A 72,089-nucleotide genomic window follows, 5' to 3' on the forward strand; every position below is an offset into this window, starting at 1 on the left:
CTAGATCTAGAAAAAGCCTTCGAGTTAGCCAGTGCTCCAGCTACACTGTGCTGCCTTGTGGATAAGGAAATCAAAAGACACTCTCTTACTTTTGCCAAAGGAAGCCTGCTTAACCGAGAAGCTACAGTCAAATTCCAAGGAAAAACATCGACCTCAAAGAGGCTGGAAAACGGAACTCCGCAGGGAGGAATACTAAGCCCCTTCCTCTTCAACTGTCTCATGGAACAATTCATGAAGCTCAAGTTACCAAAAGCCAAACTGCTTAACTATGCAGACGACTTTGTGGTCATCGTCAATGGCAAAGGCGCCAGGAACCATGCTCAAAAATGCCTAGGTATTATCAGCAGTGAAGCGGAACGCATAGTAGTGAAAATAAACAGCAATAGAACTCAAGACATCACACTCGCAGTACAAGGACATGAAATTAAGTGGGTTACCTCTTTTCAGTACCTAGGAGACATAGTAGACATCCTGTTGAAATTCACTCAAGAAATTGAATATCTTCGGCAACGTTGTAAAGCCAGAAACTCAGTTTTGCGCTCTCTGACCAGTCTTAGAGAGGGTGCATCTCTACCAGTACTCAAAATGTACTACGTTCAAGCAGTTAGGTCACTCATTGACTATGCTGCTCCTGCTCTTACATCCCTCAGTGATAACCAGTGGGAGAAACTGGACGTGTCTCAAAATGATGCTCTGAGAACAATGCTGGGAGCACCTATATGGACGCGTAGAGAGAACCTTAGAATGGAAACGAACTTACCAGCCTTAGAAAACAGGATCAAACAAAGGATAGCCACTATAACAGCAAAACTTGTTGGAATCACCGCCAGACTGTCGATCAAAGATAGCTTACACAGATCGCTTCAGAGAAACCTTCAATATAGAACAAGTGCATGGACGGATAATCTAGTAAAGATTCTAGAGAAAGTGAACTTTAAATGGACCATTAAAAACAAAGGAGAAGATAGACCATATCAAAACTTTTAGCAGCCTCCTCCATGGGAAGAATCGAGTCTAAAGATAATCATTGAAGGATTACCAGTTAAAAAATCAGCATGTGACTCGCAGAGGCTCAAAGCAGTCATAGAACAACAAATGGAAGCCATCTCAAGACCTACAACCACTCACATCTTCTCAGACGGATCAGTAGATCAAGAAAGAGGTTCTGCTGGGGCAGCAGTTTACACTACCAACCATGAAGCTTACTGGAGCATGAATAGTGGGTGCTCAACATTGCAGACAGAATTATATGCCCTGAAGGAGGCAATAAACTATACAATTGAGAATAATTTACATGATGTCATCATTCATACCGACTCTAAATCTTCGCTCCAGGCATTGTTATCCAGTCAGCACAGAGATAATATTCAACTCCTCACAGAAATCCAACATATAGGAAAAGAAGCCCATAATCTAGGGCTGTCAATCACTCTAAATTGGATACAAGTCACATTGGCATAGATGGTAATGAAAAGGCAGACTCACTAGCAAAAACTGCCACTGCTCTATCTGTTGTACAGGTTCAAATACCTCCAAGTTTTTCACAGATTAAGGAGCAAATCAAGAAGAAAATACTCCCAACTATCAAAAGTCGCCACAGAGCCAAAGTAGCGCAAGGAAGATCCACTGTGATATGGTACAAACAAGCCACTGGGTACTACTTTTTTCAAGTCTGACAAAAAGATTCCCACAGACATTGCAGTAGCATACACAGACTCAGACTTGGTTACAAGTGCTGCTGGGAGGTAATGAACCCAATAGTTAAAGAGTGTCATATCTGTGGAACAGAAGCAGAGGCGCCACTATTGCACTACTTACTGGAATGTGAAGCTACTGAAGCCCTGCGCATCAAACTCAACATTAATCCAACGACAGCAGCTGCATTAGATGCACATTCCACAGCGACTACAATGATTAGAAAAGCCGTTAAAGAATGGGACTCACTAGTGAACATTCTGCACCTACATCCGCCACCAAGATAATAAGATAATGTTATTAAAACACGACTAAAACAGAAGCGAAAAAGAAACAGGGAAAAGGGAGGAAACCCCACCTCCCTTTAAAACTTTGACCCAAATATCAGAGAAACAAGGTTATCGCGAATAACCGAACTCAATTACGGGCTCACCATAGCCCGTGCTACATGGACATTTCGTTCTGAGTAGCTAAGTCTAAAACAACAACCTCGTCTCACAGAAAGTTACAGCCCCGCTCCTGTGCCAGGTAAGTCTGCAACGGGATCACCATAGCCCGTGCTACTTGGAACTTTTTGTTCCAAGTACCTGAATCTTAAACACCAACAACCTCGTCTCATCACAATCTACTTGATAATGGTCCAGGACGGACCGAAACGTCGTCGTCTCTTCAATTTCTAGTGTGTGGTTTATCTTGAGGGTATCTTGAGATAATTTCGGGGCTTTAGTGTCCCCGCGGCCCGGTCCTCGACCAGGCCTCCACCCCCAGGAAGAAGCCCGTGACTGCTGACTAACACCCAGGTACCTATTTTACTGCTAGGTAACAGGGACATAGGGTGAAAGAAACTCTGCCCATTGTTTCTCGCCGGCGCTCGGGATCGAATCCGGGACCACAGGATCACAAGTCCATTGCGCTGTCCGCTCGACCGACCGACTCCTCTATCATGGTCAGCATGGTTATTACCTAATGCAGACGAGGAGTCACAATAACGTGGCTGAAATATGTTGACCAAACTACACACTAGAAAGTGAAGGGATGACGACGTTTCGGTCCGTTCTGGACCATTCTCAAGTCGATTGAATCGTTTGTATCGATCGAAACGTCGTCGTCCCTTCACTTTCTAGTGTGTGGTTTGGTCAACATTATTACCTAATGTTGTTAATGAATTAAGGTTATTCCTACTGATGCATGTAACAGGATCATGAAATAAATGGGCCTCTAGGAGTTGGTTTCATCTTAGCTGAGGAAGGAGCACAGCTCTTGCTTGCAGTTTCACTAGGTACGTCATTTGAAAGCCCTTAGGGACTCTAGTCTTAGTTTTAGAAAAAGAACGAGAACGCGAGTGTTCAATTTCACAGGTAGATATCCAAAAATTAATGGTAGAAATATAGGGACGAACCACCAAGAGAGTGATGGTTGCAGGGACCAGGGACCACACACCCACTCAACACTTACATCACCGCCTCAGATACTCTTCAACTAACATTATAACTATATAATAACCATATATGTGAGCAACAGTATACACCAGCAGCACTAGTAACCACCAACAGTATACACCACCAGCAGCAGCACTAGTAACCACCAACAGTATACACCAGCAGCACTAGTAACCACCAACAGTATACACCAGCAGCAGCACTAGTAACCACCAACAGTATGCACCACCAGCAGCACTAGTAACCACCAACAGTATACACCACCAGCAGCAGCACTAGTAACCACCAACAGTATACACCAGCAGCACTAGTAACCACCAACAGTATACACCAGCAGCAGCACTAGTAACCACCAACAGTATACACCAGCAGCACTAGTAACCACCAACAGTATACACCACCAGCAGCAGCACTAGTAACCACCAACAGTATACACCACCAGCAGCACTAGTAACCACCAACAGTATACACCAGCAGCAGCACTAGTAACCACCAACAGTATACACCACCAGCAGCACTAGTAACCACCAACAGTATACACCACCAGCAGCACTAGTAACCACCAACAGTGTACACCACCAGCACTAGTAACCACCAACAGTATACACCAGCAGCAGTACTAGTAACCACCAACAGTATACACCACCAGCAGCACTAGTAACCACCAACAGTATACACCACCAGCACTAGTAACCACCAACAGTATACACCAGCAGCACTAGTAACCACCAACAGTATACACCACCAGCAGCACTAGTAACCACCAACAGTATACACCAGCAGCACTAGTAACCACCAACAGTATACACCACCAGCAGCACTAGTAACCACCAACAGTATACACCACTAGCAGTACTAGTAACCACCAACAGTATACACCACTAGCAGCACTAGTAACCACCAACAGTATACACCACTAGCAGCACTAGTAACCACCAACAGTATACACCAGCAGCAGCATTAGTAACCACCAACAGTATACACCAGCAGCAGCACTAGTAACCACCAACAGTGTACACCACCAGCACTAGTAACCACCAACAGTATACACCACCAGCAGCAGCACTAGTAACCACCAACAGTATACACCAGCAGCACTAGTAACCACCAACAGTATACACCACCAGCAGTACTAGTAACCACCAACAGTATACACCAGCAGCACTAGTAACCACCAACAGTATACACCAGCAGCAGCACTAGTAACCACCAACAGTATACACCAGCAGCAGCACTAGTAACCACCAACAGTATACACCAGCAGCACTAGTAACCACCAACAGTATACACCACCAGCAGTACTAGTAACCACCAACAGTATACATCAGCAGCACTAGTAACCACCAACAGTATACACCACCAGCAGCACTAGTAACCACCAACAGTATACACCACCAGCAGCACTAGTAACCACCAACAGTATACACCAGCAGCACTAGTAACCACCAACAGTATACACCAGTAGCAATAGTAACCACCAACAGTATACACCACTAGCAGCACTAGTATCCACCAACAGTATACACCAGCAGCAGCACTAGTAACCACCAACAGTATACACCACCAGCAGCACTAGTAACCACCAACAGTATACACCAGCAGCACTAGTAACCACCAACAGTATACACCACCAGCAGCACTAGTAACCACCAACAGTATACACCACCAGCAGCACTAGTAACCACCAACAGTATACACCACCAGCAGCACTAGTAACCACCAACAGTATACACCACTATCACTAGTAACCACCAACAGTATACACCAGCAGCAGCACTAGTAACCACCAACAGTATACACCAGCAGCAGCACTAGTAACCACCAACAGTATACACCAGCAGCAGCACTAGTAACCATTAACAGTATACACCACCAGCAGCACTAGTAACCACCAACAGTATACACCACCAGCACTAGTAACCACCAACAGTATACACCAGCAGCACTAGTAACCACCAACAGTATCCACCAGCAGCACTAGTAACCACCAACAGTATACACCACCAGCACTAGTAACCACCAACAGTATACACCAGCAGCACTAGTAACCACCAGCAGTATACACCAGCAGCAGCACTAGTAACCACCAACATTATACACCACCAGCAGCACTAGTAACCACCAACAGTATACACCACCAGCAGCACTAGTAACCACCAGCAGTATACACCAGCAGCAGCACTAGTAACCACCAACAGTATACACCAGCAGCAGCACTAGTAACCACCAACAGTATACACCAGCAGCAGCACTAGTAACCACCAACAGTATACACCACCAGCACTAGTAACCACCAACAGTATACACCAGCAGCAGCACTAGTAACCACCAACAGTATACACCACCAGCAGCACTAGTAACCACCAACAGTATACACCACCAGCAGCACTAGTAACCACCAACAGTATACACCAGCAGCACTAGTAACCACCAACAGTATACACCACCAGCAGCACTAGTAACCACCAACAGTATACACCACCAGCAGCACTAGTAACCACCAACAGTATACACCAGCAGTACTAGTAACCACCAACAGTATACACCAGCAGCAGCACTAGTAACCACCAACAGTATACATCACCAGCAGCACTAGTAACCACCAACAGTATACACCAGCAGCACTAGTAACCACCAACAGTATACATCACCAGCAGTACTAGTAACCACCAACAGTATACACCAGCAGCACTAGTAACCACCAACAGTATACATCACCAGCAGCACTAGTAACCACCAACAGTATACACCACCAGCAGCACTAGTAACCACCAACAGTATACACCACCAGCAGCACTAGTAACCACCAACAGTATACACCACCAGCAGTACTAGTAACCACCAACAGTATACACCAGCAGAACTAGTAACCACCAACAGTATACACCACCAGCACTAGTAACCACCAACAGTATACACCACCAGCAGCACTAGTAACCACCAACAGTATACACCAGCAGCACTAGTAACCACCAACAGTATACACCACCAGCAGCACTAGTAACCACCAACAGTATACCCCACCAGCAGCACTAGTAACCACCAACAGTATACACCACCAGCAGCACTAGTAACCACCAACAGTATACACCACCAGCAGCACTAGTAACCACCAACAGTATACACCACCAGCAGCACTAGTAACCACCAACAGTATACACCACCAGCAGCACTAGTAACCACCAACATTATACACCACCAGCAGCACTAGTAACCACCAACAGTATACACCACCAGCAGCACTAGTAACCACCAACAGTATACACCACCAGCAGCACTAGTAACCACCAACAGTATACACCAGCAGCAGCACTAGTAACCACCAACAGTATACACCACCAGCACTAGTAACCACCAACAGTATACACCAGCAGCACTAGTAACCACCAACAGTATACACCTCCACTAAACTAACAACGTATAAATATATGAGTACTTGTCATAACGGGACAGAAGCAGTGTCATAGTTGTACAGACACTAACACAGGTGTACAGACACTAACACAGGTGTACAGACACTAACACAGGTGTACAGACACTAACACAGGTGTATAGACACTAACACAGGTGTATAGACACAAACACATGTGTATAGACCCTAACACAGGCGTACAGATATTAACACAGGCGTACAGACACTAACACAGGTGTACAGGCACTAACACAGGTGTACAGGCACTAACACAGGTGTATAGAAACTAACACAAGTGTACAGAATTGAGAAATTGAAAACATGCCCATGCACTCGGCCCCAGGTCCAGACTCATGGAATTCAGTATTTATAAAGAAATGCAAAGTGCCGGTAGCACAGGCACTCAGTATAGTGTGGAGGAAGAGTTTTGTACCCCTCTACACAAGGGAGGGTACAAAGCATTGGCAAAGAATTATAGACCAGTTGCACTAACATCGCACATAATAAAAGTATTTGAGAGAGTGATTAGGAGTCAGGTCACCAATTTCATGGAGACCAATGACCTTCATAACCCAGGCCAACATGGATTTCGAGCGGGAAGATCGTGCCTCTCACAGCTACTTGAGCACTACGACAAAGTCACTGAGGCATTAGAAGAAAAATAGAATGCTGATGTGATATACACGGACTTCGCAAAGTCTTTCGATAAATGTGACCATGGCGTGATAGCACACAAAATGAAGTCAATGGGAATAACCGGTAAAGTAGGACGCTGGATACTCAGTTTTCTGTCAAACAGGACTCAGCGAGTAACGGTCACCCATATAAAATCTAGTCCAAGTGCAGTTAAAAGCTCTGTATCTCAGGGTACAGTCCTTGCACCGCTGCTTTTCCTTATTCTCATATCAGATATAGACAAAAATACAAGTCACAGCTTCGTGTCATCCTTTGCAGATGACAAAAAAAATCAGTATGAAAATTATCTCGGCTGAAGACATTGAAAAACTTCAAGCTGATATTAATAATGTTTTCGATTGGACATCAGAAAATAACATGATGTTTAACAGTGATAAATTCCAGGTACTCAGGTACGGTAAAAATGAGGATCTTAAACATAATACAGGGTATAAAACACAATCAAATGTACCCATAGTAAGAAAACAGCATGTAAAGGATTTGGGAACAATGATGTCTGACGACCTAACGTTTAGGGAGCATAACCAAGCAAATATTGCGACAGCCAGAAAAATGATAGGATGGATTACGAGAACTTTCAAATCCAGGGATCCCATCACAATGGTTGTACTCTTCAAGTCACTTGTGTTGTCCCGTCTCGAGTACTGCTCAGTACTCACTTCTCCCTTCAGAGCAGGAGAGATTGATGAAATAGAGGGAATACAGAGAACATATACGGCACGCATAGACGCGATAAAGCACCTAAATTATTGGGGTCGTCTCAAAGCCCTCCAAATGTACTCACTAGAAAGAAGACGAGAGAGATATCAAATAATATACACCTGGAAGATACTGGAGGACCAAGTACCAAATCTACACAGTAAAATAACAACGTACTGGAGTGAACGACATGGAAGAAAATGCAGAATAGAACCAGTGAAGAACAGAGGTGCCATAGGTACAATCAGAGAACACTGTATAAACATCAGAGGTCCACGGTTGTTCAACGTCCTCCCAGCGAGCATAAGAAATATTGCCGGAACAACCGTGGACATTTTCAAGAGGAAAATAGATTTATTCCTCCAAGGAGTGCCGGACCAACCGGGCTGTGGTGGGTATGTGGGCCTGCGGGCCGCTCCAAGCAACAGTCTGGTGGACCAAACTCTCACAAGTCATGCCTGGCCTCGGGCCGGGCTTGGGGAGTAGAAGAACTCCCAGAACCCCATCAACCAGGTATCAACCAGGTAACAGACACTGACACAGGTGTATAGACACTAACACAGGTGTACAGACACTAACACAGGTGTACAGACCCTAACACAGGTGTACATACCCTAACACAGGTGTATAGACACTAACACAGGTGTACAGACACTAACACAGGTGTACAAACACTAACACAGGTGTATAGACACTAACACAGGTGTACAGACACTAACACAGGTGTACAGACACTAACACAGGTGTATAGACACTAACACAGGTGTATAGACACTAACACAGGTGTACAGACACTAACACAGGTGTTACACACAGGTGTTACACACGGGTGTTACACACAGGTGTTACGCACAGGTATTACACACAGGTGTTACACACGGGTGTTACACACAGGTGTTACGCACAGGTATTACACACAGGTGTTACACACAGGTGTTACACAGGTGTTACGCACAGGTATTACACACAGGTGTTACACACAGGTGTTACACACGGGTGTTACACACAGGTGTTACACACAGGTGTTACACACATGTGTTACACACTGGTGTTACACACAGGTGTTACACACAGGTGTTATACACTGGTGTTACACACAGGTGTTACACACTGGTGTTACACACAGGTGTTGCACAGGTGTTACACACAGGTGTTACACACGGGTGTTACACACGGGTGTTACACACTGGTGTTACACACAGGTATTACACACAGGTGTTACACACAGGTATTACACACAGGTATTACACACAGGTGTTACACACAGGTGTTACACACGGGTGTTACACACGGGTGTTACACACTGGTGTTACACACAGGTATTACACACAGGTGTTACACACAGGTATTACACACAGGTATTACACACAGGTGTTACGCACGGGTGTTACACACAGGTGTTACACACAGGTGTTACACACTGGTGTTACACACAGGTGTTACACACTGGTGTTACACACAGGTGTTACACACAGGTGTTACACACAGGTGTTACACAAAGGTGTTACACACAGGTGTTACACACAGGTCACACTCTGGTCTCCTCAAGAAAGCTTACCAAAGGTAATTACTCAACAGGACCGCCACAAGTGTCAAGGATAATTAATACAAATGTGATACTCCCAATGAACACTAAATGCAGGTCGAGGTTCAATCCCCGACCGTCCAAGTGGTTCGGCACCATTCCTTTCCCACCGTCCCATCCCAAATCCTTATCCTGACCCTTTCCCAGTGCTATATAGTCGTAATGGCTTGGTGCTTTTTCCTGATAGTTCCCCTCCCTACCGCGAAGAGGCCCAGTAACTAGCTGTTACATCAGACTGTGACAGGTGGGCTCCAACTACCACAACAGCACAGGTACAGGAGCCCAATGGCTGCCGAAGATGCGGGGTGTAATCTCTCGTGTCCGAACACCAGACAAACACGCACACATTCCTAAACTAGAATAATTGAGCACAAAAGATCCCTGAGATGTGTAGCGGAAAGACATAAAGCAGGCGACGTCAAGGGGATCAGATTGTATCTGAGGACGAGTGACTGACAATCACCCTGACAATCAGGCCATTCTGCTCAGGTCCGAGCCTGAGCGGCGCTACGCAACTCTGAGTATATCAGGTATGTGAAACTCAGTATGTCCTTTGTCCAACAGGTGAGTAGACAGACTCAGTAGAGCGGCACAACTCTAGTCTCTCCTCAAAAATAGATTAAACAGATAATAATAGAGTCTTTGTAGATTATATTTTGGACTACACCATGTGCCAAGTGCAGTGGACACGTGAGTCCCCCTTCACCCACCTGTGTCCTCACCTGGGGACTCATCACGTGTAGTTTTCTGTCCACTAATTTAGGGTAATGAGTATAAGTGCTGTAAATGACTATAATCTCACTGATATCCTCATATTACAAACAACGCCATATTACACACACACACACACACACACATATATATATATATATATATATATATATATATATATATATATATATATATATATATATATATATATATATATATATATATATATATATATATATAATATATGTCGTACCTAGTAGCCAGAACGCACTACTCGGCCTACTATGCAAGGCCCAATTTGCATAATAAGCCAAGTTTTCCTGAATTAATATATTTTCTCTATTTTTTTTCTAATGAAATGATAAAGCTACCCATTTCATTATGTATGAGGTCAATTTTTTTTATTGGAGTTAAAATTAACGTAGATATATGACCGAACCTAACCGACCCTATCTAACCTAACCTAACCTATCTTTATAGGTTAGGTTGGGTTAGGTAGCCGAAAAAGTTAGGTTAGGTTAGGTTAGGTAGGTTAGGTAGTCGAACAACAATTAATTCATGAAAATTTGGCTTATTAGGCAAATCGGGCCTTGCATAGTAGGCTGAGAAGTGAGTTCTGGCTACTAGGTACGACATATATATATATATATATATATATATATATATATATATATATATATATATATATATATATATATATATATATATATATATAAGCCTATACTTGCATAAACCACAAGTGAAGATTAATAATCTTTGGAACAACACCCACCAGTGGGACTCGAACCCAGAAAGCACAACTACCTTCCAGTAGCTGGCATAACTAGTATGCTTTAACCCACTACGCCATCAGACCTTACAAAAGAAGTAGATAGTTCGAGATATATATCTCAAACATCTCCACCTCCCGAAGGCACCAGATGAGTGAGGGGTCAGTCTGCATTTTTCGTCAAGCCACTGTCAATGTGAGAGAACTCGTGTCCAGCTTATAAGCCTATACTTGCATAAACCACAAGTGAAGATTAATAATCTTTGGAACAACACCCACCAGTGGGACTCGAACCCAGAAAGCACAACTACCTTCCAGTAGCTGGCATAACTAGTATGCTTTAACCCACTACGCCATCAGACCTTACAAAAGAAGTAGATCTGGTGCTCATCTGGTGCCTTCGGGAGGTGGAGATGTTTGAGATATATATCTCGAACTATCTACTTCTTTTGTAAGGTCTGATGGCGTAGTGGGTTAAAGCATACTAGTTATGCCAGCTACTGAAAGGTAGTTGTGCTTTCTGGGTTCGAGTCCCACTGGTGGGTGTTGTTCCAAAGATTATTAATCTTCACTTGTGGTTTATGCAAGTATAGGCTTATAAGCTGGACACGAGTTCTCTCACATTGACAGTGGCTTGACGAAAAATGCAGACTGACCCCTCACTCATCTGGTGCCTTCGGGAGGTGGAGATGTTTGAGATATATATCTCGAACTATCTACTTCTTTTGTAAGGTCTGATGGCGTAGTGGGTTAAAGCATACTAGTTATGCCAGCTACTGGAAGGTAGTTGTGCTTTCTGGGTTCGAGTCCCACTGGTGGGTGTTGTTCCAAAGATTATTAATCTTCACTTGTGGTTTATGCAAGTATAGGCTTATAAGCTGGACACGAGTTCTCTCACATTGACAGTGGCTTGACGAAAAATGCAGACTGACCCCTCACTCATCTGGTGCCTTCGGGAGGTGGAGATGTTTGAGATATATATCTCGAACTATCTACTTCTTTTGTAAGGTCTGATGGCGTAGTGGGTTAAAGCATACTAGTTATGCCAGCTACTGGAAGGTAGTTGTGCTTTCTGGGTTCGAGTCCCACTGGTGGGTGTTGTTCCAAAGATTATTAATCTTCACTTGTGGTTTATGCAAGTATAGGCTTATAAGCTGGACACGAGTTCTCTCACATTGACAGTGGCTTGACGAAAAATGCAGACTGACCCCTCACTCATCTGGTGCCTTCGGGAGGTGGAGATGTTTGAGATATATATCTCGAACTATCTACTTCTTTTGTAAGGTCTGATGGCGTAGTGGGTTAAAGCATACTAGTTATGCCAGCTACTGGAAGGTAGTTGTGCTTTCTGGGTTCGAGTCCCACTGGTGGGTGTTGTTCCAAAGATTATATATATATATATATATATATATATATATATATATATATACATACATACATATATATGTTAGTATATTTTGGTAGCAGTCTTTCCTGTAGACATATTATTAAATATGACCGAAAAAGTAAGATTAATAATTCTAACACGAATTTTCTCAATGTTTCTTACATTTTTCTTCACTATTGATGGTAACTGAAAAATCAATTCTCCAAAATTCATTTTTATTTCTAGTCTGACGCGACACTTGGGCGCGTTTTGTAAAACTTATTACATTTTCAAAGACTTTAGTTTACAAACACACAACTGAAACTGAACATAGCTTAAACATCTTCGATTTTATATACCTGCATTTGGGTGAGGTGATATGTTACAACAGTTTTGGATGAGGTGAAAACAAACTTTCAACACAAAACAGAACACGGAACAATGGGTATAATATTTTGTAAGTTAAAGGGAAGAACGGAAGTTACTGCAGAGGGCCTATTGGTTCATATTTATTGATGCTTCTATATTGGTGTGGAGTCTTGAAGTGGGTAGAATATAGTTGTACATTAATTGGCTGTTGATTGCTGGTGTCGACTTCTTAATGTGTAGTGCCTCGCAGATATCTAGCCGCCTGCTATCGCTGTATCTATCGATGACTTCCGTGTTTTCTGTTAAGACTTCTCTGGTGATGGTCTGGTTATGGGAAGAGATTATATGTTCCTTAATGGAGCCCTGTTGCTTATGCATCGTTAATCGCCTGGAAAGAGATGTTGTTGTCTTGCCTATATACTGAATTCTTTGAGGCTTACAGTCACCAAGTGGGCATTTGAAGGCATAGACGACATTGGTCTCTTTTAAAGCGTTCTGCTTTGTGTCTGGAGAGTTTCTCATGAGTAGGCTGGCCGTTTTCTTGGTTTTATAGTAGATCGTCAATTGTATCTTCTGATTTTTGTCTGTAGGGATAAAGTTTCTATTAACAATATCTTTCAGGACCCTTTCCTCCGTTTTATGAGCTGTGGAAAAGAAGTTCCTGTAAAATAGTCTAATAGGGGGTATAGGTGTTGTGTTAGTTGTCTCTTCAGAGGTTGCATGGCGTTTCACTTTCCTTCTTATGATGTCTTCGACGAAACCTTTGGAGAAGCCGTTGTTGACTAGGACCTGCCTTACCCTACAGAGTTCTTCGTCGACTTGCTTCCATTCTGAGCTGTGGCTGAGAGCACGGTCGACATATGCGTTAACAACACTCCTTTTGTACCTGTCTGGGCAGTCGCTGTTGGCATTTAGGCCCATTCCTATGTTCGTTTCCTTAGTGTAGACTGCAGTGTGGAAATCTCCGCTCTTTTCCATGACTGTTACATCTAGAAAGGGCAGCTTCCCATCCTTTTCCATCTCGTAAGTGAAACACAGCACGGAACTCTGCTCAAACGCCTCCTTCAGCTCCTGCAGATGTCTGACATCAGGTACCTGTGTAAAAATGTCGTCAACATACCTGCAGTATATGGCCGGTTTCAAGTTCATGTCGACTAGGACTTTTTGCTCGATGGTACCCATGTAGAAGTTCACAAACAGGACACCTAGGGGAGAACCCATGGCGACCCCATCTACTTGCTTATACATGTGCCCACCTGGACTAAAGAAGGGTGCCTCTTTAGTACAAGCTTGGAGTAGTTTCCTTAGAATATTAGAATATATATATATATATATATATATATATATATATATATATATATATATATATATATATATATATATATATATATATGTCGTACCTAGTAGCCAGAACGCACTTCTCAGCCTACTATGCAAGGCCCGATTTGCCTAATAAGCCAAGTTTTCATGAATTAATTGTTTTTCGACTACCTAACCTACCTAACCTAACCTAACCTAACTTTTTCGGCTACCTAACCAAACCTAACCTATAAAGATAGGTTAGGTTAGGTTAGGTAGGGTTGGTTAGGTTCGGTCATATATCTACGTTAATTTTAACTCCAATAAAAAAAAATTGACCTCATACATAATGAAATGGGTAGCTTTATCATTTCATAAGAAAAAAAATAGAAAAAATATATTAATTCAGGAAAACTTGGCTTATTAGGCAAATCGGGCCTTGAATAGTAGGCCAAAAAGTGAGTTCTGGCTACTAGGTACGACATATATATATATATATATATATATATATATATATATATATATATATATATATATATATGTCGTACCTAATAGCCAGAACGCACTTCTCAGCCTACTATTCAAGGCCCGATTTGCCTAATAAGCCAAGTTTTCATGAATTAATGTTTTTTCGTCTACCTAACCTACCTAACCTAACCTAACCTAGCTTTTTTTGGCTACCTAACCTAACCTTACCTATAAATATAGGTTAGGTTAGGTTAGGTAGGGTTGGTTAGGTTCGGTCATATATCTACGTTAATTTTAACTCCAATAAAAAAAAATTGACCTCATACATAGAGAAAAGGGTTGCTTTATCATTTCATAAGAAAAAAATTATAGTAAATATATTAATTCAGGAAAACTTGGCTTATTAGGCAAATCGGGCCTTGAATAGTAGGCTGAGAAGTGAGTTCTGGCTACTAGGTACGACATATATATATATATATATATATATATATATATATATATATATACATGTCGTACCTAGTAGCCAAAACGCACTTCTCGGCCTACTATGCAAGGCCCGATTTGCCTAATAAGCCAAGTTTTCCTGAATAATATATTTTCTCTAATTTTTTTCTTATGAAATGATAAAGCTAGCCATTTCATTATGTATGAGATCAATTTTTTTTTATTGGAGTTAAAATTAACGTAGATATATGACCGAACCTAACCAACCCTACCTAACCTAACCTAACCAATCTTTATAGGTTAGGTTAGGTTAGGTTAGGTAGCTGAAAAAGTTAGGTTAGGTTAGGTTAGGTAGGTTAGGTAGTCGAAAAACAATTAATTCATGAAAACTTGGCTTATTAGGCAAATCGGGCCTTATATAGTAGGCAGAGAAGTGCGTTCTGGCTACTAGGTACGACATACATATATTTATATATATATATATATATATATATATATATATATATATATATATATATATATATATATATATATATATATATATATATATATGTCGTACCTAGTAGCCAGAACGCACTTCTCAGCCTACTATGCAAGGCCCAATTTGCCTAATAAGCCAAGTTTTCCTAAATTAATATATTTTCTCTATTTTTTTTCTTAAGAAATGATAAAGCTACCCATTTCATTATGTATGAGGTCAATTTTTTTTTATTGTAGTTAAAATTAACGTAGATATATGACCGAACCTAACCAACCCTACCTAACCTAACCTAACCTATCTTTATAGGTTAGGTTCGGTTAGGTAGCCGAAAAAGTTAGGTTAGGTTAGGTTAGGTAGGTTAGGTAGTCGAAAAACAATTAATTCATGAAAACTTGGCTTATTAGGCAAATCGGGCCTTGCACAGTAGGCAGAGAAGTGAGTTCTGGCTACTAGGTACGACATATATATATATATATATATATATATATATATATATATATATATATATATATATATATATATATATATATATATATATATATATATATATATATATATATTATAATCAGAAGGAAGGAAGAAGGAAAGATTAAGACAGGAATTTCCTTAAGTACTTTCGTATTTAATAATACGTCTTCAGAAGGATCATCCCTCTGAAGATGTATTAATAAATACATCTCTTGTTCAAGGTCCAAGAGCTAAATAGCTCTTGGACCCTTGCTAGCTGTCAGAAATCCGGTGAAAATATTTGCATTTAAAATGATGAATAGTTTGCTTGAATGACTCCCCCTTCTCTCCGTGTCACATGTGTGTCATTCTCTCACTTATGCGACTCTTATATTAAATAATTATTCTGAGTAAAAGGTAGTGGAAGAGGCCGCAGACATGTTGCAACTTTCTGTGCGGTTGAGCGCTCTTCCGGTAACAGGAGACTTTAACATTTATATTTGTCTCCTGTGGAGTGTGTCGAAGGATTTCAGATTATCAAGGATTATGCTGTCTCTTCCCTAGTGGCTTATGTAGGGTCTTGACGGCTTCTTAGTGACTGGAGCCACTTTGGTCCACAGCGTTACTTTCGCTACATTTTTGTCATTGGTTATATCTACTTATTGAATAGGGGTCTTGGCCGACTATTGTGCTGGGGCGAGGGGTGGACTCTCCCCCCTCCCCCCCAACATCTTGGTTTTGTCCAGTTGTTGTGGTGTTGCTGGCGCATGTGTGACGTCATCACCTTGCTTCTACCCTACTAGACAAGCCTCTTCCTTCCCCGCTCCACCAGGCTTGGACACCTCGACAACTCTCGTAACTTAATACAGGTAAACTACAGGTGCAGGTCTTCTGGTGTGTCCTTAACATATGATGGTTAAATTGTATTAATTTTTATGGTATTCTTTAAGTTATTTGAAGAGTTGAGCGTGTATTGTGGTGAAGTTTAGCGAGTTGTGTGTGTATTGTGGTGAAGTTTAGCGAGGTGTGTGTGTATTGTGGTGAAGTTTAGCGAGGTGTGTGTGTATTGTGGTGAAGTTTAGCGAGGTGTGTGTGAATTGTGGTGAAGTTTAGCGAGGTGTGTGTGTATTGTGGTGAAGTTTAGCGAGGTGTGTGTGTATTGTGGTGAAGTTTAGCGAGGTGTGTGTGTATTGTGGTGAAGTTTAGCGAGGTGTGTGTGTATTGTGGTGAAGTTTAGCGAGGTGTGTGTGTATTGTGGTGAAGTTTAGCGAGGTGTGTGTGTATTGTGGTGAAGTTTAGCGAGGTGTGTGTGTATTGTGGTGAAGTTTAGCGAGGTGTGTGTGTATTGTGGTGAAGTTTAGCGAGGTGTGTGTGTATTGTGGTGAAGTTTAGCGAGGTGTGTGTGTATTGTGGTGAAGTTTAGCGAGGTGTGTGTGTATTGTGGTGAAGTTTAGCGAGGTGTGTGTGTATTGTGGTGAAGTTTAGCGAGGTGTGTGTGTATTGTGGTGAAGTTTAGCGAGGTGTGTGTGTATTGTGGTGAAGTTTAGCGAGGTGTGTGTGTATTGTGGTGAAGTTTAGCGAGGTGTGTGTGTATTGTGGTGAAGTTTAGCGAGGTGTGTGTGGATTGTGGTGAAGTTTAGCGAGGTGTGTGTGTATTGTGGTGAAGTTTAGCGAGGTGTGTGTGTATTGTGGTGAAGTTTAGCGAGGTGTGTGTGTATTGTGGTGAAGTTTAGCGAGGTGTGTGTGTATTGTGGTGAAGTTTAGCGAGGTGTGTGTGTATTGTGGTGAAGTTTAGCGAGGTGTGTGTGTATTGTGGTGAAGTTTAGCGAGGTGTGTGTGTATTGTGGTGAAGTTTAGCGAGGTGTGTGTGTATTGTGGTGTAGTTTAGCGAGGTGTGTGTGTATTGTGGTGAAGTTTAGCGAGGTGTGTGTGTATTGTGGTGAAGTTTAGCGAGGTGTGTGTGTATTGTGGTGTAGTTTAGCGAGGTGTACTCACCTAGTTGTGCTTGCGGGGGTTGAGCTCTGGCTCTTTAGTCCCGCCTCTCAACCGTCAATCAACAGGTGTACAGGTTCCTGAGCCTATTGGGCTCTATCATATCTACACTTGAAACTGTGTATGGAGTCAGCCTCCACCACATCACCCCCTAATGCATTCCATTTGTCAACTACTCTGACACTAAAAAAGTTCTTTCTAATATCTCTGTGGCTCATTTGGGCACTCAGTTTCCACCTGTGTCTCCTTGTGCGTGTGCCCCTTGTGTTAAATAGCCTGTCTTTATCAACCCTGTCGATTCCCTTGAGAATCTTGAATGTGGTGATCATGTCCCCCCCTTACTCTTCTGTCTTCCAGCGAAGTGAGGTTTAATTCCCGTAGTTTCTCCTCGTAGCTCATACCTCTCAGCTCGTGTACTAGTCTGGTGGCAAACCTTTGAACCTTTTCCAGTTTAGTCTTATGCTTGACTAGATATGGACTCCATGCTGGAGCCGCATACTCCAGGATTGGTCTGACATATGTGGTATATAATGTTCTGAAAGATTCCTTACACAAGTTTCTAAAGGCCGTTCTTATGTTAGCCAACTTGGCATATGCTGCAGATGTTATCCTCCTGATATGAGCTTCAGGGGACAGGTCTGGCGTGATATCAACCCCCAGGTCTTTCTCTCTCTCTGACTCTTGAAGTATTTCATCTCCCAAATGATACCTTGTATCTGGTCTCCTGCTTCCTACACCTATCTTCATTACATTACATTTGCTTGGGTTAAACTCTAACAGCCATTTGTTCGACCATTCCTGCAGCTTGTCCAGGTCTTCTTGAAGCCTCAAGCTGTCCTCCTCTGTCTTAATCCTTCTCATAATTTTGGCGTCGTCAGCAAACATTGAGAGGAATGAGTCTATACCCTCTGGGAGATCATTTACGTATATCAGAAACAGGATAGGTCCAAGTACAGAGCCCTGTGGGACTCCGCTGTTAACTTCACGCCATTCTGAGGTCTCACCCCTCACTGTAACTCTCTGCTTCCTATTGCTTAGGTACTCCCTTATCCACTGGAGCGCCCTACCAGTTACTCCTGCCTGTTTCTCCAGCTTATGCATCTACCTTTTATGGGGTACTGTGTCAAAGGCTTTCCGACAATCCAGAAAAATGCAGTCCGCCCATCCTTCTCTTTCTTGCTTAATCTTTGTCACCTGATCATAGAATTCTATTAAGCCTGTAAGGCAAGATTTTGTGTGTGTGTTGTTGTGTAGTTTAGCGAGGTATTAGAGTGATGGTAGGGTAGTTTAGCAAGGTGTGTGTGTGGTGGTGTAGTATTTCGAGGTGTGTGTGTGTGAGAGTTTTAATGTGGTAATGTGGTAGTGTAGTATATCGAGGTGTGTGTGTGTGTGTGGTGTAGTTTAGCGAGGTGTGTGTGTGTGTGTGGTGGTGTAGTTTAGCGAGGTGTGTGTGTGTGTGTGTGGTGTAGTTTAGCGAGGTGTGTGTGTGTGTGTGGTGGTGTAGTTTAGCGAGGTGTGTGTGTGTGTGTGTGGTGTAGTTTAGCGAGGTGTGTGTGTGTGTGGTGGTGTTGTTTAGCGAGGTGTGTGTGTGTGTGGTGGTGTAGTTTAGCGAGGTGTGTGTGTGTGTGTGGTGGTGTAGTTTAGCGAGGTGTGTGTGTGTGTGTGGTGTAGTTTAGCGAGGTGTGTGTGTGTGTGGTGGTGTAGTTTAGCGAGGTGTGTGTGTGTGTGGTGGTGTAGTTTAGCGAGGTGTGTGTGTGGTGTAGTTTAGCGAGGTGTGTGTGTGTGTGGTGGTGTAGTTTAGCGAGGTGTGTGTGTGTGTGTGTGGTGGTGTAGTTTAGCGAGGTGTGTGTGTGTGTGTGTGGTGGTGTAGTTTAGCGAGGTGTGTGTGTGTGTGTGGTGGTGTAGTTTAGCGAGGTGTGTGTGTGTGTGGTGTAGTTTAGCGAGGTGTGTGTGTGTGTGTGTGTGTGGTGTAGTTTAGCGAGGTGTGTGTGTGTGTGTGGTGGTGTAGTTTAGCGAGGTGTGTGTGTGTGTGTGGTGTAGTTTAGCGAGGTGTGTGTGTGTGTGTGGTGGTGTAGTTTAGCGAGGTGTGTGTGTGTGTGGTGGTGTAGTTTAGCGAGGTGTGTGTGCGTGTGTGTGGTGTAGTTTAGCGAGGTGTGTGTGTGTGTGTGTGGTGTAGTTTAGCGAGGTGTGTGTGTGTGTGTGGTGTAGTTTAGCGAGGTGTGTGTGTGTGTGTGGTGGTGTAGTTTAGCGAGGTGTGTGTGTGTGTGTGTGTGGTGTAGTTTAGCGAGGTGTGTGTGTGTGTGGTGTAGTTTAGCGAGGTGTGTGTGTGTGTGTGATGGTGTAGTTTAGCGAGGTGTGTGTGTGTGTGATGGTGTAGTTTAGCGAGGTGTGTGTGTGTGTGTGGTGAAGTTTAGCGAGGTGTGTGTGTGTGGTGGTGTAGTTTAGCGAGGTGTGTGTGTGTGTGTGGTAGTGTAGTTTAGCGAGGTGTGTGTGTGTGTGGTGGTGTAGTTTAGCGAGGTGTGTGTGTGTGTGTGGTGTAGTTTAGCGAGGTGTGTGTGTGTGTGTGGTGCAGTTTAGCGAGGTGTGTGTGTGTGTGTGTGTGGTGTAGTTTAGCGAGGTGTGTGTGTGTGTGTGGTGGTGTAGTTTAGCGAGGTGTGTGTGTGTGGTGGTGAAGTTTAGCGAGGTGTGTGTGTGTGTGTGGTGGTGTAGTTTAGCGAGGTGTGTGTGTGTGTGTGTGTGTGTGTGTGTGTGTGTGTGTGTGTGTGTGTGTGTGTGTGTGTGTGTGGTGTAGTTTAGCGAGGTGTGTGTGTGTGATGGTGTAGTTTAGCGAGTTGTGTGTGTGTGTGTGTGTGTGTGTGTGTGTGTGTGGTGGTGTAGTTTAGCGAGGTGTGTGTGTGTGATGGTGAAGTTTAGCGAGGTGTGTGTGTGTGTGTGTGTGGTGGTGTAGTTTAGCGAGGTGTGTGTGTGTGTGTGTGTGTGGTGTAGTTTAGCGAGGTGTGTGTGTGTGTGTGGTGTAGTTTAGCGAGGTGTGTGTGTGTGTGTGGTGTAGTTTAGCGAGGTGTATGTGTGTGTGGTAGTGAAGTTTAGCGAGGTGTGTGTGTGTGTGTGGTGGTGAAGTTTAGCGAGGTGTGTGTGTGTGTGTGGTGAAGTTTAGCGAGGTGTGTGTGTGTGTGGTGGTGAAGTTTAGCGAGGTGTGTGTGTGTGTGTGGTGAAGTTTAGCGAGGTGTGTGTGTGTGTGTGTGTGGTGAAGTTTAGCGAGGTGTGTGTGTGTGTGTGGTGAAGTTTAGCGAGGTGTGTGTGTGTGTGTGGTGGTGTAGTTTAGCGAGGTGTGTGTGTGTGTGTGGTGTAGTTTAGCGAGGTGTGTGTGTGTGTGGTAGTGAAGTTTAGCGAGGTGTGTGTGTGTGTGTGGTAGTGAAGTTTAGCGAGGTGTGTGTGTGTGTGGTAGTGAAGTTTAGCGAGGTGTGTGTGTGTGTGTGGTAGTGAAGTTTAGCGAGGTGTGTGTGTGTGTGTGGTAGTGAAGTTTAGCGAGGTGTGTGTGTGTGTGTGGTAGTGAAGTTTTGCGAGGTGTGTGTGTGTGTGGTAGTGAAGTTTAGCGAGGTGTGTGTGTGTGTGTGGTGTAGTTTAGCGAGGTGTGTGTGTGTGTGGTGGTGTAGTTTAGCGAGGTGTGTGTGTGTGGTGGTGGTGTAGTTTAGCGAGGTGTGTGTGTGTGTGGTGGTGTAGTTTAGCGAGGTGTGTGTGTGTGTGTGGTGTAGTTTAGCGAGGTGTGTGTGTGTGTGGTGGTGTAGTTTAGCGAGGTGTGTGTGTGTGTGTGTGGTGTAGTTTAGCGAGGTGTGTGTGTGTGTGGTGGTGTAGTTTAGCGAGGTGTGTGTGTGTGTGGTGGTGTAGTTTAGCGAGGTGTGTGTGTGTGTGTGTGGTGTAGTTTAGCGAGGTGTGTGTGTGTGTGGTGGTGTAGTTTAGCGAGGTGTGTGTGTGTGTGGTGGTGTAGTTTAGCGAGGTGTGTGTGTGTGTGGTGGTGTAGTTTAGCGAGGTGTGTGTGTGTGTGGTGGTGTAGTTTAGCGAGGTGTGTGTGTGTGTGTGGTGTAGTTTAGCGAGGTGTGTGTGTGTGTGGTGTAGTTTAGCGAGGTGTGTGTGTGTGTGGTGGTGTAGTTTAGCGAGGTGTGTGTGTGTGTGGTGGTGTAGTTTAGCGAGGTGTGTGTGTGTGTGTGGTGTAGTTTAGCGAGGTGTGTGTGTGTGTGGTGGTGTAGTTTAGCGAGGTGTGTGTGTATGTGAGAGTTTTAAGATAGTAATGTGGAATAAATGAAATGGTTGAGGAATTGAGCTCGGAAATTTTATAAAATTTCTTTAATTCTTTAACCTTTATTCCTGTCGTGATATTCAATTAGGTCGCCTGAGGAAGGACTTGCTTAGCTATCACGCCAGTGTAGTAAGCAGCTCATTCCTCACTCTGGGACCATTTATGTACAATCCGTCGGGCTGCTACGGCTGAGGTACCGTCGGCCTGCTGCTGCTGCTGCTGAGGTACCGTCGGCCTGCTGCTGTTGATGAGGTACCGTCGGCCTGCTGCTGCTGCTGAGATGCCGTCGGCCTGCTGCTGCTGCTGCTGCTGAGGTGCCGTCGGCCTGCTGCTGCTGCTGCTGAGGTACCGTCGGCCTGCTGCTGCTGCTGCTGAGGTACCGTCGGCCTGCTGCTGTTGATGAGGTACCGTCGGCCTGCTGCTGCTGCTGCTGAGGTACCGTCGGCCTGCTGCTGTTGATGAGGTACCGTCGGGCTGCTGCTGCTGCTGAGGTACCGTCGGCCTGCTGCTGTTGCTGCTGAGGTACCGTCGGCCTGCTGCTGTTGATGAGGTACCGTCGGCCTGCTGCTGCTGCTGAGGTACCGTCGGCCTGCTGCTGTTGATGAGGTACCGTCGGGCTGCTGCTGCTGCTGAGGTACCGTCGGCCTGCTGCTGTTGATGAGGTACCGTCGGGCTGCTGCTGCTGCTGAGGTACCGTCGGGCTGCTGCTGCTGCTGAGTTACCGTTGGCCTGCTGCTGAGGTACCGTCGGGCTGCTGTTGCTGAGTTACCGTCGGGCTGCTGCTGCTGAGGTACCGTCGGGCTGCTGCTGCTGAGGTACCGTCGGGCTGCTGCTGTTGCTGAGGTACCGACGGGCTGCTGCTGCTGCTGAGGTACCGTCGGGCTGCTGCTGCTGCTGAGTTACCGTTGGCCTGCTGCTGAGGTACTGTCGGGCTGCTGCTGCTGAGGTACCGTCGGGCTGCTGCTGCTGAGGTACCGTCGGGCTGCTGCTGTTGCTGAGGTACCGACGGGCTGCTGCTGTTGCTGAGGTACCGTCGGGCTGCTGCTGCTGAGGTACCGACGGGCTGCTGCTGTTGCTGAGGTACCGTCGGGCTGCTGCTGCTGAGGTACCGTCGGGCTGCTGCTGTTGCTGAGGTACCGTCGGGCTGCTGCTGCTGAGGTACCGTCGGGCTGCGGCTGCTGCTGAGGTACCGTCGGGCTGCTGCTGTTGCTGAGGTACCGTCGGGCTGCTGCTGCTGCTGAGGTACCGACGGGCTGCTGCTGCTGCTGAGGTACCGACGGGCTGCTGCTGCTGCTGAGGTACCGACGGGCTGCTGCTGTTGAGGTACCGTCGGGCTGCTGCTGCTGAGGTACCGTCGGGCTGCTGCTGTTGCTGAGGTACCGTCGGGCTGCTGCTGTTGCTGAGGTACCGACGGGCTGCTGCTGTTGCTGAGGTACCGTCGGGCTGCTGCTGCTGAGGTACCGTCGGGCTGCTGCTGCTGAGGTACCGTCGGGCTGCTGCTGCTGAGGTACCGTCGGGCTGCTGCTGCTGAGGTACCGTCGGGCTGCTGCTGCTGAGGTACCGTCGGGCTGCTGCTGCTGAGGTACCGTCGGGCTGCTGCTGCTGAGGTACCGTCGGGCTGCTGTTGCTGAGGTACCGACGGGCTGCTGCTGCTGCTGAGGTACCGTCGGGCTGCTGCTGCTGAGGTACCGTCGGGCTGCTGCTGCTGAGGTACCGTCGGGCTGCTGCTGTTGCTGAGGTACCGTCGGGCTGCTGCTGCTGCTGAGGTACCGTCGGGCTGCTGCTGCTGAGGTACCGTCGGGCTGCTGCTGTTGCTGAGGTACCGTCGGGCTGCTGCTGCTGAGGTACCGACGGGCTGCTGCTGTTGCTGAGGTACCGTCGGGCTGCTGCTGCTGAGGTACCGTCGGGCTGCTGCTGCTGCTGAGGTACCGTCGGGCTGCTGCTGTTGCTGAGGTACCGTCGGGCTGCTGCTGCTGCTGAGGTACCGTCGGGCTGCTGCTGCTGCTGAGGTACCGTCGGGCTGCTGCTGTTGCTGAGGTACCGTCGGGCTGCTGCTGCTGCTGAGGTACCGTCGGGCTGCTGCTGTTGCTGAGGTACCGTCGGGCTGCTGCTGCTGCTGAGGTACCGTCGGGCTGCTGCTGTTGCTGAGGTACCGTCGGGCTGCTGTTGCTGAGGTACCGTCGGGCTGCTGCTGCTGCTGCTGAGGTACCGTCGGGCTGCTGCTGTTGCTGAAGTACCGTCGGGCTGCTGCTGCTGAGGTACCTCGGTACCGTCCAGTGTACTCTGTGTATTCACCTAATTGTGCTTGCGGGGGTTGAGCTTTGGCTCTTTGGTCCCGCCTCTCAACTGTCAATCAACTGATGTACAGATTCCTGAGCCTACTGGGCTCTGTCATATCTACATTTGAAACTGTGTATGGAGTCAGCCTCCACCACATCACTGCCTAATGCATTCCATCCGTTAACTACTCTGACACTGAAAAAGTTATTTCTAACGTCCCTGTGGCTAATTTGGGTACTCTGCTTTCACCTCTGTCCCATTGTTCGCGTACCACCCGTGTTAAACAGTTTATCTTTATCTACCCAGTCAATTTCTCCGAGAATTTTGTAGGTAGTGATCATGTCTCTCCTTACTTTTATGTGTTCTAGTGTCGTGAGGTGCATTTCTCACAGCCTTTCTTCGTAACTCATGCCTCTTAGTTCTGGGACTAGTCTAGTGGCATATCTCTGAACTTTTTCAAGCTTCGCCTTGTGCTTGACAAGGTACGGGCTCCATGCTGGGGCCGCATACTCCAGGATTGGTCTTACATATGTGGTATACAAGGTTCTGATTGATTCCTTACACAGGATCCTGAAGGCAGTTCTGATGTTAGCCAGCCTCGCATACGCCGCAGACGTTATTCTTTTGATGTGGGCTTCTGGAGACAGGGTTGGTGTGATATCAACTCCTAGATCTTTCTCTCTGTCCGTTTCATGAAGAACTTCATCTCCTATTCTGTATCCCGTGTCTGACCTCCTGTTTCCACTGTCTAGTTTCATTTCCTTACATTTACTCGGGTTGAACTTTAATAGCCTTTTGTTGGACTATTCATTCAGTCTGTTTACGTCATCTTGTAGCCTCCTTCTATCTTCCTCCGTCTTTATCCTCCGCATAATTTTTGCATCATCAGCAAACAATGAGAGGAATGATTCTATACCATCTGGAAGATCATTTACATATATATGAAACAGTATGGGACCAAGGACTGAACCCTGCGGGACCCCACTGGTGACGTCTCGCCAATCTGAGACCTCACCCCTCACACTGACTCGCTGCCATCTGTTACTTAGGTACTCCCTTGGAGTACCTTCCCTTTCATTCCTGCCTGCATCTCCAGCTTTCGCACTAGTCTCTGGTGTAGAACTGTGTCAAAGGCTTTCTGGCAATCCAAAATTATGCAGTCTGTCCACCCCTCTCTTTCTTGTCGGATGTTTGTTGCCTTATCGTAGAATTCAATTAATCCTGTGAGGCAGGACTTGCCATCCCAGAAATCATGTTGGTGTTGTGACACAAAGTTCCTTCGCTCCAGATGTTCGGCTAGCTTTTTTCGCACAATTTTCTTCATTAGCTTGCATAGTATGCAAGTTAGGGACACTGGCCTGTAGTTCAGTGCCTCCTGTCTATCCCCTTTCTTGTATATCGGGACTACGTTTACCGCCTTCCATATTTCTGGCAGTTCACCTGTTACCAGTGATTTGTTATACACCATGGAGAGTGGCAAGCACAGTGCTTCTGTTCTTTCCTTTAGTATCCATGGCGATATTCCATCCGGGCCTATAGCCTTTGTCACATCCAACTCTAGCAAAAGCTTCCTTATATCTCCACTGGTAATCTAGTGGTGCCTGGTTAATTATTCCTTCTCTTGTCTCTGGAACTTCTCCTTGCTCTAATGTGAAGATTTCATGGAATTTGATACTGAGTTCCTCGCACACTTCTTTGTCGTTTGTAGTGAATCTGTCTGCCCCTATCCTCAGTTTCATTACCTGTTCCTTCACTGTTGTCTTTCTCCTGATGTGGTTGTGCAGCAATTTGGGTTGGTTCTTAGCCTTGCTTGCTGTGTCGTTTTCATATTGCCCTTCTGCCTCTCTTCTCACCCTGACATATTCATTCCTGGCTCTGTGGTAACCTTCTCTGCTCTCAAGTGTCCTGTTATTCCTATAGTTTCTCCATGCTCTTCTACTTTGTTGCTTAGCTAGCTTACATCTCTGACTAAACCTTGGGTTTCTCATCTGCATTTCAGTTTTTACCTTTTGCGCCGGGATAAACTTTTCTGCTGCCTCCTGGCACTTCTGCGTGATGTATTCCATCATGTCTTGGGCCGTCTTTCCCCTGAGCTCTGATTCTCATGTTATATCCGTTAGGAATTTTCTTATTTCCTCGTAATTTTCCTTACGGAATGCTAGCCTTTTGCTTCAGTTCCCTTTCTCGAGTACTTTAGCCCTTCTTCGACCAGATACTCAAAAGTCAGTACACTGTGATCACTCATTCTTACTGGGGCCTCGAAGTCAATTTCCTTTATGTCGGAGTCATTCAGAGCGAAGACTAGGTCGAGTCTTGCTGGTTCATCGTATTTCCCTCATCATAGTGGGTTCCCTGTATTGACGTTTATTGTCGCCACCTCCACTAATTTGGCTCTCCATGTATCCTCTCCTCCATGCGGTTCCTTGTTCTCCCAGTCTATCCTTCCGTGATTGAAGTCACTCATGAGGAGCAGATGGGATCAATTTCTACAGGCAGCAGAGGCTGCCCTCTCAATGATGATTATCTTGAGGTTATCTTGAGATGATTTCGGGGCTTTAGTGTCGCCGCGGCCCGATCCTCGACCAGGCCTCCACCCCCAGGAAGCAGCCTGTGACAGCTGACTAACACCCAGGTACCTATTTTACTGCTAGGTAACAGGGGGCATAGGGTGAAAGAAACTCTGCCCATTGTTTCTCGCCGGCGCCTGGAATCGAACCCAGGACCACAGGTTCACAAGTCCAGCGTGCTGTCCGCTCGGCCGACCGGCTCCCTTGTGTTATATATGATAGTGTTAACTGCCGTATTGTTTCTGTCATACTCTTGCCTGGGTCTTCTGTCATTTGGTGGTGGGTTATATATCACTGCTACTACTACTCTAGGTCCTCCCATCGTCATGGTGCCTGTTATGACGTCTCTGAACCCTTCACAGCCCGGAATAACCATCTCCTTGAAACTCCATTCCTTTCTCATGAGTAGGGCCACTCCGCCTCCTCCCCCACCCTCCCTCTCTTTCCTGTGCGTGAGCGTGTGCGTGTGCGTGAGTGTGTACTCCCCTGAATATGTGTGAGTGAGCGTGTGCGAGCGTGTACACGCCTGAATGTGTGTGTTTGGGCGTGTGCGTGAGTGTGTGCATGAGCGCACTCACCTAGTTGTACTCGTAGGGTTGAGTTCTGGTTCTTTGGTCCCGCTTCTCAAGTGTGAATCAACTGGTGTACAGATTCCTGAGCCTACTGAGAACTATTATATCTATTCTATATACTATGTGAAACTGTGTACGAAGTCAGCCTCTACCACATCACTACTTAATGCATTCCATTTGTTAACTACTCTGACACTGAAAAAAATCTTTCTAATGACTTTGTGGCTCATCTGGGTACTAAGTTTCCACCTGTGTCCCCTTGTTCGTGTTCCACCCGTGCTAAGGAGTTTGCCAATTCCATCCTGTCAATTGTGTAGGTGGTTATCATGTCGCTCCTTTCTCTTCTGTTTTCCTGGGACGTGAGGTTCAGCTCCCGTAGCCTTTCCTCATTGCTCATACCTCTCTGTTCCGGAACTAGTCTGGTGTCATACCTCTTAATCGTGTCTGACTTTGTTTTGTGTTTTACTAGATATGGACTAAAGGCTAGAGCTGCATACTCCAGGATTGGTCTGACATAAGTGGTATAGAAGGTCCTGAACGATTCCTTACACAAGTTTCTAAAGGCAGTTCTGATGTTGGCCAACCTAACATATGCCGCTAATGATATGATATCCTTTTGATGTGGGCCTCTGGGGACAGGTTCGGTGTGTTATCAATTCCCAGATCTTTCTCTCTATTTGACTCATGCAGGATTTCACCTCCCAGAGGGTACCTTGTGTTCAGCCTTCTGCTCCCTTCGCCTAATTTCATTACTTTACACTTTCCTGATTTGAACTTTATTAGCCATTTTCTAGACCATTCCATCAGTTTGTCCAGGTCGTCCTGTAGTCTCTGGCTATCTTCATCTGTCTTGATTCTCATAATTTTTGCATCATCAGCAAACAATGAAAGGAATGAGTCTATACCCTCTGGGAGATCGTTTACGTATATTAGAAACAGGATGGGTCCAAGTACTGAGCCCTGTGGGACTCCGCTGGTGACATCTCGCCACTCTGATGTCTCCCCCTCACCGTTACTCGCTGTTTCCTGTTGCTTAAATAATCCCTTATCCACTGGAGCACCTTACCTTTTACTCCTGCCTGTTGCTCCAACTTTTGTAACAACTTTTTGTGAGGTACTATTTCAAAGGCTTTGTGAGAGCGTGTGCGTGAGCGTGTGGGCGCCTGAACATGTGTGCGTGAGCCTGGGGTGTGGGGGAGGGGTAGCAGGGCTGGAGCAGTGTTGTATGGTAGGTCAGGAGGTGTGGTCTGGCTGGGCGTGTGTGGCGGCTCCCAGACCCGCCCACAACAACTTATTCCACTTTTTACAACTTTTTGCCATTGTTACAAACTAGACAGGCGCGTCAGAACCGCGCCAAAATGGTTGTTTGGTGCGGCTGGTTGACTCTTGCCAGGTGGCAAGTGTGTGCACTGACTCACATACATGTGTGGGCAGGGTCGAACCCCGGCTCCAGGCCCCGCCTTCCAAGCATTCTTAGGCTAATACATTAACTCCGCTTCCAAGATTTTCTTAACATGAAAAACTGTGTATTGAGCCTCAATCACTTACTTCTCCATGCATGTCATTGCAGGTACTGACGTGTTTGTGTGTTTTCTCACCTAAGTGGGTCTGTAGCTCCTGGGACCCACCCTTCATGTTGTCATTTCCCTGAAGCAATGTCCCGCGACCCTTCTTTATCGTATCTACTCTTGAGGCTGTGTCTGTAGTTCTCATGCTGGCTCCAGCCAGTCCGGTACTCCTTCTCTCCTTCTCATAACTTACTCTGTGTGTGTGAGAGAGGAGAGAGAGAGAGAGAGAGAGAGAGAGAGAGAGAGAGAGAGAGAGAGAGAGAGAGAGAGAGAGAGAGAGAGAGAGAGAGAGAGAGAGAGAGAGAGAGAGAGAGAGAGAGAGAGAGAGAGAGAGAGAGAGAGAGAGAGAGAGAGAGAGAGAGAGAGAGAGAGAGAGAGAGCACCATTCCACCAGGCTCCCCCCCCCCTCCCTTACCTCTCTCCTCTCACAATTACAGTAATAACCACATAATTACCTCTTAACCACCACTTTAATCTCTTAAAACAGTAATTCAGGTCCACTTCCTGTCCCCTTGACACCTCTGTGTACACGCACGCACGCACGCACTCCTGCACGCACGCACGCACGCACGCCTGCACGCACGCACGTACGCACGCCTGCACGCACGCACGTACGCACGCCTGCACGCATGCAGCGCTCGAGGGTCGTAGTCCTATGGCCCGGGTTCGATTCCTGCTCGAGGCAGAAACAAACGGGCAGAGGATCTTACACCCTGATGACCCTATTTATCTAGCAATAGATTTAGGTACCTGGGAGTTAGACAGCTGCTACGTGCTGCATCCTGGGGATGTGTGTGTGTGTGTGTGTGTGTGTGTGTGTGTGTGTGTGTGTGTGTGTGTGTGTGTGTGTGTACTCACCTAGTTGTGTTTGCGGGGGTTGAGCTCTGGCTCTTTGGTCCCGCCTCTCAACCGTCAATCAACAGGTGTACAGATTCCTGAGCCTATTGGGCCCTATCATATCTACACTTGAAACTGTGTATGGAGTCAGTCTCTACCACATCACTTCCTAATGCATTCCATTTGTCAACCACTCTGACACTAAAAAAGTTCTTTCTAATATCTCTGTGGCTCATTTGGGCACTCAGTTTCCACCTGTGTCCCCTTAAGCGTGTGCCCCTTGTGTTAAATAGAATGTCTTTATCTACCCTATCAATTCCCTTCAGACTCTTGAATGTGGTGATCATGTCCCCCCTAACTCTTCTGTCTTCCAGCGAAGTGAGGTATAATTCCCGTAGTCTCTCCTCGTAGCTTATACCTCTCAGCTCGGGTACTAGTCTGGTGGCAAACCTTTGAACCTTTTCCAGTTTAGTCTTATCCTTGACTAGATATGGATTCCATGCTGGGGCTGCATACTCCAGGATTTGCCTGACATATGTGGTATACAAAGTTCTGAATGATTCTTTACACAAGTTTCTGAATGCCGTTCGTATGTTGGCCAGCCTGGCATATGCCGCTGATGTTATCCTCTTGATATGTGCTGCAGGAGACAGGTCTGGCGTGATATCAACCCCCAAGTCTTTTTCTTTCTCTGCCTCCTGAAGAAATTCCTCTCCCAGATGATACCTTGTATCTGGCCTCCTGCTCCCTACACCTATCTTCATTACATTTCATTTGGTTGGGTTAAACTCTAACAACCATTTGTTCGACCATTCCTTCAGCTTGTCTAGGTCTTCTTGAGGCCTCAAACAGTCCTCTTCTGTTTTAATCTTTCTCATAATTTTAGCATCGTCCGCAAACATTGAGAGAAATGAATCGATACCCTCCGGGAGATCATTTACATATATCAGAAATAAGATAGGACCGAGTACAGAGCCCTGTGGGACTCCACTGGTGACTTCACGCCAATCGGAGGTCTCACCCCTCACCGTAACTCTCTGCTTCCTATTGCTTAGGTACTCCCTTATCCACTGGAGCACCTTACCAGCTACACCTGCCTGTCTCTCCAGCTTATGTACCAGCCTCTTATGCGGTACTGTGTCAAAGGCTTTCCGACAATCCAAGAAAATGCAGTCCGCCCAGCCCTCTCTTTCTTGCTTAATCTTTGTCTCCTGATCGTAGAATTCTATTAAGCCTGTAAGGCAAGAGTTACCCTCCCTGAACCCATGTTGGCGATTTGTCACGAAGTCCCTTCTCTCCAGATGTGTTACCAGGTTTTTTCTCACGATCTTCTCCATCACCTTGCATGGTATACAAGTCAAGGACCTTGGCCTGTAGTTCAGTGCCTCTTGCCTGAACTTGTCCCCCTCACCCTCAGCCCCCCCACAACCCAGGTCCCCCTCACCCTCAGCCCCCTCACAACCCAGGTCCCCCTCACCCTCAGCCCCCCTCACAACCCAGGTCCCCCTCACCCTCAGCCCCCCCTCAAAACCTAGGTCCCCCTCACCCTCAGCCCCCCCTCAAAACCTAGGTCCCCCTCACCCTCAGCCCCCTCACAACCCAGGTCCCCTTCACCCTCAGCCCCCCTCACAACCCAGGTCCCCCTCACCCTCAGCCCCCCCTCAAAACCTAGGTCCCCCTCACCCTCAGCCCCCCCACAACCCAGGTCCCCCTCACCCTCAACCCCCCACAACCCAGGTCCCCCTCACCCTCAGCCCCCCCACAACCCAGGTCCCCCTCACCCTCAGCCCCCCCACAACCCAGGTCCCCCTCACCCTCAGCCCCCCCACAACCCAGGTCCCCCTCACCCTCAGCCCCCCCCACAACCCAGGTCCCCCTCACTCTCAGCCTCCCCCTCACAACCCAGGTCCCCCTCACCCTCAGCCCCCCTCACAACCCAGGTCCCCCTCACCCTCAGCCCCCCCCCCACAACCCAGGTCCCCCTCACCCTCAGCCCCCCCCCACAACCCAGGTCCCCCTCACTCTCAGCCTCCCCCTCACAACCCAGGTCCCCCTCACCCTCAGCCCCCCCCCACAACCCAGGTCCCCCTCACTCTCAGCCTCCCCCTCACAACCCAGGTCCCCCTCACCCTCAGCCCCCCCACAACCCAGGTCCCCCTCACCCTCAGCCCCCCCACAACCCAGGTCCCCCTCACCCTCAGCCCCCCCCCACAACCCAGGTCCCTCTCACTCTCAGCCCCCCCTCGCAACCCAGGTCCCCCTCACCCTCAGCCCCCCTCACAACCCAGGTCCCCCCTCACCCTCAGCCCCCCCTCACAACCCAGGTCCCCCTCACCCTCAGCCCGCCTCACAACCCAGGTCCCCCCTCACTCTCAGCCCCCCCTCACAGCCCAGGTCCCCCTCACCCTCAGCCCCCTCACAACCCAGGTCCCCCTCACTCTCAGCCCCCCCCACAACCCAGATCCCCCTCACCTTCTGCCCCCTCACAACCCAGGACCCCCTCACTCTCAGCCCCCTCAAAACCCAGGTCCCCTTCACCCTCAGCCCCCCCACAACCCAGGTCCCCCTCACCCTCAGCCCCCCCTCACAACCCAGGTCCCCCTCACAACCCAGGTCCCCCTCACTCTCAGCCCCCTCACAACCCAGGGCCCCCTCACTCTCAACCCCCCCCCACAACCCAGGTACCCCTCACAACCCAGGTCCCCCTCACTCTCAGCCTCCTCACAACCCAGGTCCCCCTCACCCTCAGCCCCCCCCACAACCCAGGCCCCCCTCACTCTCAGCCCCCCCCCACCACCCAGGTCCCCCTCACCCTCAGCCCCCCCACAACCCAGGTCCCCCTCACCCTCAGCCCCCCTCACAACCCAGGTCCCCCTCACCCTCAGCCCCCCTCACAACCCAGGTCCCCCTCACTCTCAGCCCCCCCACAACCCAGGTCACCCTCACCCTCAGCCCCCCCCCCCCACAACCCAGGTCCCCCTCACTCTCAGCCCCCCCACAACCCAGGGCCCCCCCTTCCCCCTCCCCATCCCAGACCCTCCATGTTTACCTACTCCAGTGGAAGCAACAGAAACTGAGGATGGACAGAAAAGAGTCAGCTTCAAGGTGATGTACACGAACATTGAGGGGATTTCAAGCAAGGCGAGTGAATTTAAGGAAAGAGCACAAGAAGTAAACCCAGATGTAATTGGACTTATGGAAACAAAACTCTCTGGAATCATAACATATTTGGTGTTCCCCAGGATTACACTGTAATAAGGAAAGAGAGGGAGGGTGGGGGAGGAGGTGGAGTGGCCCTACTCAAGAAGGGAATGGAGTTTCAAGGAGATTGTTATCCCAGGCTGTGAAGGGTTTAGAGACTACATAACAGGCCCCATGACGACGGGAGGACCAAGAGTAGTAGTAGGGGTGATATATAACCCTCCACCAAATGACAGAAGACCCAGGCAAGAGTATGACAGAAACAACATGACAGTTAATAACATAATTGAGAGGGCAGCCGCTGCTGCCTGTAGATATCGATCCCATCTGCTCATCATGGGAGACTTCAGTCACGGAAGGATAGACTGGGAGAACAAGGAACTGCACGGAGGAGAGGATACATGGTGAGCCAAACTAATGGAGGTGGTGACAAGAAACTTTCAAAGCCAACATGTCACGGAACCCACTATGATGAGGGGAAACGATGAACCAGCGAGACTCGACCTAGTCTTCACTCTGAATGACTCCGACATAAAGGAAATTGACTTCGAGGCCCCAGTAAGAATGAGCGATCACAGTGTACTGACGTTTGAGTATCTGGTCGAAGAAGGGCTAAAGTACTCGAGATAGGGAACTGAAAGCAAAAGGCTAGCATTCCGTAAGGGAAATTACGATGAGATAAGAAAATTCCTAACGGATATAACATGGGAATCAGAGCTCAGGGGAAAGACGGCCCAAGACATGATGGAATACATCACGCAGAAGTGCCAGGAGGCAGCAGAACAGTTTATCCCGGCCCAAAAGGTAAAAACTGAAATGCAGATGAGAAACCCAAGGTTTAGTCAGAGATGTAAGCTAGCTAAGCAACAAAGTAGAAGAGCATGGAGAAACTATAGAAATAACAGGACACTTGAGAGCAGAGAAGGTTACCAGAGAGCCAGGAATGAATACGTCAGGGTGAGAAGAGAGGCAGAAGGGCAATATGAAAACGACATAGTAAGCAAGGCTAAGACCCAACCCAAATTGCTGCACAGCCACATCAGGAGAAAGACAACAGTGAAGGAACAGGTAATGAAACTGAGGAAACTGACACTATGAGACTACAAAATGACCTAGAGAGACTGAATGAATGGTCCAACAAATGGCTACTAAAGTTCAACCCGAGTAAATGTAAGGTAATGAAACTAGGCAGTGGAAACAGGAGGTCAGACACGGGATGCAGAATGGGAGAAGAAGTCCTTCATGAAACGGACAGAGAGAAGGATCTAGGAGTTGATATCACACCAACCCTGTCTCCAGAAGCCCACATAAAGAGAATAACATCTGCGGCGTATGCGAGGCTGGCTAACATCAGAACTGCCTTCAGGAACCTGTGTAAGAAATCATTCAGAACCTTGTATACCACATATGTAAGACCAATCCTGGAGTATGCGGCCCCAGCATGGAGCCCGTACCTTGTCAAGCACAAGGCGAAGCTTGAAAAAGTTCAGAGATATGCCACTAGACTAGTCCCAGAACTAAGAGGCATGAGTTACGAAGAAAGGCTGTGGGAAATGCACCTCACGACACTAGAAGACAGAAGAGTAACGGGAGACATGATCACTACCTACAAAATTCTCAGAGGAATTGACAGGGTAGATAAAGATGAACTGTTTAACACGGGTGGTACGCAAACAAGGGGACACACAGGTGGAAACTGAGTACCCAAATGAGCCACAGGGACGTTAGAAAGAACTTTTCCAGTGTCAGAGTAGTTAACAGATGGAATGCAATAGGCAGTGATGTGGTGGAGGCTGACTCCATACACAGTTTCAAGTGTAGATATAATAGAGCCCAATAGGCTCAGGAACCTGTACACCTGTTGATGGACGGTTGAGAGGCGGGACCAAAGAGCCAGAGCTCAACCCCAGCAAGCACAATTAGGTGAGTACAACTAGGTGAGTACATACACACACACACACACACACACACACACACACACACACACACACACACACACACACACACACACACACACACACACACACAGCCCAGTAGGCTCAGGGGTCAAGCTCAACCCCCGCAAGCACAAATAGGTGAGTACACACATAAATTTGATATTGCGTTGTTTCTTTAAATTCAGGAAGAAGATATTGGGGCAGGTGTGAAGGCAGGTGTAAGGGAGCAGGTTTGAGAGAGAAGGTGTGAGGGACAGGTGTGAGTGACGAGGTGTGAGAGAGAAGGTGTGAGGGACAGGTGTGAGAGAGAAGGTGTGAGGGGCAGGTGTGAGTGACCAGATGTGAGAGAGAAGGTGTGAGAGAGCAGGTGTGTCGAGGATCAGATCAAGTCAGGTCACCAGAGGTCAGCGTGTCCCACGGGAGGTCAAAGGTCTTAGTGTCCACAATAAAAAAATATTAATAGTATGAGAAGACAGATGCTTTTATGAATATATGGATATATATATATATATATATATATATATATATATATATATATATATATATATATATATATATATATATATATATATATATATATATATATATATATATATATATATATGTCGTACCTAGTAGCCAGAACGCACTTCTCAGCCTACTATGCAAGGCCCAATTTGCCTAATAAGCCAAGTTTTCATGAATTAATTGTTTTTCGACTACCTAACCTACCTAACCTAACTTTTCGGCTACCTAACCTAACCTAACCTATAAAGATAGGTTAGGTTAGGTTAGGTTAGGTTAGGTAGGGTTGGTTAGGTTCGGTCATATATCTACGTTAATTTTAACTCCAATAACAAAAAATTGACCTCATACATAATGAAATGGGTAGCTTTATCATTTCATAAGAAAAAAAATAGAGAAAATATATTAATTCAGGAAAACTTGGCTTATTAGGCAAATCGGGCCTTGCATAGTAGGCCGAGAAGTGCATTCTGGCTACTAGGTACGACATATATATATATATATATATATATATATATATATATATATATATATATATATATATATTTATATTTATATTTATATATGTTGTTAAATATGACCGAAAAAGTGAGATCAATTATTCTAACACGAATTTTCTCAATATTTCTTATATTTCTTTTTACTGACGATGGCAATTGAAAAATCAATTCTCCAAAATTCATTTCAATTTCAAGTATGACGCGACGCTTGAACGCGTTTCGTAATAACTTATTACATTTTCAAAGACTTTAGTTTACACACACAACTGTAACCTGAAACACTAAACAGTCTTACTTATACTAACACTAAACAGCTTATCTGTCTTACTGATACTCGCATTTGGGTGAGATGATATGGTGCAACAGTTTTGGATGAGGTGAACAAACTTGTGACAAATACAAGACAGAACACCAAACTATGGGTATTAGTTGGATATGAGAACATAAGAATAGAAGTAACTGTAGAGGGCCTATTGGCCCGTACTTCCTCTTGATGCTTCTATATTGGTTCGGAATCTTAAAGTGGGTAGAGTATAGTTGTGCATTAATTGGCTGTTGATTGCTGGTGTTGACTTTTTGATGTGTAGTACCTCGCAGATGTCTATCCGCCTGCTATCGCTGTACCTATCGATGATTTCTGTGTTGTTTGTTAAGACTTCTCTGGTGATGGTATCGTTGTGAGAGGAGATTATGTGTTCCTTAATGGAGCCCTGTTGCTTATGTATTTTAATCCCCTGGAAAGAGATGTTGTTGTCTTGCCTATATACTGAGTTCTTTGGGGTTTACAGTCCCCAAGTGGGCATATGAAGGCATAGACGACGTTGGTCTCTTTCAAGGCATTCTGCTTTATGTCTGGAGAGTTTTTCATGAGTAGATTGGCGGTTTTTTTGTTTTATAGTAAGTCGTCAATTGTATTTTCTGATTTTTGCCTGTAGGGATAACGTTCCTGTCAACAATATCCTTCAGGACCCTTTCTCTGTTTTATGAGCTGTCGAGAAGAAGTTCCTGTAAAATAGTCTAATAGGGGGTACATGTGTTGTGTTAGTTGACTCGTCAGAGGTTGCATGGCTTTTGACCTTCCTTCTTATGATGTCTTCAACGAAACCATTGGAGAAGCCGTTGTTGACTAGGACCTGCCTTACCCTACAGAGTTCTTCATCGACTTGCTTCCATCCTGAGCTGTGACTGAGAACACGGTCGAGGTAAGCATTGACAAACTCCTCTTACACCTGTCTGGGTAGTCACTATTGGCATTGAGGCACATTCCTATGTTTGAGGCACATTCCATTCCTATATGCAGTGTGGAAGTCTCCGCCCCCTTTCCGTGACTGTTACATCTAAAAAGGGCAGCTTCCCATCCTTCTCCATCTCGTAAGTGAAACTCAACACAGAATTCCGCTCAAATGCCTCCTTCAGCTCCTGCAGACGACTGACATCAGGTACCTGTGTAAAAATGTCGTCAACATACCTGCAGTATATGGCAGGTTTCAAGTCCATGTCAACAAAGACCTTCTGCTCAATGGTACCCATGTAGAAGTTGGCAAACAGGACACCTAGGGGAGAACCCATGGCGACCCCATCTACTTGCTTATACATGTGCCCATCCGGGCTCAAGAAGGGCGCCTCTTTAGTACAAGCTTGGAGTAGTTTCCTTAGAATGTTTTCTGGTATGTCAAGAGGTGTACAAGCCGGATCACGATACACTCTGTCCGCTATCATCCCGATTGTTTCATCCACAGGTACTTTGGTAAACAGTGATTCTACGTCCAATGAGGCTCTTATCCCTGTGGCCCATGTTCCACGCAGTAAGTCAACAAATTCCTTTGGAGACTTCAGGCTGAAAGCACAAGGTACATAATGAGTAAGCAAGCCGTTCAGTCGCTTCGCCAGTCAATATGTGGGTGTGGGTATCTGGCTGATGATTGGCCAAAGTGGGTTTCCAGGCTTGTGGGTCTTGACATTTCCATACGCATACCCAGGTTTGTATTCCCCAATAACCTTTGGCAGGTGGAGTCAAGATTTCTTGGCGTTCACAGTTTCGATCAATCTGTTTACCTTTGTTTTCAATTCGGATGTAGTGTCCTTCGTTACCCTTTGGGATTTAGTTTGGTCGGAGAGTATGAGGTTCACTTTCGCCAGATATTCGTCTTTTTTAAGAATGACGTATATTGGCGACTTGTCACCTCTCCTGACGACTATCTCCTTGTTCTCACGAAGGCTCTTAGCTGCCGCTTTGAGCTCGGGGACAGTATGGTGCTTCTGTAGTTGCCTCGAATCTTTTCTCCTTCTGCAATAAGTTCTGCTTGCAAGGTGTCTTTAGTGGTAACCTTCCTTTGCGTCTCGAGGTCGAAAATGTCGTCCAACAGGATCTCCAACTCCACTTTCCGGGCCATCTCACTTGGTCTGGACATAACGTGACAGTTTATACCCAGATTTAGGAGAGTGATTTGGTCCTCAGTGAGGTTGATTCAGCAAGGTTCAGGAAGCCGTCTCTTGGTCGTGGAATCGCCAAAGGTCCTCCATATAATGTTGTTAGTTTCTTGATGATCCTGGTTTCGGTGCTGTGGTGATGTCGATCTGGGAGGATGTCGTGGTGTTGGTCGATAAGAGTACGGAGGTATTCGTCGATGTTGCTGTTTCTCCATTTGTTTGTAGCATGAAGTAGTTGCGTTTTGTTGTCATTCATCTCATTTTCTGCCTTGTGTATCTGATTTCGAATCAGATCTTGGCGATATTTAATCGTGAAGCATACCCTGGGGTACACACACCCTGGGATACAAACATACTGGGGGTACACACACCCTGGGGTACACACACCCTGGGGTACACACACCCTGGGGTACACACACCCTGGGGTACACACACCCTGGGATACAAACATACTGGGGTACACACACCCTAGGGTACACACACCCTGGGGTTCACACACCCTGGGGTACACACACCCTGGGGTACACACACCCTGGGGTACACACCCTGGGGTTCACACACCCTGGGGTACACACACCCTGGGGTACACACACCCTGGGGTAAACACCCTGCGGTACACACACCCTGGGATACAAACATACTGGGGTACACACACCCTAGGGTACACACACCCTGGGGTTCACACACCCTGGGGTACACACACCCTGGGGTACACACACCCTGGGGTACACACCCTGGGGTTCACACACCCTGGGGTACACACCCTGGGGTTCACACACCCTGGGGTACACACACCCTGGGGTACACACACCCTGGGGTACACACCCTGCGGTACACACACCCTGGGGTACACACACCCTGGGGTACACACACCCTGGGGTATACATCCTGGGGTACACACACCCTGGGGTATGCACACCAGCGTCCACCACCACACACCAGCGTCCTCCACCACACACCAGCGTCCACCACCACACACCAGCGTCCACCACCACCACACACCAGCGTCCACCACCACCACACACCAGCGTCCTCCACCACCACACACCAGCGTCCACCACCACACACCAGCGTCCACCACCACCACACACCAGCGTCCACCATCACCACACACCAGCGTCCACCACCACATACCAGCGTCCACCACCACACACCAGCGTCCTCCACCACCACACACCAGCGTCCTCCACCACCACACACCAGCGTCGCCCACCACCACACACCAGCGTCCTCCACCACACACCAGCGTCCTCCAACACACACCAGCGTCCACCACCACACACCAGCGTCCTCCAACATACACCAGCGTCCACCACCACCACACACCAGCGTCCACCACCACCACACACCAGCGTCCACCACCACACACCAGCGTCCTCCAACACACTCCAGCGTCCTCCACCACACACCAGCGTCCTCCACCACCACACACCAGCGTCCTCCACAGTAGTGAATAAGGAGACAGATTGAGGTAAAAAAATTTCAGACACGGTTGGGCACTTCCATGCCGACTTGACCCTGTTGGGCCAGATCGTCCATTCCTCTTATTTGGGTGGTTAGGTTAGGGCACAGTCAGCGCGCTCCTGGCTGGCTGGCGGTGGTGGGGTGTTGGTCCCCCCTGGTGTCCCGGGGGGACCACCACCAATGGTGTACCTGAGGAACTGGTGCCCTATCCTAACCTGTTTTTTTGCACGATTTGTCTCGAGCTTTTAAGATGAGTCTAGGGCCTCAAGGAGGGGGTCTCTACTTATGAGAGGTACCGAGGATGAATGTTCAATAGTTGGAAAGCAAAAAATACACTGGTGAAAGGCGTATAAACGTTTTTGAAGTATTTTAATGGCATGAGCAAAAATGGACGATTTGTCCCGGGGGTTATACGAGAGTACTACGGTATCAATTTGGGGGCCCTTACTTTTGAATGGATCAGAGGGTGAATGTTCAATAGATTCAAACCAAGAAACGCAATTGAAAGCGAATATAGAAGTTTTTGGAGTACTTTAATGAGGCTATGACTGAATAGTATAGGGAGTCCTTGGGCACAGCTCCATTTTCTGTAATGGTCAGAGGTGGATAACCCCAGTGGGGGTCAAGCATACAAGGGGGGGTCAAGATTCCTTACAAAGACCAAGTTTGGATATATAGGTGTAGTAAGCCTTATCTTGAATTTGCATGATACTGTGGGGTACATTGACATGAAGGGCGAGTCATAGGACAGGATCTGCATGTGAGATGGGTCATATTGGGGTTTTAAAGAAGTTAAGATAGCTTTAAAGAGTCCTGTGTGCTTGATAGTGGGGAAATGTTCAGTCAATAATTCTCGTGTTTTGAATCTGAATGAGGGGTCCTAGTTTGCGTTCTAGTCGTAAAATGAGTTCCTTAGTATATTTGCTATGGAAAATGAGCTTTCAGTACTCTATATAATTTGAAATGAGGTCAAGAAAGACATGTTTATGTGCGGGAAGAGTCAGGTTGGAAACTGTTTATTTCAGTCATCCCCCTTGGCTTTGCTCCGTTTTCTGTAGCTAAAGTAAAGATTCCATTTTCTGTGGTATTCAGTTGAATACTGGTGAAAAAGGCTTACTTACATTTGTATGGTTCTAACCTGTTTATAGATATATTTTTCGGGCCTCAAATTAGATTTTAATATGAAAAATAGCATCAAATGTATATCTATCTTTTGTAATAAACGCTACAAGCATTAACAATACCTGTGATATTTCATAGCATACGAAAAGAAGTTTAAATAGTGGGGCCTCAGCCATATTGTGTTGGGTTTGACACTTCTAACATTAATTTGACACTCGTAAATATACTATAAAGGAAAGTAGTTGAGTGGTTTAAGCAATTTAATACGTATTGGGGTATTCTGTATTAAATTTCATTTTTTAACATCATAACAGTTTTCAGCTATTGTGGTGGGGGCCCAATAACTTCATATAGCGCAACGACTGGCGCTATCTGTACTTAGTCCCCCCTAAACTTAAAACAGTTGCACAATCTCACTTAAACACATTGCTAACATTGCTAAACTCTTAAACAAAAACTCAATTTTTAACTTACACAAATAAACCCAGGGCTTTCACATTCGCGCAAAATACTTAGTCCCCCCTAAACTTGAACACTCACAATCTTACGGTGCTTTAATTTCCAAAGCCTTCCAAACCTGCACTGGGTCCTGCCCTGCTGACTGCGGCTGGATGGATTACAATTGAGCCAAAAACAGTTGGTCAGGGCGAGATACGGCCTCATTTTTAGAGACATTTACTATAGCAAAAGCTTGAACGTCGAGAACTGAATGCGGGCCTGCACGAGAGTTGTTCTTGGCACTCAAATGTTTAGAGATTAAAATACATAGAATCTGCAAGAGCCCACCCTAAGTCGCTCACGCGGCCAATAGACATGTTTTTCGCCCAAATGTATTTATTTAAAATAATACGTCAGACAGAAAGAGTTTCGCATTGCTATTATATTTACCTTATAAAGCCTCTTTATAAAAATGAAATGCCACTGCGTATTATGATTGTTTGATAATAAATATTGCATAAATACTTACACGATTTCATAAACAAAAACAAACTTTTAATGAGCCATGGTTGGAAGGCTTTATCATTACCATAATTACAAACTTTTAAAACTAACTAAAAATATGTCTCATAGAGGAAGATTTATTCTTCAGGATATATATTATTTATTAATTAAGAGTTTCATTCTGTATAAAAAATGAAAGTTGCCAATATTTTCAAAGCTCTGGCCACTAATTTTTTATAAAGGTTTTCCAAGGGAGTAAATCTTGCTTCCTCTCTTTCTCCCAAATGTTTCCTCATTTGCACAGGAGCAGAGCAACCTTTGTGCGGGCCCTGGTTCAGTTCCCCAACGTCCGAGCTAATGGACATTACAAATTTCACTAAATGATGCAGTATCTTAGCTGTCTCTCTAATTATAAAGGTGTTAATCTTTTTTTTTTAACCTTTGAGTGCTAGGTCTCAAAAAGGTTCTTTACCTCAGAAAGAAAGAGAGAGAGAGAGAGATTCTATTTTTGTCCATATTCGAGCGGAATGTTGAACAACCTTCGTGCGGGTCCTGGTTCAGTTCCCCAACGTCCGAGATATTGGACATTACAAATTTCACTAAATGATTCATTATCTTAGCAGCCTCTCTAATTATAAAGTTGTTAATCTTTTTTATAACCTTTGAGTGCTAGTTCTCAAAAGGTTCTTTACCTCAGAAAGAGAGAGAGAGAGATTCTATTTTTGTCCATATTCGAGCGGATTGTTGAGCAACCTTCGTGCAGGACCCGGTTCAGTTCCCCAACGTCCGAGCTATTGCACATAGCAAATTTCTCTAAATGAGGCAGTATCTCGCCCCCACCCCCCCGGATCAATGATTTTAGGGCAGTAAATAAGCAATTGCAATCCATCCAGCCGGCGACTTATCAGTGACTGTGGAAAGAATGTGTGTTCTTAGGACCATTATGGCCTCTTCGCGCATTTTCATTCCCTCACACATTTGAGTATTTGTTTCCCACATCAAGAATTTTGTCAAAAAACGTTCAAGGAAATACGAGCTTATTTATTCCAACTTATAGATAAAAAAACAAAAAAAAATAAACTGGCGACCCCTGGCAGCAAGTTCAGGAGGTCTCGGCCTATATCTGGCTGGGGTGGGTGTGGGGTACTCAGTGAGAGATCATACGACCAAGCTGTGATGGAGACTATAAATGGTATGCATAAACCCTAATACTTTACAGGACTTGTCATGGTTTGTGCCTCATTGATAATTCGTTCCAAGTAGTTAAAAGTTAAATCTAAAAGAAATCCAATAAAGTTCAACGATTTTTTTCTCTCTCTCTATGGGCGTATGCAATTAATTTTTTCTGTTATATCTTTTATCAGAGCTCGGCCATCAGGCTGTAGATGTTGAGGAAAAGAGGAAGATGCAATGCAGGGAATCGCCCCTGGTATTTATTTCACGAGGTCATTGCGTCGTGGAGTATGAGGAATTGCCCAAGTTCATCGCACGCGTCAAGGCTTTGGCGGCAATTGAAAAGCAGTATGAAGGCGCAGATTTAGAAGACTCACATGTTCAAAGACAGAAAACAAAAAAAATTAACGCCGTTGAGACCGTATATGGCGGTTTTTGTGACAAAACAGAAATAAGACTACCTGTCGAAATAGGAATAGGCTTGATTAATGTGGCGTATAATGGAATACCCAACTTTATCGAGTGGGTGCAAGCCCAAGGTGAAATAGAAAAACAGTTTGCGGGGATTGATTTTAAACAGCGTGAAAACTGGTTTATTTATCATGACAAAGTTCGAGCGCAGAATGCATTTAGAGAAATTTTCTTTGGGGATTATGGGGATTATTGTTCCACCTCCGAAGCTGAGGAAATTGCGCCAGAGGATGAGGTTTATTGGAGGGAAAATTTGCATCCCGTCATTAAGGCAGATCTAGATAAAGCTCCACCCACAAGATAACTCTTAGGAACTAATGATGCAAAGGGGACATACTACAGGAACAATGTGCAGGTGGCCTGATGGGGGGGGGGGGGGGGGGGTTATCCCCAAATCCCGAGACTTTGTCCCCCAACCCAGACTCTGTTCAATCAGAACATTATTTTGTTTGTATATATATATATATATATATATATATATATATATATATATATATATATATATATATATATATATATATATATATATATATATATATATATATATATATATGTGTGTGTGTTTTTTACCTAAATAAAAAAAATCATGTATCATTATTATTATTATTATTGCACACTCCCCTTGAAGATGAAATATGTTAAAAAAAAAATGTCAGGTAGTATTTGCTAGAGTACTTGTCATGGGGGTGAATAAGTGATGAGGTCTCTCTCTTATTTTTAAAAACTACTTTAACAGATAAAAAAAAAAACTTGACATTTATACAATTTTTTATTTTATTATGAGTACATATACAAAAAAAAACAAGCACTTTTTTATTATTTGTCGTTAGTGTAATAAGATCTAAGGTTCCTCCTTTTACTCGATGGTCTTTTCACTACTTGTGGCGGTACTTGACCTTTCCCTGCTCCATCTTGTTTAGGACGCACCAGCACAAATTCTTTTTTGCATTTTTTCATTACATGGGCCAAATGAGCCAGTGTAGGGTAGTAAGATGCCAGCCATTCTTCTTCTTCTTCACCTGCTCTAGACCAACCCACCCCAGAATTGCAGCCTATACCAAATGGCATAACTATCCGTTTGATAGAATTATTACTCTTGGCTTCGCTCATAATGCGACTCACGGCCTTTTTAAAACACCATCGTCTGTTGATAGTTGTATCTCTCCGCAATCCCGCTACTAAATCAATATCTTTACTGTGCTTAATATGAAATTGGTTAATGTCATTATTTTCAATAGACGCACCTACACTATATTGACATATGAGGGCTAAGAGATAAGGCTGCACATTAGGTTCTGGTGGCGGGGAGAGGATTATATTTCCTGGAGTGTCACGATCCGTAACTACAGCACAAAGCGTTTCAGGACATATTTTCTTTTCAACCACCCCATAAGGATATTTTTCCCACAGCTGTTGGGAGTAACCATTAGAAAACTGGTGTAGGGCAGGAAGATCATAGACAATACAGTCCCCGGGTTTAAATATATCATCGTTGGGGAAATCCACTTCAATAATAGAATCTTTGAGTCTCCGTAATTTGGCTCGCATGTAGTTGGAACACATCTCGAAGCGATTAAAAAGGTTTTTTAACATAACCTTCGTCTTATATACACCTTGTCACATAGAGTTGTTAGAGGCTTTTATAATATGTAATTCATAGTTTTTCTTTTTGTACAGAGAAATTAGGAAACAATAAATAAATAAATGTGTGTGTGTGTGTGTGTAGAGAAATTAGGAAAAGTAAATAAAAATACAGGTTAACATTTCTTTTTTTGTGGTTTAATTTGTATGAAATATTACAATATAGATTCTACAGCTTTTCTAATCTCATCTTCATTATATTCCATTTCCATTTTCTCTTTGTCTTCATTGTCGTCGTCTTCCACAATAGTGAGCACTTCATCTCCTACAGTAACAGACATGGCGCCGGTAGATGGATCATCTTCCACAGCAACGCTCGTGGTATCTTCCACGACAGCTGACCCGTCTTCTCTCACGTCAGCGGCAGGTCCGACAGTAGAAACAGAGTCTTTATCATTCGTAGAAACAGGTGGAATGGCCATACGTGGAATCTTGTGTCTAAAGATGCCATGGGTTGGAGAGCGAGTTGGCGTGTCATTATTTACAGGACATATCATTAAAGTGTCTATACCACGTTCTTGCAGTTTCTGAGCTAATTTGCACATCACAGGGAAATATTTAGTCTCCCATATGTTGCGTTCGCCACTTGTGAGATACTGCCCGCAAGCCTTGCCCAACCCATATGGGAAAATAATCCTTCCCACTTGTCCTCTTCGGCTTCTCTGAAGAATATGTTCAATGGCTTTTCGCAGAGCTTTGTCAAACCAACGCCATCTTTGGTATTCGGTATCATTTTTCAGGCCGTCATAAAAATGCTCATCCAAACTCCATGCTTCGTACCTGGGCTTTTTGTAAGAAGATGGCGTCGCTGGACCGTTGGTAAACTGGGTGATTAATCCAATAAGGTGCGGTAAAACAGCATAACTTTCATAGGGGTCGTCATCCATCCTATTGCAGAATTCGGGTGCTTCGCCAACAAATATGAGGCCGGGGATATCTCTATCAGTTCTAACAGCACGATTTTTGTACGGCAGGTTTTTCCGATGCAATCGAGCATAGGGGTATCGTTCCCATAAAGTGTGCACCATTTCGCTCAACTGCACGCTTGTTGCATCCAAATCATAGAGCAGACAATCACGATTGTTATAGATGGGCAAAGAGGCAAAGTCGCCAATCAGGGAGGGGAGCTCCATAGTGCTGGCTTGTGAGGTAGTGACTCGGAAGGGGGTCTATATACACTTTTCACGCCGGCGCGGGGGACAACTGCGCATCGTAGAGTTGCCAGGGACATTTTTTTTTTCCTTGGAGCTCTGGTCATTCCGCACCAATATAACATTAACATCGTAATGTTTTAAGTTTTCATACAGATCTTCGATAATTGGAAGATATGTTTCCTCCCAAACTTCATCTCTTTGAACACAGGTGCGACCAATACCCACAGGTAATACAACTCGTGCGATTTCCGGAGAAGACTTGATGAATCTCGTTATGGCTTCTATAGCCTTTTTGAAATAGATGAGGCGATTTTGCGTTGTATCTTCTTTTAATCCGGTGAGCATATCACGATCTTTGGATTTTTCTATATGCGACTTGGCGATCTCATTGTTCTCTACAGGCGCCCCTATACCATATTGCACTGCAGCAGCAATAATGCAAGGGAGATTTTCAGCTCGACGATTGGAGACATGAATTGAACCGGGAATTGGGCGATCATGGGGAACACATCTCTTGAGATTATACAAAGGCCTGCGTTCACCATAGGCGCTTGCGTGTTTGTATTTCACTGATATGTCCTTCGCCATCCCGTACGGGACGCAAGATATGCAGTTTACAGGATACACAATGCAAGTTTCATTATTGCAAAATTCTTCATCGGTTAAATATCCGGTGTGCGTTTCCAGCCACGTCTCCATTTTTCTTTTCTTTTTTTACTTTCCCTTATGTTTTGGATAAAGCCTAGTCAACCGCCCTGTGTCGACCCTGCGAATATTCGTCGTGGGGGCTTTGCGCCCTTATATCTCCATCCCTGCTAGTGCGTGTAAAAGTTACCACGTACTGAGCAAATATTTATATTATTATTATAAGGGCCTCGACCAACAAGAAGCCCATAGGAACATTTTTTCTTCACTGACTTAATTAGCATAAAAAAAAAACCACCTCAAATAGCGCAATATGTATCTCAAATATCTTGCCATAAAATATCAATATACGTCAGCTTAATACCCAAACACTGGCAACCTTTTTTTTCAGAAGCAGAAAAGGTCAAACACAGTGCGACATGTTACAATTTTTTTTTTAATGTTCCCCCCCCCCCCCCCCCCCCCCATGAAAAAACCGTAGTCAGACCATATTCCCTTAATGAAATATATATAAAGTCATGGAGGCCACATCATTATTGGAAGGTTTGTGATAACTTATTGACATTAGGGATACCTTATGTAGTTAATGACATTTCTCGATAATTATCACAAAAAATAAGTACTTGGTCACCTTTCCTAGACTACCAACTGCCATCTTTTTTTTTTTTAATTCACTGCATTATGCAACATGATTTAGCACATTTGCGAGTCATTTTTTCCTTTCCCTGTTTCCTCATAATTATGCCATAAAAAAAAGAGTAGCGGTGGCTAGAATTGCCAAACCAAAAAAAAAAAAAAAAAAGAAACTAGCACATATGTAGCGATCTTTGACACTTATTTCGGGGAGGGAAAGGACGGGCAATATATAGCCTAGGATCTTGCCTCCATTCGCCAGTGTCGCACCAGTACACAATGGAACCTTCCCGTACTAAAACGTTTTACTCCAGGGACAGTCTTAAATGTGCCCAAATGCGTTTAGACACCTTTATAAATTGGCCTGTCGAGTGGCTAAACCCCCAAGACCTGGTGAATGAGGGATTTTATTATCTGAGAGTTGCGGATCATTGTTCCTGCGCCTTTTGTTGTAAAGTTGTGCATGCTTGGATTGAGGGCGATACGCCCCGTAGTAGGCATGCGAAAGTGTCGCCAAATTGTTCCTTCATAAGAGGCGAAAAGGACAATAACGTTCCTTTGGAAATCACCAAACTGGCATTCGAATATGGGCTGGATTTCTTTTCACCCCTATTCGAACCAAAGAATATAGCAACATCTGATCGTGAGTATATTGTATAAATATAATTTACTAGTTTATCTGTGAATAATTAGTATTGGCGATGTGGAGGGAGGACAAAAAAAAAAATAAGTATAAACGCAGTAAGTCTTTTCAAATAATTTTTCTTTATTTTTTTTTGTTTTTGAAAGAATTGACTTAGAACCTGTGTCTTGTGCATATATGTGATGGAACATCTTTGTTTTTTTAGAGACCCCACCCCGCGAGGAAGAAACTAAAATGACTGGAGATGATTTGCAGGTTCTGGGGGTAATTCCATACGCTAAACCTAGATATCCAGGCTTGGCAACATACAAACAGCGTTTGGAAACATTCGACCTCAGCTGGACTGGTTGTGTCAAGCAAACATCTCACGAATTGGCAGAATCAGGATTTTTCTTCTGTGGTAAACAAATATTGTTGGAGTTTTTGTTATTTTTAGTGTGTGCGTGTGTATCCTCCTGGCCGGGGAGGATTTACTGGGCGCAAATCCTTAACTGTAGCCTCTGTTTAACTCAACAGTAAAATGGGTACTTGGTTGTAAAAAACGATTCTTCGAGGTGGGGATCGTATTCTAGGGACCTGCCCGAAATGCTAGGCCGTACAAGAATGTAACAACTCTTGTATATATATCTGAAAAAAAAAAGTGTGTTTACTCCCCCAATTGTGCTTGCGGGGGTGGAGCTCTGGCTCTTTGGTCCCGGGAAGTGTGTGTGTGTGTGTGTGTGTGTGTGTGTGTGTGTGTGTGTGTGTGTGTGTGTGTGTGTGTGTGTGTGTGTGTGTGTGTGTGTGTGTGTGTGTGCGCGCGTGTGTGTGTTTTTGTATTACAACATTGCCGGATGTGAGCTATAATAATAATAATGAATGGGAATATTTTTTTTCTTAAATTTACAGGCCTAAGTGACCACATGCGCTGCTTTTTCTGTGGGAATGGTTTTCGTAATTGGGAACCCGCTGACGACCCTTGGACACTGCACGCGCAATGGTATCCTGAGTGCACCTTTGTCAACATTAAAAAGGATGCACAGTTCATTAAGAATGCTAGAGAATCTTCGCAGCGTCGAACTATAAAACCCATAGATGAACATCTTTTAACTGGACTGATGGAAGGTTTGGGTTTTTTCCCAGCATTAATTGAACATTTTGGATTTCCTGATGTCTGTGTGAGACCTGCCTTAAGGCTATATCTCAAAAGCACCAAAGATTTATTACCGTTTGTTACTGAGGCCAGATGTATAGAATTAATGTTGTGGTATATGCAAGAGAGCACTAAAGCCGAAATGGGTTTAAGGGGAATTCATCATGAGGATGTGGAAGGTAGGGTAGAGCCTGCGAATCTGGAATGGCAATCCGGGCCCTCTGACATGGAAACAGTCGCCACAGCTAATGAAATGGATGTCGACGTTGTTGGATCAATGAGCGGGTTCATGAGCACTAATCTTGGTTTGCGGGCTTTGCCTTCTCCTGTTGAAACAGAGGCGGAAGAGACGACTATAGTCGCTAATGAAATGGATGTTGAAACTGGCGAAGAGGCCACAGACTTTGATGCGACATCCCATGTTGAAACTGTGATGAACACATCTACGCCAACGTCTTGGGCTGCTGATATTTTGTGTAAGGTGTGCTTTAACAATGCGTTGAGTGTCGTACTGCTGCCCTGCAGACATATGGTAACATGCAGTAATTGTCTTGTATCTATGAGAAACTGCCCCATTTGCAGACGCACCATTTCGCATGTCCTTCGACCGATTATTTCCTAAGAAGACAAAAAAGGCATAGAGACTAATTTATTTATGTAAATAAAAATTGTACAAATGTCGAGTTGTTTTTTTATATGCATAAATTAGTATAAATAAGCTCACATTTTCATGAACAGTATTTTTTTTTTTTTGGGGGGGGGGGGATTAGATTGCAATTGCTTATTTACTGCCCTAAAATCATTGATCCGGGGGGGTGGGGGCGAGATACTGCCTCATTTAGAGAAATTTGCTATGTGCAATAGCTCGGACGTTGGGGAACTGAACCGGGTCCTGCACGAAGGTTGCTCAACAATCCGCTCGAATATGGACAAAAATAGAATCTCTCTCTCTCTCTTTCTGAGGTAAAGAACCTTTTGAGAACTAGCACTCAAAGGTTATAAAAAAGATTAACAACTTTATAATTAGAGAGGCTGCTAAGATAATGAATCATTTAGTGAAATTTGTAATGTCCAATATCTCGGACGTTGGGGAACTGAACCAGGACCCGCACGAAGGTTGTTCAACATTCCGCTCGAATATGGACAAAAATAGAATCTCTCTCTCTCTCTCTTTCTTTCTGAGGTAAAGAACCTTTTTGAGACCTAGCACTCAAAGGTTAAAAAAAAAAGATTAACACCTTTATAATTAGAGAGACAGCTAAGATACTGCATCATTTAGTGAAATTTGTAATGTCCATTAGCTCGGACGTTGGGGAACTGAACCAGGGCCCGCACAAAGGTTGCTCTGCTCCTGTGCAAATGAGGAAACATTTGGGAGAAAGAGAGGAAGCAAGATTTACTCCCTTGGAAAACCTTTATAAAAAAATTAGTGGCCAGAGCTTTGAAAATATTGGCAACTTTCATTTTTTATACAGAATGAAACTCTTAATTAATAAATAATATATATCCTGAAGAATAAATCTTCCTCTATGAGACATATTTTTAGTTAGTTTTAAAAGTTTGTAATTATGGTAATGATAAAGCCTTCCAACCATGGCTCATTAAAAGTTTTTTTTTTTTTATGAAATCGTGTAAGTATTTATGCAATATTTATTATCAAACAATCATAATACGCAGTGGCATTTCATTTTTATAAAGAGGCTTTATAAGGTAAATATAATAGCAATGCGAAACTCTTTCTGTCTGACGTATTATTTTAAATAAATACATTTGGGCGAAAAACATGTCTATTGGCCGCGTGAGCGACTTAGGGTGGGCTCTTGCAGATTCTATGTATTTTAATCTCTAAACATTTGAGTGCCAAGAACAACTCTCGTGCAGGCCCGCATTCAGTTCTCGACGTTCAAGCTTTTGCTATAGTAAATGTCTCTAAAAATGAGGCCGTATCTCGCCCTGACCAACTGTTTTTGGCTCAATTGTAATCCATCCAGCCGCAGTCAGCAGGGCAGGACCCAGTGCAGGTTTGGAAGGCTTTGGAAATTAAAGCACCGTAAGATTGTGAGTGTTCAAGTTTAGGGGGGACTAAGTATTTTGCGCGAATGTGAAAGCCCTGGGTTTATTTGTGTAAGTTAAAAATTGAGTTTTTGTTTAAGAGTTTAGCAATGTTAGCAATGTGTTTAAGTGAGATTGTGCAACTGTTTTAAGTTTAGGGGGGACTAAGTACAGATAGCGCCAGTCGTTGCGCTATATGAAGTTATTGGGCCCCCACCACAATAGCTGAAAACTGTTATGATGTTAAAAAATGAAATTTAATACAGAATACCCCAATACGTATTAAATTGCTTAAACCACTCAACTACTTTCCTTTATAGTATATTTACGAGTGTCAAATTAATGTTAGAAGTGTCAAACCCAACACAATATGGCTGAGGCCCCACTATTTAAACTTCTTTTCGTATGCTATGAAATATCACAGGTATTGTTAATGCTTGTAGCGTTTATTACAAAAGATAGATATACATTTGATGCTATTTTTCATATTAAAATCTAATTTGAGGCCCGAAAAATATATCTATAAACAGGTTAGAACCATACAAATGTAAGTAAGCCTTTTTCACCAGTATTCAACTGAATACCACAGAAAATGGAATCTTTACTTTAGCTACAGAAAACGGAGCAAAGCCAAGGGGGATGACTGAAATAAACAGTTTCCAACCTGACTCTTCCCGCACATAAACATGTCTTTCTTGACCTCATTTCAAATTATATAGAGTACTGAAAGCTCATTTTCCATAGCAAATATACTAAGGAACTCATTTTACGACTAGAACGCAAACTAGGACCCCTCATTCAGATTCAAAACACGAGAATTATTGACTGAACATTTCCCCACTATCAAGCACACAGGACTCTTTAAAGCTATCTTAACTTCTTTAAAACCCCAATATGACCCATCTCACATGCAGATCCTGTTCTATGACTCGCCCTTCATGTCAATGTACCCCACAGTATCATGCAAATTCAAGATAAGGCTTACTACACCTATATATCCAAACTTGGTCTTTGTAAGGAATCTTGACCCCCCCCCTTGTATGCTTGACCCCCACCGGGGTTATCCACCTCTGACCATTACAGAAAATGGAGCTGTGCCCAAGGACTCCCTATACTATTCAGTCATAGCCTCATTAAAGTACTCCAAAAACTTCTATATTCGCTTTCAACAGTGTTTCTTGGTTTGAATCTATTGAACATTCACCCTCTGATCCATTCAAAAGTAAGGGCCCCCAAATTGATACCGTAGTACTCTCGTAACACCCCCGGGACAAATCGTCCATTTTTGCTCATGCCATTAAAATACTCCAAAAACGTTTATATGCCTTTCACCAGTGTATTTTTTGGTTTCCAACTATTGAACATTCATCCTCGGTACCTCTCATAAGTAGAGACCCCCTCATTGAGGCCCTAGACTCATCTTAAAAGCTCGAGACAAATCGTGCAAAAAAACAGGTTAGGATAGGGCACCAGTTCCTCAGGTACACCATTGGTGGTGGTCCCCCCGGGACCCCAGGGGGGACAACCACCCGACCACCGCCAGCCAGCCAGGAGCGCGCTGACTGTGCCCTAACCTAACCACCCAAATAAGAGGAATGGACGATCTGGCCCAACAGGGTCAAGTCGGCATGGAAGTGCCCAACCGTGTCTGAAATTTTTTTACCTCAATCTGTCTCCTTATTCACTACTCTCCACCACCACACACCAGCGTCCACCACCACCACACACCAGCGTCCACCACCACACACCAGCGTCCTCCACCACCACACACCAGCGTCCACCACCACCACACACCAGCGTCCTCCACCACACACCAGCGTCCTCCAACACACACCAGCGTCCACCACCACCACACCAGCGTCCACCACCACACACCAGCGTCCTCCAACACACTCCAGCGTCCTCCACCACACACCAGCGTCCTCCAACACACACCAGCGACCACCACCAATCACCAGCGTCCTCCAACACACACCAACGTCCACCACCACCACACACCAGCGTCCACCACCACCACACACCAGCGTCCACCACCACACACCAGCGTCCTCCAACACACTCCAGCGTCCTCCACCACACACCAGCGTCCTCAACCACCACACACCAGCGTCCTCCACCACCACACACCAGCGTCCACCACCACCACACACCAGCGTCCACCACCACACACCAGCGTCCACCACCACCACACACCAGCGTCCTCCAACACACTCCAGCGTCCTCCACCACACACCAGCGTCCTCCAACACACACCAGCGTCCACCACCACACACCAGCGTCCTCCAACACACACCAGCGTCCACCACCACCACACACCAGCGTCCACCACCACCACACACCAGCGTCCACCACCACACACCAGCGTCCTCCAACACACTCCAGCGTCCTCCACCACACACCAGCGTCCTCCAACAACACTCCAGCGTCCTCCACCACACACCAGCGTTCTCCAACACACACCAGCGTCCACCACCACCACACACCAGCGTCCACCACCACACACCAGCGTCCTCCAACACACTCCAGCGTCCTCCACCACACACCAGCGTCCTCCAACACACTCCAGCGTCCACCACCACACACCAGCGTCCACCACCACCACACACCAGCGTCCACCACCACCACACACCAGCGTCCTCCACCACCACACACCAGCGTCCACCACCACACACCAGCGTCCACCACCACCACACACCAGCGTCCTCCACCACCACACACCAGCGTCCTCCAACACACACCAGCGTCCTCCACCACCACACACCAGCGTCCACCACCACCACACACCAGCGTCCTCCACCACCACACACCAGCGTCCTCCAACACACACCAGCGTCCACCACACACCAGCGTCCTCCACCACACACCAGCGTCCTCCAACACACACCAGCGTCCTCCACCACACACCAGCGTCCACCACCACCACACACCAGCGTCCACCACCACCACACACCAGCGTCCACCACCACCACACACCAGCGTCCACCACCACCACACACCAGCGTCCACCACCACCACACATCAGCGTCCACCACACACCAGCGTCCACCACCACCACACACCAGCGTCCACCACCACACACCAGCGTCCTTCAACACACTCCAGCGTCCTCCACCACACACCAGCGTCCTCCACCACCACACACCAGCGTCCTCCACCACCACACACCAGCGTCCACCACCACCACACACCAGCGTCCACCACCACACACCAGCGTCCACCACCACCACACACCAGCGTCCTCCAACACACTCCAGCGTCCTCCACCACACACCAGCGTCCTCCAACACACACCAGCGTCCACCACCACACACCAGCGTCCTCCAACACACACCAGCGTCCACCACCACCACACACCAGCGTCCACCACCACCACACACCAGCGTCCACCACCACACACCAGCGTCCTCCAACACACTCCAGCGTCCTCCACCACACACCAGCGTCCTCCAACAACACTCCAGCGTCCTCCACCACACACCAGCGTCCTCCAACACACACCAGCGTCCACCACCACCACACACCAGCGTCCACCACCACACACCAGCGTCCTCCAACACACTCCAGCGTCCTCCACCACACACCAGCGTCCTCCAACACACTCCAGCGTCCACCACCACACACCAGCGTCCACCACCACCACACATCAGCGTCCACCACCACACACCAGCGTCCACCACCACCACACACCAGCGTCCTCCACCACCACACACCAGCGTCCACCACCACCACACACCAGCGTCCACCACCACCACACACCAGCGTCCACCACACACCAGCGTCCACCACACACCAGCGTCCACCACCACCACACACCAGCGTCCACCACACACCAGCGTCCACCACACACCAGCGTCCACCACCACCACACACCAGCGTCCACCACACACCAGCGTCCACCACCACCACACACCAGCGTCCACCACACACCAGCGTCCTCCACCACCACACACCAGCGTCCACCACCACCACACACCAGCGTCCACCACCACCACACACCAGCGTCCACCACACAAAAGCGTCTACCACACACCAGCGTCCACCACCACCACACACCAGCGTCCACCACACACCAGCGTCCACCACACACCAGCGTCCACCACCACCACACACCAGCGTCCACCACACACCAGCGTCCACCACACACCAGCGTCCACCACCACCACACACCAGCGTCCACCACACACCAGCGTCCACCACACACCAGCGTCCACCACCACCACACACCAGCGTCCACCACCACACACCAGCGTCTTCCACCACCACACACCAGCGTCCACCACACACCAGCGTCCACCACCACCACACACCAGCGTCCACCACCACACACCAGCGTCTTCCACCACCACACACCAGCGTCCACCACACATCAGCGTCCTCCACCACCACACACCAGCGTCCACCACACACCAGCGTCCACCATCACACACCAGCGTCCACCACCACCACACACCAGCGTCCACCACCACCACACATCAGCGTCCACCACCACACACCAGCGTCCTCCACCACACACCAGCGTCAACCACCACACATCAGCGTCCTCCACCACCACACACCAGCGTCCACCACCACACACCAGCGTCCACCACCACCACACACCTGCGTCCACCACACATCAGCGTCCTCCACCACCACACACCAGCGTCCTCCACCACACACCAGCGTCCACCACCACCACACACCAGCGTCCTCCACCACCACACACCAGCGTCCACCACCACACACCAGCGTCCTCCACCACCACACACCAGCGTCCACCACCACACACCAGCGTCCACCACCACCACACACCAGCGTCCTCCAACACACTCCAGCGTCCTCCACCACACACCAGCGTCCTCCAACACACACCAGCGTCCACCACCACACACCAGCTTCCTCCAACACACACCAGCGTCCACCACCACCACACACCAGCGTCCACCACCACCACACACCAGCGTCCACCACCACACACCAGCGTCCTCCAACACACTCCAGCGTCCTCCACCACACACCAGCGTCCTCCAACAACACTCCAGCGTCCTCCACCACACACCAGCGTCCTCCAACACACACCAGCGTCCACCACCACCACACACCAGCGTCCACCACCACACACCAGCGTCCTCCAACACACTCCAGCGTCCTCCACCACACACCAGCGTCCTCCAACACACTCCAGCGTCCACCACCACACACCAGCGTCCACCACCACCACACACCAGCGTCCACCACCACCACACACCAGCGTCCTCCACCACCACACACCAGCGTCCACCACCACACACCAGCGTCCACCACCACCACACACCAGCGTCCTCCACCACCACACACCAGCGTCCTCCAACACACACCAGCGTCCTCCACCACCACACACCAGCGTCCACCACCACCACACACCAGCGTCCTCCACCACCACACACCAGCGTCCTCCAACACACACCAGCGTCCACCACACACCAGCGTCCTCCACCACACACCAGCGTCCTCCAACACACACCAGCGTCCTCCACCACACACCAGCGTCCACCACTACCACACACCAGCGTCCACCACCACCACACACCAGCGTCCACCACCACCACACACCAGCGTCCACCACCACCACACACCAGCGTCCACCACCACCACACATCAGCGTCCACCACACACCAGCGTCCACCACCACCACACACCAGCGTCCACCACCACCACACACCAGCGTCCACCACACACCAGCGTCCACCACCACCACACACCAGCGTCCACCACCACACACCAGCGTCCACCACCACCACACACCAGCGTCCACCACCACCACACATCAGCGTCCACCACCACACACCAGCGTCCACCACCACCACACACCAGCGTCCTCCACCACCACACACCAGCGTCCACCACCACCACACACCAGCGTCCACCACCACCACACACCAGCGTCCACCACACACCAGCGTCCACCACCACCACACACCAGCGTCCACCACATACCAGCGTCCACCACACACCAGCGTCCACCACACACCAGCGTCCACCACACACCAGCGTCCACCACACACCAGCGTCCACCACCACCACACACCAGCGTCCACCACACACCAGCGTCCTCCACCACCACACACCAGCGTCCACCACCACCACACACCAGCGTCCACCACCACCACACACCAGCGTCCACCACACAAAAGCGTCTACCACACACCAGCGTCCACCACCACCACACACCAGCGTCCACCACACACCAGCGTCCACCACACACCAGCGTCCACCACACACCAGCGTCCACCACACTCCAGCGTCCACCACACACCAGCGTCCACCACACACCAGCGTCCACCACCACCACACACCAGCGTCCACCACACACCAGCGTCCACCACACACCAGCGTCCACCACCACCACACACCAGCGTCCACCACACACCAGCGTCCACCACACACCAGCGTCCACCACCACCACACACCAGCGTCCACCACCACACACCAGCGTCTTCCACCACCACACACCAGCGTCCACCACACACCAGCGTCCACCACCACCAAACACCAGCGTCCACCACCACACACCAGCGTCTTCCACCACCACACACCAGCGTCCACCACACATCAGCGTCCTCCACCACCACACACCAGCGTCCACCACACACCAGCGTCCACCATCACACACCAGCGTCCACCACCACCACACACCAGCGTCCACCACCACCACACATCAGCGTCCACCACCACACACCAGCGTCCTCCACCACACACCAGCGTCCACCACCACACATCAGCGTCCTCCACCACCACACACCAGCGTCCACCACCACACACCAGCGTCCACCACCACCACACACCTGCGTCCACCACACATCAGCGTCCTCCACCACCACACACCAGCGTCCTCCACCACACACCAGCGTCCACCACCACCACACACCAGCGTCCTCCACCACCACACACCAGCGTCCACCACCACACACCAGCGTCCTCCACCACCACACACCAGCGTCCACCACCACACACCAGCGTCCTCCACCACCACACATCAGCGTCCACCACCACCACACACCAGCGTCCTCCACCACCACACATCAGCGTCCACCACCACCACACACCAGCGTCCACCACCACACACCAGCGTCCTCCACCACCACACACCAGCGTCCACCACCACCACACACCAGCGTCCACCACCACACACCAGCGTCCTCCACCACCACACACCAGCGTCCTCCACCACCACACACCAGCGTCCACCACCACCACACACCAGCGTCCACCACCACCACACACCAGCGTCCACCACCACACACCAGCGTCCTCCACCACCACACACCAGCGTCCACCACACACCAGCGTCCACCACCACCACACACCAGCGTCCACCACCACCACACACCAGCGTCCACCACCACACACCAGCGTCCTCCACCACCACACACCAGCGTCCACCACCACCACACATCAGCGTCCTCCACCACCACACACCAGCGTCCACCACACACCAGCGTCCACCACCACCACACACCAGCGTCCACCACCACACACCAGCGTCCACCACCACACACCATCGTCCACCACACACCAGCGTCCACCACACACCAGCGTCCACCACACACCAGCGTCCACCACCACACACCAGCGTCCACCACCACACACCAGCGTCCACCACCACACACCAGCATCCACCAACACACACCAGCGTCCACCACACACCACACACCAGCGTCCACCACACACCAGCGTCCACCACCACCACACACCAGCGTCCACCACACACCAGCGTCCACCACACACCAGCGTCCACCACACACCAGCGTCCACCACCACCACACACCAGCGTCCACCACACACCAGCGTCCACCACCACCACACACCAGCGTCCACCACACACCAGCGTCCTCCACCACCACACACCAGCGTCCACCACCACCACACACCAGCGTCCACCACCACCACACACCAGCGTCCACCACACAAAAGCGTCTACCACACACCAGCGTCCACCACCACCACACACCAGCGTCCACCACCACCACACACCAGCGTCCACCACCACCACACACCAGCGTCCACCACCACACACCAGCGTCCTCCACCACCACACACCAGCGTCCACCACACACCAGCGTCCACCACCACCACACACCAGCGTCCACCACCACCACACACCAGCGTCCACCACCACACACCAGCGTCCTCCACCACCACACACCAGCGTCCACCACCACCACACATCAGCGTCCTCCACCACCACACACCAGCGTCCACCACACACCAGCGTCCACCACCACCACACACCAGCGTCCACCACCACACACCAGCGTCCACCACCACACACCATCGTCCACCACACACCAGCGTCCACCACACACCAGCGTCCACCACACACCAGCGTCCACCACCACACACCAGCGTCCACCACCACACACCAGCGTCCACCACCACACACCAGCATCCACCAACACACACCAGCGTCCACCACACACCACCACCACCACCACACCAGCGTCCACCAACACACCACCACACAGTTCGGGCTCCGCCTCCCGGCCCTCCTCCACAATTACCAATTTAGCGTCCATTATAATGTTAGGAGGGCGGGAGGCGGTAGTTAGCGGGCAGCGCGTGTGTTAAGAGCGGGGCGGCGGTGCGCGCGCACGCCAGATGATAGGCTAGGTAAGGCTGCCCACCGACCCATTACCATAACAATTGTTGCTCCCTCACCCACTCACCACTCCCACAGTTCCTCCACTTTTCCCAGACTTTGTGACTAGCTGCAGGGTGTGGGGGGTGGGGGTGTCCGCCCGGGGTGGGTGGGGAGGGATGGGGATTGAGGGATGGAAGGTTAGGGAGGTGGTGGGGGGATAGAGGGGGTGGGAAGAGGAGTGAGGGCGGCCGCGGGACAGACACCGCCAACCCCGGCCATTTACCGCCAGGGTGGCAGTGTCCGCCCACCGTCCGGCTACTGTTTCCTCTACACTCATTCACTCTCAATTACTCAATCTCTCACTCGTTCACTCACTCATCCCGGGCAGGGCACCCATACTCCCCGCGCTGAGTGTCTGAGTGTCGGAGTGTAGTGAGTGGCGTGTTACTCACTTACTTTGGGGGAGATTAAGTGGGTGTGGCCAGTAACTGGACGAGTGACCGCTCTCAAGCATCACTAGCTTAACGTCATCGTCCTCGTCCCCGTCATCGTCCCCGTCATCGTCCTCATCCCCGTCATCGTCCCCGTCCTCGTCATCGTCCCCGTCATCGTCCCCGTCCTCGTCCTCGTCCTCGTCCCTGTCCTCGTCATCGTCCCCGTCCTCATCCCCGTCCTCGTCCCCGTCCTCATCCCCGTCCTCGTCCCTGTCCTCGTCATCGTCCCCGTCCTCGTCCTCGTCCTCGTCCCCGTCCTCGTCATCGTCATCGTCCTCGTCCCCGTCCTAATTCCTGTCATCGTCCTCATCCCCGTCATCGTCCTCATCCCCGTCATCGTCCCCGTCCTCGTCATCGTCCTCGTCCCTGTCCTCGTCATCGTCCCCGTCCTCGTCCTCGTCCCCGTCCTCGTCCCCGTCATCGTCCTCGTCCCCGTCCTAATTCCTGTCATCGTCCTCGTCCCCGTCCTAATTCCTGTCATCGTCCTCGTCCCCGTCATCGTCCTCGTCCCCGTCATCGTCCTCGTCCCCGTCATCGTCCTCGTCCCCGTCATCGTCATCATCCCTGTCATCGTCATCGTCCCCGTCATCGTCATCGTCCCCGTCATCGTCCCCGTCATCGTCCTCGTCCCCGTCCTAATTCCTGTCATCGTCCTCGTCCCCGTCATCGTCCCCGTCCTCGTCCCCGTCATCGTCCTCGTCCCCGTCATCGCTCCCGTCATCGTCCTCGTCATCGTCCTCGTCCCCGTCCTCGTCCCCGTCATCGTCCTCGTCCCCGTCATCGTCCCCGTCATCGTCCTCGTCCCCGTCATCGTCCTCGTCATCGTCCTCGTCCCCGTCATCGTCCTCGTCCCCGTCATCGTCCTCGTCATCGTCCTCGTCCCCGTCATCGTCCTCGTCCCCGTCATCGTCCTCGTCCCCGTCATCGTCCTCGTCATCGTCCTCGTCCCCGTCATCGTCCTCGTCCCCGTCATCGTCCTCGTCCCCGTCATCGTCCCCGTCATCGTCCCCGTCCTCGTCCTCGTCCCCGTCATCGTCCTCGTCCCCGTCATCGTTCCCGTCCCCGTCCTCGTCCCCGTCATCGTCCTCGTCCCCGTCATCGTCCTCGTCCCCGTCATCGTCCCCGTCATCGTCCCCGTCATCGTCCTCGTCCTCGTCCCCGTCATCGTTCCCGTCATCGTCCCGTCATCGTCCTCGTCCCCGCCCCGTCATCGTCCTCATCCCCGTCATCGTCCTCGTCCCCGTCCTCGTCCCCGTCATCGTCCTCGTCCTCGTCCCCGTCATCGTCCTCGTCCCGTCATTGTCCCCGTCCTCGTTGTTACGTACTCCTAGCAGAATACGTATATAAATTTAAAATAAATATTATTTTATTTTGTCATTGCATGTATATGTACACACATTGTGTTTTGGGTAAATTGTCGTGTGGTTTGGCAGCGTCAGTGGACAGGAGAGCGGTTGCCGTTGCACAAGTCTAATACCTGATTGATACGGGAAAGCTGGACCTGTTCAGTTTGAGAGTTCCAGATGTCACTTTATTTTAGTTAGAAAATGTTTCATATACTGTAATTAAACAGGTGTCATTATACTTATATATTTTGTAAGTAACTATTATATGTAACTTACATTCTTATGTGTTTTGAGAACAAGTGGTTGTTCAATTAGTTTATAATATTAAAAAGTCCTTAGTTTCCATCCCTCATCCTGGGATGAGGCAGACGGGAGGTGTGAATGTGGGTGGCGACAGAGCGAGAGTTCAGTAGCTTCGGGGAACTGGGAGGAGGAACAAGTGGGAGATAAGTCTGTTATTATTCATTTGTTGCCATAATTACTATTATATATATTGTGACATGACTATACAATCATATTCTATAAGTTAACTTTACCATCGGTGTTTATATTATACTGTTTTGAATATATAGCTATCATATTGTGTATCTATTCTTCAGTCCTAAACGAAGATTGTTAATTATGTGCTCATTACCTATTAAGGGGTTATACTGGTGATTCGCTATTGAGAACAGCAGTTGTGTCGTAACCCTAGACTTATTAAAGTTTGGCTGCTGTAGGATCACGAGCCGTAACGTACGATAGGTAACAAAGAGTTATGGGGGCCTGTGCTGGGAAATATTGTCCCACTTTTAACTTAACTATGCTAATCTAACCTTGCCTTCCTAGGTACCAGTGTGTCAAGTGTCTCTGTGTGTTTCTTAAGAACTATTCCATGTGCCAAGCAAGCCTTCCTGTGTGTCAAGTAACAACGTTTCACGATTTTGAGGTAAGTCATCCTATATATTTTGTTTGTGCAGTGAGGCCAAGCGAATTTTCAGTGTGGTGACAATTTTACAGTGAAGTGTAGTGCAGTGCCATTATTTTAATTATTGTTGTGAATCAAGTGCCAAGTGTTAGTAACGATGGAGGAGAAAGTTGCAGCGTTGGTGGCTCACCCAGACTTTGAAGGGATTCAGAACCTTAAAAAGACTGAGTTAATACAAATGGCAAATCAGTTGGATTTGACAGCCAGCAATAGAATGGTTAAAGCCCAAATATTGAAAGTCATTGTGACGCATTTTGTTGAGAATGGGGATTTAGATGAAGAAATTCTAGAAGAGTTAAGAGAGGAGTCGAGTGATCAGATGACGTTAAAGCGTCTTGAGTTAGAAGCTCGCCAAAGAGAGATTGAAGCTCAACAGCAACAGCAAATATTAGAGGCTGAAGCTCAGCAAAGGGAGCTAGAGACTAGGCGTTTAGAAATTGCGGCACAAAACCAGAGAGGTTTAATTGAGTTGCAACTTGAAGCCACAAAGAAGCAACAATTAGAGATTCAACAACAAATGGCTGACACTAACTTCAGGCTTGAATCACAGCGTATGGCAGCTGGGCATGGAAATACTAGTAATGTTTCAACAAATAGTGATAATAATCCCATCAGGATGAATAAGTATATAGAGTTGCCCAAGTTCAATGAGGAAGATCCTGAGGTTTTCTTTGCACATTTTTATAAAATTGCCATCAGTATGAACTGGCCAAGGGATCAGTGGGTAGCCATTATGCAGTCTCAATTCAAGGGGCGTAGTCAGGAGGTTTTCACATCCCTACCTGACGCTCATAGTTTTGATTATGATTTTGTAAAGAAAAGCATCCTAAATGCTTATCAATTAAATCCAGAGGCACACAGGCAAAAGTTCAGAAATCTAAGGAGGACAAGTGATCAGACAATAGCAGATTTTACTCGTCAGAAGACGAAATTTTGTAACAGATGGTTAAAGTCACTTGCAGTCACTGATTTTGATGCTTTAAAGAATCTTCTTATAATGGAAGAAGTATTGTCATGTCTCCCAGACCAGTTGTCTACTTTTATGGCAGAACAAAAGAATGTAACAGACATTGATGAGCTGTCAAAGCTCGCGGATGAGCATGAGTTGCTGACTAAGGCCCCGTTTACGGCCACTTCACCTAAGTCTAGTCGTAGAGTAAATTATAATGCTCACCGAACTCCTTATCAGAATCCATCCAGTCCTAGTACTCCAGTTACTCCCATGAGCTCTTCTCTTACAAAACCTAACCCTGCTACTTCATTGTCAGGAATGTCAAATAATAATAAGGTTATTTCTAAACCTACAGTTGGTTCTACCAGTGTGTCCACTGTAAGGTCCTGTTCCCATTGTAAGAGAAAAGGCCATGGAATTCATTCATGTTTTATATTGCACCCTGAGTTACGACCAACTGGTCTCATTTATTGCAGAGGTGTGCAAAATAAATTTACTAATAAACATGTAACTGTAAACCCCAATTGGGTGAAACAGTATTCACCATATATGTCTTCAGGTGAAGTCTTGTGTATTAATGGAAAGTGGAAGCCAGTGGTTATTCTTCGTGATACAGGTGCTTCCCAAACCATAATTTCATCCAGTATTCTTTCTGATGTTGAAAAGAGAGATACTGGAAAGTTTGTTGTTCTTCAGAGTGTTGCAGGATGTAAAACTGTACCTCTAATAGATATTAATTTCAGATCCACCATTACACCACGTTTATGCACTGTGGGTGTTAGTACACAGTTGCCCATCCCAGGTGTGGATGTTATATTGGGTAATAATGTGGCCATAAATCATGTTGTGGGTGAGATTGATCCCCGTTTGTGTAAACAGCCAGTTGCAGACCATGTTTATTCTGCCTGTGCTGAAGTTAGTTCTATGAAGGAACCTGTTGTAGAAGATGGTTTTGTCCATTCTACCTGTGCTGATGTCAGTACTAATATAAATCCAGTTGTCAGTTCTGATGTTGTTACTCAAGCATTTGTTCCAGTAACCAGTACCCCTTCAGTGGAGAAGTGGGATGTGGTTGTTCCAGATTCCTGTGTGGCCGATTTAGTTGTTGAGAGTAAGCCTGATACTATGACTCTGCTTTATTCCAATAAATTGGGAAAGGATGTCCATGTACCATTGTCTTGCCCGCTCACTACGAACGTTGTGCCAGGAGTTGAGAGAAACTTAAAAGCCACGACTCTGTATTCCAGCCAAGTGAATGGTTTAGGACAAGATGTCGGGTTGGCAGAAGTATTCCCGCTCACTCCAAGTTTAGAATCAGTTGTCGAGAGTAAGTCCGTTGTAGAGGCCCCGCCTCACCCTAGTCAAGGTGATATAATAGGGGAGGAGGTCAAACTACCTGTTACTTGCCCGCTCGCTTCAGATTCCCTTCATTTATGTGCTTTGAGTAGAACTGACCCTAAGATTTCAGAGAGAAGCAAGGAGACAGTCTGTACTGTAGATCCAGTTTTGGAGAGTGTGGGAAAGCAGCCAGAGGATCAGCTTCTGTTGAGTAGATGGAGACCCATTGAGCCTCCCTCTTCAGTTGTCTGTGAGGATGTGACCCAGCTTGGTAGTGATATTATTGATTGTGAGCAGACAGTACTCCAAGCAGCTCCAGAAGTCATGGGAGGAAATTTTGGTAAAATCATTAAGAGTGGTAAAGCAGCAATTGGATCTAAGTTGAGGAGTTGTGATTCTTATTCTATGTGGAGTAAGTATTTCTCATTGTGTACATTGAGTCAGAGTGTGTGTAGGATGTTGAAATCTACTTTTATTCTGCAGGAGCCATTTTCTTGTGAAGTAATGGACTGTGGGACATCTTTGTCAAGCCTTGTGGTTGAGCAGAGAGAGTTTACTCAAGTAGGTTGTGCATCCAGTTCTGAGGAAGTGGTGAGTTATGCTAGAGCAGTGTCTCTATATTCAGATCCAGTTAATTTTGATGCACGAGTGATAAAAGTGTATGTTCCACTCAAGTGTGGTGTTGATTTTCAGAGTCATATTGTGGGTGAAGGATTAAATCATACTGGGGAGCAGATGTTTGAGGCTCCAGGTGTGCAATTCAAGTTGGAGGATAAGGTTATCCTACCTAGAGTTAATCATTGTGAAGGGTTTCAGATTGTCCTTGGGCGTTTCCCAGGTAATCTGCTGTTCATCTTCAAGATGTTAAGACCCTTAAACCTCTTGGTTGATTGGTTGTCATCAGACGTAAATCACTTGGGAAGTGATGGTGAAGGTTGTAACGTTTTCGGCATGTTTTATTTAGTCTCTTGGAAGACTAGACGGTTGATGAATGTGGGTGTTGTGTTCAAGTTCACCATCAGAGGGTGTGAACTTGTCTTGAGAGTTATGATTGAGATATGGTGCCTAGGCATATACCTGTTTTCTTTCACTGATCGTTATGACAGAGTTATGAGGAAATTGATTTCTGTGTTCCTTATGGATCATCTGAGTCAGTTCAATCAGGTAGTCTTTGCACTAATCTTGGGTTGTATTTCTTGGTTGGAAGGTCACAGGTTTGATAAGTCGGTGTCTTGTGTTTCGGAAGGTTCTATGAATGGGAAAGTCTTATGCATAATTGTGAGGTTTAATGCTACTTTCTCTAATTTTAGTATCCATTGGGCGAGAGTATGTGTTCCACAGAGGATCAAGAGTGATGATGAGCAGATGTCTGTGTCAGAGCATACCCAGGAGAAGTCCCAACTCAACTCAACATACAGCCTGCTTCAATTAAGCAGTTCAGCTCCAGAAAAAGGGAGTAATGGAAAATCGAGGCTGTCTTGGGAAAATTCACCATGTGGAAAAGGAATCACATGGAAAAATGAAACTGATCTTGGAGAAATAGTAGAAACATGTGAAAAGCAAAATTGCCATGATAACTGTGTGAAAGCAGCTACCTTTATTGACAATTCTATTCATGCTACTAATGATAATGTAGATAGGAGTGTGAAATATGATCTAAAACAAAGTGAAATAAATGAGATAGTACCTTGGAGAGATAAATTTGCATACTCCAGTGACACATATGTAGAACATAGTCATAAGACTGAAATTTCTGAGTTTCCTGTAAGACTATATTTGGAGTGTTTTCATTTTTGTCCAGAAATGTGTTCTTATTACTTTTACATGTTTGGTGTAATTAATACCATAAATCTCAAGTGTCATACATTTTACTTTGAAAAAATGCCATTGATCTTCAATCTATTGCATTTTTTTTCTTGGAGGTGGAAGTGTTACGTACTCCTAGCAGAATACGTATATAAATTTAAAATAAATATTATTTTATTTTGTCATTGCATGTATATGTACACACATTGTGTTTTGGGTAAATTGTCGTGTGGTTTGGCAGCGTCAGTGGACAGGAGAGCGGTTGCCGTTGCACAAGTCTAATACCTGATTGATACGGGAAAGCTGGACCTGTTCAGTTTGAGAGTTCCAGATGTCACTTTATTTTAGTTAGAAAATGTTTCATATACTGTAATTAAACAGGTGTCATTATACTTATATATTTTGTAAGTAACTATTATATGTAACTTACATTCTTATGTGTTTTGAGAACAAGTGGTTGTTCAATTAGTTTATAATATTAAAAAGTCCTTAGTTTCCATCCCTCATCCTGGGATGAGGCAGACGGGAGGTGTGAATGTGGGTGGCGACAGAGCGAGAGTTCAGTAGCTTCGGGGAACTGGGAGGAGGAACAAGTGGGAGATAAGTCTGTTATTATTCATTTGTTGCCATAATTACTATTATATATATTGTGACATGACTATACAATCATATTCTATAAGTTAACTTTACCATCGGTGTTTATATTATACTGTTTTGAATATATAGCTATCATATTGTGTATCTATTCTTCAGTCCTAAACGAAGATTGTTAATTATGTGCTCATTACCTATTAAGGGGTTATACTGGTGATTCGCTATTGAGAACAGCAGTTGTGTCGTAACCCTAGACTTATTAAAGTTTGGCTGCTGTAGGATCACGAGCCGTAACGTACGATAGGTAACACTCGTCTCCATCATTGTCCCCGTCATTGTCCCCGTCCTCGTCTCCATCATCGTCCCCGTCCCCGTCCCCGTCCTCGTCTCCATCATCGTCCCCGTCCCCGTCCCCATCCTCCTCCCCGTCATCGTCCCCGTCCTCGTCCCTGTCCTCGTCCTCGGCTCACAAACAATGGACCGACTAAAATATACATTATACAGATAATATATATATATAAAATATATGTTCAAATATACAGATAATTGATATCTGTGACTAATATACTATTATACTGTATTATAATAGTATACTGTATTATAATAGTATACTGTATTATGATAGTATACTGTATTATGATAGTATACTGTATTATGATAGTATACTGTATTATGATTGTATACTGTATTATGATAGTATACTGTATTATGATAGTATACTGTATTATGATAGTATACTGTATTATGATAGTATACTGTATTATGATTGTATACTGTATTATGATAGTATACTGTATTATGATAGTATACTGTATTATAATAGTATACTGTATTATAATAGTAAATACTATAATATATACTGTATTATTTTGTTACTTCAAGCTATATAAATATAAATGGAAATGTTCGTTTGTTCAAAATCGCTAATTCCCGAAAGTTTTTCACCGATTGCTTTGAAATTTTCACACAACGTTGCATTCAAATAGGCGTGATTTTTTTTATATACCTTCTATATAGACGTTTGTGAAAAACAGCGCCATCTGTTGCTCATAATAGCAACATTTATGCTATACTAAATTTGACACGAATTCCATTTCAATGTTTCCGATTGCATTGATAAATTTTATTTTCGTAGATTTCGATTTATTTTATTTTTTATTGACTTATTTTGTGTGATATTGTGTTGGAATTGAGCTGTGTTGTTTACCATACCGTTCATTTCATAAGTGTAAGTATAGATGCCACACCTGTGACAGGTAAAACTATGCTTTTCTTGACAAACAGCGCCATCTGTTGCATGTAAGAGCAACACACATGCTATACTACATATGTTACAATTCCATTTCAATGTTTCTGATTGCATTGATAAATTTAATTTTCCTATATTTTGAATTATTTTCATTTTAATTTAATTATTTTGTGTGAATTGCACTGGAATTGAGCTGTGTTGTTTACCATACAGGTCATTTCGAGGGAAAAGTTTATTTTTATATTTGTTCATATTTTCATTTAATTTTTAACTGTTTTTCTTATTTTTAATGATGGGAACATTAGATCATTTGGGAAGGCGTCGGACGAGGGAGTGGGGAATGGTGGGGAGGACGAGGGGACGGAAGTGAGAGATGGTGGGGAGGACGAGGGGATGGTGGAGTGGGGAATGGTGGGGAGGACAGGGGGAGAGGGAAGGTTGCTGAGCCACAGCAACGCGTGGCCGGGTACTGCTAGTATTTAAAATAATATTATTCAGAAATTCCACCTGAACTATACAGGTGGGCACGACCCTGCCCACCCACGACCCTGCCCACCTTCGACCCTGCCCACCTACGACCCTGCCCACCCACGACCCTGCCCACCTTCGACCCTGCCCACCTACGACCCTGCCCACCCACGACCCTGCCCACCTTCGACCCTGCCCACCTACGACCCTGCCCACCTTCGACCCTGCCCACCCACGACCCTGCCCACCCACGACCCTGCCCACCTTCGACCCTGCCCACCCACGACCCTGCCCACCCACGACCCTGCCCACCCACGACCCTGCCCACCCACGACCCTGCCCACCTTCGACCCTGCCCACCTACGACCCTGCCCACCCACGACCCTGCCCACCCACGACCCTGCCCACCTTCGACCCTGCCCACCCACGACCCTGCCCACCCACGACCCTGCCCACCTTCGACCCTGCCCACCCACGACCCTGCCCACCCACGACCCTGCCCACCCACGACCCTGCCCACCCACGACCCTGCCCACCTTCGACCCTGCCCACCTACGACCCTGCCCACCCACGACCCTGCCCACCCACGACCCTGCCCACCTTCGACCCTGCCCACCTACGACCCTGCCCACCCACGACCCTGCCCACCTTCGACCCTGCCCACCCACGACCCTGCCCACCCACGACCCTGCCCACCCACGACCCTGCCCACCTACGACCCTGCCCACCCACGACCCTGCCCACCCACGACCCTGCCCACCCACGACCCTGCCCACCTACGACCCTGCACACCCACGACCCTGCCCACCCACGACCCTGCTCACCCACGACCCTACCCACCCACGACCCTGCCCACCCACGACCCTGCCCACCTACGACCCTGCCCACCCACGACCCTGCCCACCCACGACCCAGCCCACCCACGACCCTGCCCACCCACGACCCTGCCCACCCACGACCCTGCCCACCTTCGACCCAGACCACCTACGACCCTGCCCACCCACGACCCTGCCTACCTACGAATCTGCCCACCCACTACCCTGCCCACCTTCGACCCTGCCCACCCACGACCCTGCCCACCCACGACCCTGCCCACCCACGACCCTGCCCACCTACGACCCTGCACACCCACGACCCTGCCCACCCACGACCCTGCTCACCCACGACCCTACCCACCCACGACCCTGCCCACCCACGACCCTGCCCACCTACGACCCTGCCCACCCACGACCCTGCCCACCCACGACCCAGCCCACCCACGACCCTGCCCACCCACGACCCTGCCCACCCACGACCCTGCCCACCTTCGACCCAGACCACCTACGACCCTGCCCACCCACGACCCTGCCCACCTACGAATCTGCCCACCCACTACCCTGCCCACCTTCGACCCTGCCCACCCACGACCCTGCCCACCCACGACCCTGCCCACCCACGACCCTGCCCACCTACGACCCTGCCCACCCACGACCCTGCCCACCCACGACCCTGCCCACCTACGACCCTGCCCACCCACGACCCTGCCCACCTACGACCCTGCCCACCCACGACCCTGCCCACCCACGACCCTGCCCACCTTCGACCCTGCCGACCTTCGACCCTGCCCACCCACGACCCTGCCGACCTTCGACCCTGCCCACCCACGACCCTGCCCACCCACGACCCTGCCCACCTACGACCCTGCCCACCCACGACCCAGACCACCCACGACCCTGCCCACCCACGACCCAGACCACCTACGACCCTGCCCACCCACGACCCTGCCCACCTTCGACCCTGCCCACCTTCGACCCAGCCCACCCACGACCCTGCCCACCTTCGACCCTGCCCACCCACGACCCTGCCCACCCACGACCCTGCCCACCCACGACCCTGCCCACCTTCGACCCTGCCCACCTTCGGGTCGGGGGTTAGCGCCCACCTACAACATTAATGTTATTTCTGTGCGTTTGATAATTTTTTTATCAGAACCAAACCATTACCAGAGTTATTGGCGGCGTAGTAACGAGGTTATTGGTGCCGCAATAACGAGGTTATTGGCGATCAGTAACAAGGTTATTAGCGGCGCAGTAACGAGGTTATTTGGGCCGCAGTAACGAGGTTATTGGCGGCGCGGTAACGAGGTTATTGGCGCCGCAGTAACGAGGTTATTGGCGCCGCAGTAACGAGGTTATTTGGGCCGCAGTAACGAGGTTATTGGCGGCGCGGTAACGAGGTTATTGCGCCGCAGTAACGAGGTTATTGGCGACGCAGTAACGAGGTTACTGACGCCGCAGTAACGAGGTTATAAGCGGCGAAGTAACGAGGTTATTGCGCCGCAGTAACGAGGTTATTGGCGGTGCAGTAACGAGGTTATTGGTGCCGCAGTAACGAGGTTATTGGTGCCGCAGTAACGAGGTTATAAGCGGCGCAATAACGAGGTTATTGGCGGCGCAGTAACGATGTTATTGGCGCCGCAGTAACGAGGTTAATGGCGCCGCAGTAACGAGGTTATTGGCGCCGCGGTAACGTGGTTACTGGCGCCTCAGTAACGAGGTTACTGGCACCGCAGTAACGAGGTTATTTGAGGCGCAGTAACGAGGTTATTGGCGCCGCAGTAACGAGGTTACTGGCGCCGCAGTAACGAGGTTATTGGCGCCGCA

General features: G+C 47.4%; 1 protein-coding gene across 1 annotated transcript; it reads right to left on the minus strand.

The window, feature by feature from the left end:
* Nucleotides 1–22,304: 22,304 nt before the first annotated feature.
* Nucleotides 22,305–37,701, minus strand: LOC138354527 (uncharacterized). Its single transcript, XM_069308890.1, has 5 exons — nucleotides 37,601–37,701; nucleotides 26,407–26,534; nucleotides 23,703–24,512; nucleotides 22,936–23,615; nucleotides 22,305–22,901 (listed from the first exon to the last, which is right to left on the minus strand). The coding sequence occupies exons 1-5, from the start codon at nucleotides 37,699–37,701 to the stop codon at nucleotides 22,305–22,307; spliced, it is 2,316 nt and encodes a 771-aa protein (XP_069164991.1).
* Between the last annotated feature and the right edge of the window lie 34,388 nt (nucleotides 37,702–72,089).

This window comes from Procambarus clarkii, chromosome 63, assembly GCF_040958095.1.
Source record: "Procambarus clarkii isolate CNS0578487 chromosome 63, FALCON_Pclarkii_2.0, whole genome shotgun sequence".
NCBI lineage: Eukaryota > Metazoa > Arthropoda > Malacostraca > Decapoda > Cambaridae > Procambarus > Procambarus clarkii.

Excerpts from the sequence above, each read along its gene's own strand:
- LOC138354527 (XM_069308890.1), bottom strand. The coding sequence starts at position 37,701 with ATGGGTTCTCCCCTAGGTGTCCTGTTTGCCAACTTCTACATGGGTACC. Across the intron at positions 23,616-23,702 it reads TCAGCAGCAGCAGCCCGACG|CAGCAGCCCGACGGTACCTC; the intron begins GTACCTCAGCAG and ends GTACCTCAGCAG. Across the intron at positions 22,902-22,935 it reads TCAGCAGCAGCAGCCCGACG|CAGCAGGCCAACGGTAACTC; the intron begins GTAACTCAGCAA and ends ACGGTACCTCAG.